The sequence below is a fragment of the Dysidea avara genome, chromosome 8 (assembly GCF_963678975.1).
Source record: "Dysidea avara chromosome 8, odDysAvar1.4, whole genome shotgun sequence".
Taxonomy (NCBI): domain Eukaryota; kingdom Metazoa; phylum Porifera; class Demospongiae; order Dictyoceratida; family Dysideidae; genus Dysidea; species Dysidea avara.
Window position 1 is genome coordinate 32,191,330 of NC_089279.1, and position 72,089 is coordinate 32,263,418.

Genomic DNA, 72,089 nt, shown 5'->3' on the forward strand with positions numbered 1-72,089 from the left:
CTGTTTACAATGCGAGAACTATTAATCCCAAATACCATGGCCATCCATCCTATTGCAAATTAATCCGACAACCATAGCAACTGTTGCTAGGCAACAGAAATTGAAAAATAACCATTGCAAAAGACCAATCACACTTAGCAACCATCGCCTAGCAACCATTGCTATGATCTCAAAATGACTTTTACCTTAGCAACAGTTACCTAGCAACTGTTGCTAAGCAACCATATTGTGATATACATTGGGGCATCTATCACTATGGTAACAATAGTTGTCAAGTCAGACATTTACTTTTAATATAAACACACCACACTATTTTAGCCAATCAAATTAGTATTATAAACTTTTTTCAAGGGACCTTGACAAACAAGTGTAATACTAATTCTATTGGCTAATCGCTTGACGTATTTCAATATAATACGTCAAGCTGCTATTGAGAGTATTATACAGTAACATATTCAGTTGTTGGATTAACGTATGTATGAGAAAAATTAATAACCAAATAACTAATAGCAAATCAACAATGCCACTTTCCCAGTATATTTCCCAAGCAACAGCTAGAATTGTCTGGGAAATAAATTATGCTATTTAAAGCACCTTCAAGCATCCATGAATGGTACACATTTGGATGTAGTATGAAATTCAGCTCTTTTGCATATACATATGCAATGATAATGCAGCAGATATTTTACTAATTTTAATATTTTACAGGAGGTCTTTTTCTTCACAACTCCCAGTGGCTATTTGCTATACTCACTGTATTGCATATAGCAGGTTCAGTTCCTGTCACACACAGTCTAGTTCTGATGGTAGTTGTGACAATTATTGTTTCACCCGCCATGATATCATTATCACATGCTATGAGTATTACTATGGTAATGATGGGAGGAATGATTATGATGGGAGGAATGATTATGGCGACCCTACTTCTGATAGTAGTGGCTCCTCATCTGCTGGAGCAGTAGTTGCATCCACAATTGCAGGCTTGGCATTTTGTGGACTTGTAATGTTGCTGGCTATTTGTCGTATCTATGTGAGGTCTCAACGACGGACTCAGAATAATCAAGCCTACGTCATCACTCAACAACAACGTCCAAGAATATTAATAGCCAGATTGATTCGTACTACTACCGTCCCATCAGGTCCCCCACCACCTCCTCCTTACACTCCAACTCAACCCACTAATGATTATACTCCAGTTCCACCAAGAGGTTATCAACCAGTTGCTACTGATGACTACACTACTACACCAACTGCTCCATCTAGTGATATACCATCAGAACCACCACCTGAATATATTCATTCAGCTGATGATGTGCCCCTTGTTAATCAAGACACTGTGCAATAATCGTATAACAGCAGCTAATACAATGATGATTATCATCCATAGACCTCCAATGTACATTTTCAACTAAATTAACCATGCAGTAGAGATAACATACACTAACTAGCATATTATGATTATGTATGAATAAATAACTGTAAGCCTACGATGTGTAACTCATTCAGCTCGCTACGTATACGTATGTTTCATGTATTGTCAGTATACGTACTTTTAATGTTAGCTACAGTCATACTCAGCTTTTGTGGCTCCTTTTTGCTTCTGGGTCTCGAGCTGAGTCTGGAATATTAAATGTTTCTGATTTATAGCATGTGATCATGATATTTGTTGTCACGTGACAAGAGCTCCACCTTTCCATCTTTATATGGGTATACGTATGTAGTGTAAACATCCCGGCTTGACATCAAGCGCGTGATCGCGAAGATGATGCTGTTTCACATGATTTCTACTTTCGCTTTTGTTTCTACCGTTTTATCATCAGGTATGTACATGTACTTGTTGTTGTCCGGCCAGCCTCTAGTTCTCGCCGGCGTAGTCTCCTCACGGCGCATACTTACAAGCGCCTGATCCTTCGTGGCTACGCGAGACTAAAGTGTCCGTGGGGTCATGCCTGTAGTGTAATTATTCACAGTGCCGTTATTATTTTCGCTATGTCTTCCTACGATGATGCGTAGTGTAGTTGCGCCATAATCCGGTGACGCCAGACTAAATCGTGGGCATTCTCATTTGTTATTACGATGAGTATGACCTTGTAGCTATAGTCTACCCCTAATCCTAGAAACGCCTTCAATTTATTAAGTTTTTTATGTATTTAATTCCGGCCCTAATGGCACTCCCATCATAGATATTATGCACCTATCAATGTTATCCCCCACCTCCCCCCTCCCGGGCGTAGTGGGGGAAATGGTGGGGATTTGACTTTTTGAAAAATCAAATTCTCCACCCACTGGGGAACAACTAGTGGTCAAATCTCCATGTAGTATCGCTGGAATAAACTTTAGGAAACAGATCAATTCTCATAGCTCGCAAGCTAAAGCAAACGCCTAAAATTTCGAACGGTCAAATGCCCCACTAGTGGGGCAAAATTTCTGATCAAATCGGCGAAAATCCCCCACTAATCCCTTAGTAAGCCCGGGAGGGGGGTAGTGGGGCTTAACATTGATAGGTGCATTAGAGTACAGGGATTAGAAACTACCGCGCGCCCTGCCGTTGGTGAATTCATGAGGCCAAAATGGTGTCTTCTGCTCTGGACTACTTTCTACGGGCGTGGAGTATTTCATGACAATCTCTTTATGTTTTACAAGTACTAGGCAAACTCCTATTGTAAGTCTTGTTGTGAATTTTTGCCGCCATCAATCATTTTAATCTCAGTTGACACGATTTTTTTGTGTACCTGTTGTGTTCATGGTAAGTTCACTTTCGACTGGCAAACAATGCCACAGTAACCCTAAAGTAACATAGTTTTGCATGGTGTACTTCATTTTATTATTCTGCTTGATTAATGCCCTTTGGCAGTCTCATCTCGGTTCTTTAAATACTACTCCATGATTTATCAACTTCAACACAAGCGCTGTTATGCGAGAAACATCTTTCAGTGGTACTGTGCAAAACTTTAAAGTATTGCGAAGACTTCAGTACTATTTCCCCAGTGGAACTAGACTTCTGTTCTTCGTAACAGGTAGACAAAAAATGGAGGTACCCATTGATGATCAAAATCGTAAATGGCGATGAAAACCACCCAAGACGATTAAACAACAGAAGCCAGAAGCATTAAAAGTCTTGTATATCAACTACAATACCACAAGGTGGTTGAAATCAACTGTAAGACGACTAAACCACAAACTGCCATCCTGTCCGCATGGATTTAATCAATACCGAGGAGTGCTTCAACCACAATCAATGGTAGATATACACGGCGTGCGCTCGGTTGCCTATCCCTTCTCTCTAATATCTATGCTCCCATCCTCCCCGATCTCTAGCTAGAAGTTAAACCTAATTTAATGTATAAAAGATAAAAAGCAGAAAAAAAGTAGCTAAACCTACAGAGCCTACACAGGCCTACAAAAAACACCGCATGGACCGCCAGCATACACACAGCAAAACCCCAGGACAGGGGCCTGAATAATACAATTTATGATACTGTTTGTTATGTAGCTAAAATACCGTGTACCCACATGCAGCTCAGCTAGGTCATGCAAGGCTTACAAGCAAAGCAAACATTTCTCAACGAACTATAAAAAATGAATTGTTTATCCCACTGCTGTATGTTAATGACATTATTGAAAGTAAAGTGAGAATCAAAGTTTGTCCAATGACACTAAGATCTACTTGGTCTTCAAGATTTTGTATATAAACATCTTAGGCCTTTACAAGGCCTTCTGGTATACAGGCTCTGCCTTTACTAAGTACTTTAATCATAACAATCAATCATAGTATGACAGCTTCAGATTACAATATGACTTCAAACCATGTAGTTAACTCGATGCAATGGTCCAACATTAATTTTTGCATGGTTAGCTACTTCATTTTAATTTAGCCCGTTTTCACATAAGGGCTAAGGAATGTGGTGGTAAATAATTGTGATTGTGAAACATCCGGTGTCCTTAAAAATGTATTGAAGCCTATGTGAGTGAGGTAAGAAATCTTCACGGGAGCCTAAACTGTACCGTTTATTCTTATTATTAGAATGAAATTGTAATCCTTTTAGGTTGTTAGCATTACATGGTATATAGTTTGTGGAAATATGCTGTGTTGCATGTAAAGCAGAAAGAAGTGACTTTAGCATGGTAGAAGACTCTAGTAACTTTGTTTTCAGCATCTAGAAGTGTACTTAGTGAGAAAAATGTTTTTACTATGTTTTTACAAGGCTGGGAACAATGCTATGTGGTATTTCATTACAGAAATAGATGACCTTTCATTGCTATGATTCTATCCATACTAGCTGATTATTTCACCCGTTACAGTAGGTTTAGTGGCCATGTTTTGTTGCCTAAAGAGCCTCTATATTTATAACAGTAAAATTACCTCATTAAGGAAAGAGGTAGGCTTTAAAACTTAAGAGTTGACTCAAGATTTCTTGATCACAACACAGCATAATTTTCCAATTTTTATGTCATCATTGTAGTATAGTGGCTGCTATAAAAGTACATTCTTATAATGGTATGGTTTGGGCTCCCGTGAAGTGTAAAGATCTTATTCCCATAGGCTTTAATACATTTTAAGGCCTCTCAGGTCCGGACATTGTGCAACCCAAGGATCAATAACTTGTGTGAAAATGGACTATTGGCAACTCATTTCTAGTAACATACATGTACATCACAGTGGATAGTACTACTAACTTGTCTACAGATTTAGAAATGGCTTTAATTAGGCCTGAGCCTATTATGCTAAAAAATTTACCTATTATTCTTTCCAGATTTCCCAAAATTTCTCCTATTTATCTTGTTTAAACCAGGCGTGCGCCCACAGCTGGCCAAAGGCTGCCTGTGGGCGCGTGCCTGATTTACTGAAATTGTTTCCATAAAAGTGTGTATGTGTGTGTACCTATCTATCTACCTATCTATGTTTGTCCGTACGCACCCACGTGAGCAAAATCGTTAAATAATGGTAAAAGCAGCTTTTACGTAAGAAGTAAAAGTGAAATGATCGCAGTCTGTATTAAACTTCTGCACACGTGAACTTTGCTCTAAGGTGGTTTCTTTTTAGCGGACTGAAATGCGGGTGTGGCGACTTTCCTCAGACTTTGTAAATTACCTTCCCTTTGAGGTTTCAGGCGTTTAACAACTGAAAAGCAACGGTGCAGGCCTTGTACACTACCAGGAATAGCCTATCGCTTCGAGTTGAAAGGGGGTGTATCCCTTACGTGTGCGAACGAAAATGAAGAGGCTTTGTCGAGAGAATTTGTGGGAAAAAACATGATAATCAAACTATAAAACAGAAACTTCTGTGCGTAATATGTTGGTTATTTGTTTTACAAGCGCTTCCTTAGCAGTGAATAGCAATGTCATTGAATGAATTACGAAAATTTCATGAATTACAAAATACGAGAATTAGCTAGCAATATTATTACACAACCCAAAACTACCCTATTGGTTAAAACAATAAAATAGTAATACATAGTTGGTTAATTCATAGTAGCATATCCTATCTATGGTTAATTCCAGATGACTTAGCTAGCTGCATGGCGCCTGGTTTTTAGAAGTAGCGCAACATCAACTTGTTTATTCTTGTATCTAGCCTATTATTCCATATTAATGCTCATTTAGTTTCTATGGCTAGTTGCTTAGTTTTCAAGATGCCGGTATAAGCACAATTAATTAATAGCCATAAATGAAGCATTTTTGCTAGCCATAAATAGTTACAACAGACTTAGAATATCTGTAGTAATAATTCAAGTGTTTTCAATAATATTATTAGTGTATTAAAGCTGCAGCTATAGCTACATGCTAAGTTAGGTAGATAATAATAATATCAATATGTTAAGATACACTGGTATAAGATGCACAAGTTTCAGAATAGTGCAGCTACATCCCTGATGCTGGCTACAGATTGTTAACATGAAATGATCTGACTGCTCTATTAGAATATTTGAGCGTTCTATTAGAGTATATCGATCTTTTAGAGACTTTTCAGCCAGCACTCTTATAATAATGCCAGCTATATATCATTTTTAGTAACTTAACTCTTTCTACTAGCTAATCAAGAATAGAGACACCCCTTACCTCCACCGATTATTTCCATGAACGTCCAATAATTCTAAAATTATGCCTGTAACCATCCTATTATTCCGGAATTATTCTCATGAAATTGGTGACCTATTATTCTACAAATTATGCCAACATATTAGACACAAGCCTAGCTTTAATGAAGAGAAAGATCTTGACATCTGGTGTACAAATCATCTAAAGCCATCCTTACACTGTCAGAGAACTGCAGAAAAGCTTCCCAGGCTCTTGGTCTGCTCAGAAGGCCTTTTAAGATCAACTCTGTAAATACTTCTTATACAAAATGTATCACTTTTCATACAAAATGTATCATTTGAAGTACAGTACTGTGTACAAGTTTGGAACCCATACCTGGCCAAAGATATTCATGGTCTACATTTGTCTTATGAATGAAAACCGTCTGGAAAAATTAGATCTGTATCCGCTCTTCTGTAGACATTAAAGGAGATATTTTGATTGAAGTTTACAGAATAATGAATGGATACTATGACATGGAGCCATCTACATTATTCATACTCAATAGTTCTAACATCACCAGAGACCACCAGCTTAAGTTGTTGAAAGTGATATTACTTGTTCAGCAGCACTTCTTTTCAAACAGAGCTGTTAACCTTTACCAAACGTGGTTGTCCATAGTGTTATTCAAGCAGCGGTTAGATGAGTTTTGGGAACAATCCGGATATGGGCACACTCAAAGGCCTGCAGCCTTGTTAGGACATTCCAGCCCATTAAATAATAATAATCCTTCCTCAGACACCTCAACTCTCACACAATACCTTTGAGACACATGTGCATTTAATTTCTTATGCATTGTTTTCCATCTTGTGCCGATGATTGCAATTCCTGGAAGTCCGTTAAGCTTTCACGTGATTTACTTTCTTTTAAGACCTGTCTGGAAGGTAATAAAGAGCTAAACTGACAGCAATTCCTGTAAACACAAGTAGCAGGAATAAACATAAATTTTCCACTGAAAGGGGACCTCACTCATAAGTGAGCAAATATCACTTGTTTTAGCCTAACATGGTAAAACAAAGTGGTGAACCTTATGCCACAGTATTCACTATTTTTAGGTAGTGATGGTCACCGTAGTATCATGTGTTGTTGATCACTACTTGATTGCTACAAGAAAAAGTAGTGATCACTGCTTAAAAATAGCAAATACTGTGGTATGTAGAAAGTAGTAGTGAACTTCATTTTACTGTGCAGGTGTCACTCCAAGCACCTTTACAGGTGCATAGTAGGCCTGCATCAAATATGCCAGCAAGCATAGTAGGCTGGAGTGCTAAGCATAATGCTAGCATAATATTAGGTGACTATATGGAGTTTAATTCCTTTACAATAATAATAGATCGATACTCCCTAATACAGCAGTGCAAACTACAATAGAACACTCAAATGCATTGTATGTAGATCAATACTCTCTAATAGAATAGTGAAAGCGATAGTTGATTAAAGTTTCAAAGATTGTGGTAAGAAATGTTGCTAACCTAGGAGCACAATGCAAGTAAGCATAATGGGAACACTGAAGAGCATAATAGGTGAAAAGTTTGAGAAATTCCTGGGCAAAATTTGGAGCACTGATATTTGACTAATAGTGCGTTTACACTAGCAGTTGGGCACGGTACGGAACAGTACAGCATGGCACGGTACGCTTAATTTTTGCTAGTGTAAACGGGTATCGATCTGAGCCAAACCGTTGCGTGCCGGGCTCGCCTGGCCCGGCTACTTCAACCGTGCTGGCTCGGTACGGCACGACACGGTAGACAAATTGAAACAAACCTTGCTATATCCTTGGTTGCTGTACGTAAATACGATGGCTTCTACCATGGCCAAACGTGAAACAAAGTCCAGTTACTACGTTTGACTTGAAATGAGCTGTCCATTGAGTGGTAGCCGCTGATATTGTCCCTCAAACAGATTGCTGGTAACTTGTGCGACAGCAACAGCTTGAAAATGGCAAGGGGATCTTGTAGGATGATACTTTAGCCATCATATAAACTTTCCAGCACGGTTATTTCCTTACCAATGTAAACGTGCACTTAAAACGTAGCATACCGTACCGTGCTGTACAGTACCGAGCTGGAGCTACTAGTGTAAACACACTATAAGGCCTATTAATTACAGGTTGAGCAGGCTGCTTACTCCCTTTTTTGCTGAAGACATTTAGTTCACCACTATGTACATTTTGCTTGTGTATGTAGACTATAACGTACTAAGAATACACTTTATTATAATAAGGAAACCTGGCAAGTACACCTCAACTGTGTTCGTTATGTGCTGTACTTGACATGATCACTATAATGAGCTGGTTGTATTAATGAGGTCATGAAGTAGCATATACTGTGACTGAAGTAGAAATTAAATTTGCACTAGATAGTTAGCTGCGGGTGTATGTTACCATCTTTATTTTGCTACTCACTATATGATCCCTACTTGAGTTTAAATTCCTTGTACTTGTCATTAAGCCTACAAAGATTTGTTGGGGCCTGAGGTGAAATTGTAGATGTTATGCATGTTGGCTTTAAAATGTAACATACTTGTAGTGTTGAGGTGGGAATGTGTATGATTTGTCTTCATCGTATTCATAAGTGCATGTTACATGTAAACCATACAGTCTTAACTCTAACTGCTACTCAATAAATTGGCTAGCAAATAAAAATTTATTTCGTAGTCAGTAATAATATCCACCAAAGCTGTGAAAGATGGTGTAGCCTTTAAATGCCTGGGTGAAAAAAGTTGTGAAATCAAAGGTGGCGGCCAAGAAATGGCTGCAATGATGTTAATGCTATTAAATTTTAATAATGGCTGTGTGCACTGTTAAAAATTATTAGCATTAACATCATTGCAACCATTTGCTGGCTGCCACCTTTGATTTCACAACTTTTTCACTCAGGCTTTTTTAGGTCGCACCATTTTTTTGCAGCTTGGCTAGATGTTTTTGTGCGGATTTCCTTATTTTTGTATGTTATAAGGCCCCAAAACCAGACTTTGGGGTTTGTTTTTTACTCAAATATTTTCTTTTCTATACAGACACAATAATCATTATTGAAGACAGACTTATAAATGCTTCTATTGGTAAATCTATGAAGTTACAAATGTTTATTTATAAGCAAAATTTTCATTTATAAAGCAGATATTGAGTGAGGTGATCAACCAAGGTATGTAACAGTGGTTCAGTGGTTAAAGATGCGGGTGTTAAGTATGGAGATCCCTGGTTTGAACTCTGGTAAGCTTTTTTGACATCTTTGTGCATCCTTTTACCCCGTGGTGACTGCTCTATTAGAGTATCTCAATCCTGCGATTTTACACTTGTTCAGTTTTTGTTTTATAACTTTGTCGCTGTAACTCTATTGCTATTCAAACTATCAAAAGGCACTGCTATGATGATCAGCCTATCTACACACCGATTTTAAAGTTATTTCCATACTCAGTTTACTCTGTAGCCGTGACAAAAGTTTGATCTTGTTTTACATGAATAAGCACTCATAACTCCTTGGATATTGATCAGATTCACAGCCAACTTGGTATGTGAATTCACCTTTATATGCTTTTCATTTGTGCCAAACATTGAGATAATAAAATTACATGTTTATGTTTTATAGCAATTTTTGAAAAGTGTATGAAAAGAAATTGAATAATAAGAAAAAGAAATACACAAAATTTTGAATGTCCATATCTCACAAATGGCTGTTGTGAATTTAATCAAATATGCTGCATAGCCTGCCCTACCTGGTGGACAGCTATAGTACAAAAATGGTGTGCTTTGGAGAAGGGCCTTGGAGCTATGCACGTGTGAAAAGGCTGTTTTATTTCTTCCTGTCATCAACATATTCATGGTGTGGCGCACCGGCTAACTATTTAATACATCAAGTTTATCATGTACCACGGTAGTGGTACATAATAGGGATCAGGCAGAAATTTTTCAAAACACTCTAATAGAACGCACGCCAAAAGCAGCCTTCCGGGCTTTAGATTTTATTTCTAAAACATTCTAGACCTTTCTTTTGTGTTTACAACACTAGCCAACAAGTATTAAAAGTAAGGGAAATGGTTTTAGGTGTTTTTTAAAATTTTGAAAATGGTTAGATTCTCCATCTTCTTCTTTCTTTCTTCTTTCTTTCTTCTTTCTTTCTTCTTTCTGTCTTGTTTCGCGCGCCTACAGCTCGTAGGAAGTAGATATCAGCCCTAAAAACGTATGGCGTATTTAAAAAACATTCGTACCCAGGTCTGTGTGGTATTAAAATTTTCCCTCTCTAATGCGATTGCGAGATATAGAGCAAGAATCACTCTTCGAGACGCCATTCGATCGAGAAGCCATACAGATGATAATATAGAATTGTTTAAAATTCCATTGCTTTAGCTCACAGGACTAAAATGCATCAAGTTGTATCACACTAAACATTAAACATAACTATTGTTCGCTGAAACTCGGGTTTTAGACTTCCTTCATTACGAGACAGTGAAGGGGGTGTGGCCCGCGATTGAAAAATAAAAAGCGGGATACTCCGTATACTCAGCACTTTAATTGGAGTCGACCACGTTTTGTCAAGCGTGTGTTTTACTCGTGTTGAGATTTCGCACCGCTTCGTTGCAGTAAACGGTCACACTAGTGGATTTATCTACTCGTCAAAGGAAAGTGGTATTGTTTACTGTATTGTTAACTGTATTGTTAACTAATTGTTTATTAAACTTATTTATGTAATTGTTTATTGCCAGTTGATATTACAATGGGTTTCTTTATTAAACAATCATGTACTGTTGAACGTATATTTAAGAAGTAGTCCATGTGCATGGACATGAAAAAAATCATGAAACTAGTGGGGCAAAAAAATTATTAATTTTCAACAAGTAGAATAGGGATCAAAGATTTGATTTTGACAAAAACTGCGTAAACAAGAAGTAATAGGGATGATAATCCACAAAATTCTATGCATCATCAGTTCAAAGCAAGTTATTTGAATAGTGTACACTCAATTTGCGATTCCTATTTCAACTTGTGGTTAAATTTTGTTAAAATGTTGAAATAGGAATCGCTAATTGAGTGTACACTATTCAAATAACTTGCTTTGAACTGATGATGCATAGAATTTTGTGGATTATCATCCCTATTACTTCTTGATTACGCAGTTTTTTTCAAAATCAAATCTTTGATCCCTATTCTACTTGTTGAAAATTAATAATTTTTTTGCCCCACTAGTATTATTAACTCCTCTACCAGTCTTGGCTGATACATCTCTTGTGAACAGATTACATCTATCTATAATATGTGACCTGCCCTACAAAAACAGGGTATGTGGGGTGGATGAAATTTACCTACTTTTCAATCTTTCATTGCTAATAATTATTTCTAATGCCAACGGCCATGCAATTTTCACTCCTTATTTAACCATTTAATTGGCTTTATAATACAAGTTTTTAATTCCAATACTGACATATCACCTGATGTGTGACAGTTGCATAGTTTGTTCCAACATCCCCTGTTTTCACAGGCCAGGTCACAATTTATTTATGTTTGTGTAATGTCAAGAAACCAGCCATCATATACGTACCAGCATAATGCTTGTGTATGTTGTCTATTTGTATAGAACTGTTCATAGTCATGCTTTTAACTATTATAATGCTATGACCATGTAATTTCATCAAATAGATTGTACACACATACGGATTGAAGGTAGTGTACGTGGTAGCACAGGCTTATTAGAGTGTCAACTTACTGATGGTACATGGGGTACTGTGTGTAAGTCAGGATTTCACTGGGAAGCAGCTAATGCAGTATGCAAGCAGTTGGGATATGATAAGTCCTCTAATTATGAAACAGCGTAGGTTAATTATAAAGTATATATTAATGACTAGCCTTGGGGCATGCACTTTAAATCTTTAACTGTGGTATGTGTGTTTGTACATAAGTTTGTCCCATACATGTAAAGTTTCAAACTAAAGCTCACAGTTTCATGCAGAATTAAACACCGTGTTATGGCAGGTATGCTTTGTCACTGTGTATTGAGGGAATTGTTGTGAGGGGTTTCCTACAAATTTTATAAGTATTCTGTTAAAAATATTAGCCTTGTATGTTAGCAGGTACCGTAAAACATTTTGATATGCATGCACGCGCACTTTAATATTTGAGTGGGTTGTTAAAGAATTTTGAGAAAGAGTATTAGGCCGTGCAAACTTAATCATATGTTTCTGATCCTACCAATTCCCCAACATTGATCAGGTGACCAAGCTTTTTTTTTGCAACTTTTGGTGTGTGGTACACTAATTTTGACATAGCAGGTACATGGAATTATAGGGAAAAACAAAGTTGATGTATAAAGTTAGTGTATCTATATAAGAAAAAGTGTTTATAAGACATGAAAACCTTTCAACAGATATAAAATATTATAAATTATTGCATGGTGATTGTACAAGTCATCCAGCAAAAATTGATCAGAAAGGGAACCAGAAATATATAATTAACTTTTCATGGCCTTATATTATAACAGACAAAGTAAGTAAAAAGGACCCATAAAACTATGGCTATAAGAATGGCAAATCTGCTCAAGTTGACGAAGGGCATAAGAACTGTGCAGTCACTTCTCTCTGTACTAAAATGCTATATGTAAGCACCTGCCATTGGATTTCTTCCAATTGTGGAGACATCTAAGAGGTCCAGTATTGATTTGTTAATACTTCACTCATAAGCTGTGTTTTAAGTTATTTCTGCATGTAGAAAACATGGAGGGTATTGAGGTGTTCAGAAACTGGTCCAACACTTGTTTATTAGTATTATTCTAATGTAATAGTCACTACATATGCTCTGGTAGTCAAGTACATGTATAAAAAGTGCCAGTTAAGTTTTAAAACAGTTTTAGAAGTTGAAACTATTTTAAAAATCACAAATGTTTCAAGGTTTGATTTCTTCAATGCACTGTATTGATTACGCATGTGTGATTATGGTGATGATCAAGAGTTATACTACCAACTTGTGTTATCTTACAGACGGAACAGTGGAGATTATTTATCTCATCTTCCTATTGCTGTTTGTTACACTGACTGTTCAGCTGATCTTGACAAATTCAGCCAGTGTAATCTGCAGCACTTTTGTGCTGAGCCGTGTTCTTATTTTGATTATGTCACTATCAGTTGCGGTAAGTATTTCAGTTTCTGTTTTGGTTTGAATTTGTAAATCTTATCTACATGTAATATTTTAGCTAACAACGGTGATGACAATCCTACTGATGGCAGTTTTGATGATAAATCTACTCCTAGACACAGATCTACTGGAACTGTAGCCGGTACTACAATTGGAGGCCTGTCAGTTTTTGGAGTCATCTTACTGTTAGTTATTTGTCGTATCTATGTGAGGTACTCATACATTCGACGACGGAATAATAATAATCAGACCTATGTTGTTACTCAACAACGACATCCAAGAATGTTAATAGCCAGAATGAGTCGTACTACTACAGTACCATCGGGTCCCCCACCACCTCCTCCTTACACTCCAACCCAACCCACAAATGATTATACTCCAGTTCCACCAAGAAGTTATCAACCAGTTGCTACTGATGACTACACTACTACACCAACTGCTCCATCTAGTGATATACCATCAGAACCACCACCTGAATATACTCCTAGGGTATCTACTGATGATGTGCCACTTGTTACTCAGGATACCGAACAGTAACTGCATTACTATATGTCTGTCTGTGTCTACACTAAATAATGTGGTTGACTGACTGTGCACTTTGTAATTAACCAAGCTATATGAAATACAGCTTGATTATTATTATTATTATGACATTTGTGAACTGACTGTCTGAAGCATGTAGTGGGTGAAACACCCCTTGAAATATGCACAGTAAAAATATATACATATACATTCAGGGGCGGATCTAGGATTTATAAAAGGGGGGGGGGGGGGGGCTAACTCAAGGTACTAATCTCTTGGGTAGCATGCTGGAACTAGGGGGGTCTGGGGGCATGCCCCCCCAGGAAAATTTTGAAAAATAGATGCTACAACACTGCAATTTGGAGACATTTCCACATAAAATTCATAATATTTTCTGCCTGTAGATATTTTATATACTGCCTTTAGATTATAGGTATGGCTCTCTGAAGCATTTTGCTAATGGAAAAGTTTGGGTAGGTACAGACAACCAAGTACATGATGCACTCCTCTCACAATTGCTCAACACTGAATAGGTGCATGTTAGAATAATAATGTTGAAAGTGGAAAATTTTGAAATTTGAACAATACAAGATTGAATCTGAGAGCATTTTCAATGGAAATTGTGAACCTGAATTAAGTATTGTCATACATATTAACTACACAAGTAGATGAATGAAGCCCTTTAAACAGACCAATTCACTTCATTGCATGTATAGGTACAGGCAGATTTGGAAAAATTCTATAACAGAACCAACTACATGTTTCCAGTGAATGTTCTATTAGAGTAGTTAGCTGACTGCTCTATTAGAGTATCTCGATCTTGTAAACCTCCAATGCTGATTCGGGTCCTTGTTGCCTAAATGTTAGCATAAATCCACTGATAATACCTTGGAAAGACGTTTATAAGGTGGTTTTATGAGTATTTGTATTATTAGTGATCATATAATTATGCTAAGACAAACTTTCATTATAATACTCAGCATATTGATCAAGTAAAGCCTAAATATGAAGGGGGGGGGGCTTCAGCCCCCAAAGCCCCCCCCCCCCCCCCCCCCCTGGATCCGCCCCTGACATTATAGATTATTTTAAAAGTCAGAGTTGATTTTCCGGTAAATTTCAAAGTTGATGTACCACTGTATTGTGTATGAGAACATTCTGTAACTAGCTATCAGCAAGAGTGAATCCACAAATCTTTGAGACTAAGAGAAATCAGTATCCTAGTAGACTACTTAGAATGGCTGCTGACTCATTGTGGCTTATTCTGCAAACCATTCAAATTCTGGGTGAAAACTAGTAGTTGTGGCATGTAATAACCCATTAGATATGGTTGTCATTTATCTTCTTGGAACTGTTTTTGTTTGTAAATATACCACCTGATAACCTATAATATTGCTGCAATTTATCTATGGTATAGTCAAGGGTCCAACATTCAACTTTTAATCTGCTATCTGCTATCCATACATTTTCCTACGTTTTGTGGCATTTTACAGTGGGTCCTCCATTATCCAAACACCTGTGTGAGTTCAATTGCGTAATGTGTTCAGATACGTAAGTGAATTTGTACAATACTGGTATCAAGACTTGCGTATACCAAACAACTGTCAGTATAGTTGCGTTAGCAGTTGCACCAAGTTGCTTGTAATCTGAAATGAAAGATGGCAAATTTACTGTCAGTCTGTCACATGTACCCATATATGCATGCATCGTTTGACATAAATTTACATTGGTAATGATTTTAGATCTCTTGAACAGTTATTTTGAGTAAATTCTCAATCAATGGAGTAACATTATATAGAAATATAGGTAATATTTACCAAAAAGTAATCACATTAAATTACTGGGGTAACCAATGAAAACCCAAAATGTATTTATATAGTTGCACAATTTTTATGATGGAATTGGTCAGGTATAACTGTGAATGAAATGTAGTGTAACAACGTTAAAAATAAGCATGAATTGTGTACATAGCTATATTCCAGTCCATGTTGGAGACCTGTCACACAAGTGTACAATTTGACTGCTGTTTTTACACAGCAGTTTAACGTACAATTTATAGAACTGTTTTTCTTACTCCTCGATATCTCAATCATTATAATGGTATGTCATACAGGGATCATGGTAAGTGTTTAATTGCAATCATTGTACAGCCCAATAATAATGCACAAAATATCCCAATTAGAATCAATGTAGCAACCAGCGATATTACAACTGTATGAATGTGCAGTGTAAGACCACTTTCTATATAGCCTTTTTTTGTGTGAAGTTCTTGCACAGACAAAAAGGCATTTTATAACTCTAAGACTGATTGCCTCAGCTCACCCATTTCATATAACTAGGCCAGCTTGTAGCAATTGTTTCAAGTCAAAGTCATTTCAGGGCAGGTATTTGTCACCTTTTGAATTTACATTGGTCTAACCACAGACATAGCGATACAGTGTGGTAGATTGATGCCATTGAAAACCAATAGTGTTATAACGTAAACCACACAAAATGTATTTGATGTTTTTGTGATCTACATCTGTAAATTAGTTGTATAGTCATCATTTTGGAATAATCTTTTTGATACCCCTCTTGATAGTATAATTGGAATGAAACAAAACTTAAGTTTCCTAGCTTGCAAAAAGACATGGTGAGACATTAAATTATTACTTTAGATAATGTCTCACCATATCTTTTTGCAAGCTAGGAAACTTAAGTTTTATTTCATTCCAATTATACTATCAAGAGGGGTAGCATGCAGCACAAACAGAGTTGCTGAAACGGTTTTAGTCATAAGACCAGACTGTGCTGACATGATAATCCAATCCATAATATTATTTATACATAATTACTCGATGGAAACATAAAGTACATAGTCCAGTCTGATATCATAGTCCACAGTCTACAAAGCACATAGACAACAGTCTATATATCTAGTCTAATTTATTTAGACATAAATAGCTTAGTCAGCTACACTGTCAGTTATAATAGTACAGTAGTAGTAATGGCTGCTACCAACAAGGATGTTGTGTTGGTAGTTAGTTTAGTACTATCACTAGTTAGTCTAGTTCTACTGTTTGGTGTGACTTGGTACTTCCAGTCATCACTGGATCTACTACAACAACAAGTAGAGTATGACAGGGAACTGTTGTCGAAGTTACAGAAACAAATCAATGTGAGGCTAATGGTAAATGTGTATGTATGTAGAGTAGTATACAACTTGAAATATTATATGCATTTATTTATGTGTGAATAGCACACTGCATATTACTACATAGATTTATAATTTAAATGTATTTATTCATAATCCTATAATATCAACAAACAGTGTGTGTTTCAGTAATAGCAAGAGCGTATAATGGAGAGGTACATCCACTCTTGGTAATAGACAATAAAGACTGCGTACAATTACAGTACACTATATATGTATCATTATTATGTTTCCTTATTCAGTCACAGAAAGCAGTCCACCATGGTAACACCATTAATACTCATCATGATGTGAAGAGACAGACAGGAAATGATTGTCAGTGTAAAGATGGTACACCAAGTCCCATTAGTCCACCTGGTAAAAAAGGAGTTCAGGGAACACCTGGAGTAGCAGGACCAAAAGGAGATACTGGACCAAGAGGAGACCCTGGTGATAGGGACCAAGAGGATTAACAGGTTATTACTCTTTACATAATTACCATATAAGAATGACTTAATTACTTGTTTCTTGATGCCCACAAATTTTGGTGCATATTGTTGTAACATCAGGCTATCTATATTACTGCAAAGCTAAAGCCTTCTGGAATTACATTTTATACTTGCTTCGTTGAGCTATCTATATGAGACTCAGCTGTAAGGTAATGAGTCAATCTTCTTAGCATCAAAATGTGTCAGTGACTATATCTCGCGTGATCGGGGCACTATTTGAAAACATTGAGAAATGCTAGTTTTAAGCAATCAGAATGTTGTAATTTGCCAACGGCTGTTGAGACTCACGTCAATGGGCTACATGTACTAGATTTTCACAAATTTTATACAAAATCCTTACGGGCCTTTCATAGCATCCACTGTACAAGTAGCCTACAGCCAAGTTTTCTATTATATTAGACAGTTTTTTTGTGAAGTTGACTGTATTAGACAATAGGAATGGTGGGTGGGTGGCAGGGAGGGTGAAGGTTGTTTCAAAATGAAAGAGGAATGGGTAATTCAAGGCTCAAACTGGCTAAAATGAAAAGAAATTTGCAGGGTAGGTCTTTATCCAACATTGTGCATGGAGCTGTACAGTAACATCCAGCCATCCCTAGGTTGGCCAGAACTCAATTAGGACTCCTGTTCATGCATGTAAGTGATTTGTCACTGAGCTTAAAACAGTAGCTCATTAAGTGTGGCTGATTTTGACACCGAAATCCGATGACGTATTCATATTATTTTGTGCCTGTGATACAAATCAAACAAGTAGTCAGACTGGTTTTCCCAGACACAGTTATATATGTGAGGGGTGAATAGGAAAAGGGACCTATAGCAGTTATAGTGGAATTTGAGTTATGCTATAGTCTGTTTACATTTGCCTGAGCCCTCATTTCTAGTTATGCTAATTCTGCCAAACATTTAGTATAGTGCCATGAACTTTTAAATGCATAAAAAGCACTTTGATACAAGCAAGAACGGGTGATATTCCATACATATAGTATAGGTGTTCAGGCATGTTAGCATGTTAACAGCATGAAAACATGCTTGTTCCAGTACAAACCATTGAGAACAAACATATATTCATCTCTTTGATAGGACTGTTTTTGGCTGGGACTCAAGTGAATGCATAACCATAATCAAAGAATTCCACAACTTGCCAGCTACTCATATTTCAAATCAGTATGTCAATACTCTTTTTGTTTTAAATACAAGTGTAATTTTCTGATTTACTATACTTATCAATAAACTGACTTTTTATTTTACTGAAATTTTATTTTACTGAAAAGTTACAAAAAAAATTAATAGGTCCTTTTTCCTATGTCCGCCATATATATCCAGATCAATAGCACAAATTAATAATGAAATTTTAGGTAGTGTGTGAAGGGATAAGAAACAAGTAGAAGAAAAAGTTGGGAATTTTAAAATGGGTTGGGATCAAAGAAAACAAAAGGTAGAGAAACAAGGGAATAGCTAAAGAGTAGTGAAACAAGAGCCAAGATGTTGCCTATACATATACCTGCAGATATATTAAATGTAGGCTTGAGCCAATTATGCTTTGAAAATTGCCTATTATGCTTTTAAGCTGTGTTTAAAATCCAGCCTATTATGCTCAAAAGTATGCTGTCAAAATCAACATTATGCTCGAGAGCTGACTGTTTTATTAGAGTATATCTGCATTTCCTGACTGCTGTATTAGAGTAAGTGACTGCTCTATTAGAGTATCTCGATCTTATTTCCATAAAGCGTGAATAATTGGTCAAGAAATAGTAAAAATAATAACACTGCAAGGTTTTTGATATGAAATTCAGTAATAATGTGCAGTGTGATCATGTTGTTCAGTATTTTTGGCATGTGCATTGCACTTTTAAATTAATTCTTGAAAATTGTCCTATTATGCTGGCAAATGCTTTTGCTATCCTATTATGCTCAAAATTATGCTGGCATAATTGGCGCAAACCTAATTACATGCTGTACTTTGGTCTATAACCATAACTGAATCAGGGATTAACTGTCCACTAGTATATCTGCTGGTATAGGCAACCTTTAAGCTCTTGTTTCACTATACGTATCTTTTAGCTATTCCGTTGTTTCACTGCTTATTTTCTTTGGTCCCTAGGCCAACTTAAAATTTTTACTTTTTCTACTTGTTTGTTCACTTCATAATTCCAGTGAACCTGTACATACTGTACTAATTAAGAATGGTACCAGAATTGCCATAAAATTAATCTTGTGTGTCTAAATGCATGCCACTACAAAAAGTTACTGAAAAGTAAAGTAGCCTATTACACTTTGTTTTCAGTTATTTTCCACTTGTTACACAGCATTATGAATGAAGAATAGTACAAAAAGCATGTCTGCAATCAATTAAGCCACTGCATTGTCAGTAGAAGAACTGGGACACAAGGGAGTTAAAGATAAGTCCATGATGTGTGTATTGTACATACTGTGGTATGCTAAACGGCACCTGTCAGACTGAAGTGACATCTAGCAGTGAAAAAATCAAGCTCAAGGTCTTGCATTATGCTTGTCTAAAGGCATTAGTAAATCAGGCAGGCAGGCAGTCAGGCAGGTGCACAATTAGCAGAAAATTTAAATTTAATAGCAACTTATTGGAAACATTTTGGTTTGCACTGATGGCACTTTTGGGCTTGGTTATATGGATACTGTCAAGGCACCATGAAGGTATTGTGGAGGCTGGTATTAGGGTGACATTTTTGGCCAGAAAAAAACCAACTTCATGATCCCTAAACTATAATAGCCAGCATTGTAATTATAGCAATGAGAGTCTAACAATTTTTCTAAAAGCAAGAGTCTAAAAGCTAATAAGTTGACCAATTACATTGCAGTTTAGTTATTCTGTAGTACTTTGCATTATAGAGAAGTACACAAGAGAAAATAGTAGAGAGGGTGCATTAACTAAAGTGATAGATTTAGAGTATTATCTGCTCAATATGTAGCTTATGCTTTTCTATAATACAACAATATTATGACCACATAATGAAGGAGCATAAACAGGCAATTGAACATGTATTTACCTGCATAGTATAATAGTGCAAGGACCAGCAAGATCGTTTTACCACACAATGTAGAAATGAGTCATTCAGCTGAATTTGAGGAAGGGACCATGAAGCTATATATGCACATGTGAAATCACATTCTCTTTCTTCCTGTCAATATACTCTCACTGGTGTGGTGCATTAGCTGGTATATTCTTGGCCACACAACACACTATCGTGTGTTTTGATCACTACCTAGTTACAGATGTACAACATAATATATCCAGTGGTAAAAAAGGCCACATACCTCTAGCACTAAACAAAAGCACTAATAACTCATGAGGGAAACCTTCATGAATGCAACATTATTTAATAAAAATTAATGGTGAAAAGTCTTCATAAAAAAATTATGCGATAAGTATAGCATCTCACTATATATTGTACTTTTTGTGGGAGGATCAAAGCAATGCTACGTATCGTATTGTCCATACAGTACTAATCAGCTGCATAACTGTACTGTATGAGTCATACAGTACAGTTATGCAGCTAATTTGGCAAATACAGTTATGCGCTTAATTGGGAAAATACAGCACACTTGGACAAATACAGTACAGTTATGCAGAGAATTTATTTGTAGAATGTTATGTAAACACACACTGTAAATCGCTAAAACCAGCCAAACTAATCCTACGAGTTTGTTCTATGGCTAGGAATACCGTATAGCGGGTTTTTACTGCTCCTATAATTTATCACGAATCTTAAAAGCGCGACACAAATTTCCGCGAACGCAGCTATCCACGAAAACAAAATCTGCTATTTTTTATTTTGATTACTAGAAATGCATTTAAAAAGAGTTGATGGAAGCGCTGTTAAGCAGCTATATACATGGCTACCACATTTATAAAGACATTTTGGACTCCTGTCATTGGCAAAAAAACTTACTTGCATTATATAAAAGTGGGAATGTGTACTGCTGCGTGATGGCTCAACAACTTATTGTGTGCCCTCTCAAGGATATGCAGTTTGTTTTGTTTCATGGTGGCACAATAATACGTATCAAGTTACAGGGTAAGAACTGCCAAGAAGACATGAAAAGTTGAAAACACGAAATAAAATAAGTGCGAATTTAATTACCGCAGCTAGCCACTGTTCGCTAAAATAAAGTCTTTGTGGTAAAAACCCTCCATATGGTAGATTGTATAAACACTTACTGATCGTCTGATCATGAAACGTTTTAAACATGACTCCACTAAAACAGCACGATTGATCACGTGTGTGACATTGTAAATTGCTAAAACTAGCCAAACTAATCCTATTAGTTCGTTCTACGACTAGAAATAGATTAGTTAAACACTTACTGATATCCTGATCACTGAAAATCACAGCGGTTTGAATACTAGAGAAAATTGCTCCGAGCCAGATGACCAAGAAGTACAATATAACACTTAAAGCACTGCCTTGCTTGTGTGTACGAAAAATACAGCACTCGGGGGGTGTCTTGAGGCAATTATAGCACTCGGCTGTCTTGAGGCAATTACAGTACTTGGCTTTGCTGAGTGCTGTAATTGCCTCGAGACACCCCCCAAGTGCTGTATTTTTCATACACATGCGTGGCGGTGCTTTAACTCTAACGTACAGTACATACCATATTACAGTATGTATATACACTGTATATAGCAAGATGCTGCTTTCATAATATTGATATTTGCCATACTGTATATACATACATACATACATATATACATGTATGTATTATACCTATATATGCACCACAGGAGACCCTGGACAAACAGGACCAAAAGGAGACCATGGTATTAAAGGAGATACTGGACAAAGAGGAGACTCTGGTGATAGGGGACCCAGAGGATTAATAGGTCAAGCAATGAGTAAATATGTATGTATGTATGTATAATCCATAATGTAGTACACGTTATCAGTAAACGTATTTACTACTGTAATTATGGTATTAGTAGAAAAGCAGACTTACAACCTGTTAAGTAACAGTACAATATTTATAAACTTTGGGAATGTTTTGTCGACTAAGCAGCACTTAGCTTAGTTGATACAACATTACTGAGTTCAGATATTACGACTGATTGTACTTAGTTGTGGTATTATGTTGGAGATCAGGCTCCCAGCTGTCCTAGGGGTTGTTGACAACAAACTGCTGATGCCTTGCATTTCGATAACTACAAGCTCACCCATGCAACAAGGGCAGCTCCAGGAATTTGGTGACAGGTTTCCAGATTTCCTAATTAGCACTACATTTCTCTGTTACAAGTAGCTGTCAAGAGTGTACATAACTATATAAAGGGTCATAAATATAGACTTTAGACAACAGGTCTCTATGTAATTTTAGACAATGGCATGTTAAGAATGCTTTGATTTTGGAAAGTATGCAGGTGTTATATTCTGGTAATTAAGAGACCTGTGTTAGGGATGCGGCGATTATGCCGGCATAATTTCGGGCATAATAGGTATGTGTGGAAATCAGGAATTATGCTAGCATTTTGAGATGATTATAAAGCTTTAACAGTAGGAAAATCTACAGATTGCACAATTCCGTTAAAAAAGATCGAGATACTCTAATAGAGCAGTCAGAAACTCTAATAGAACAGTCACCGACTATTATTTACTCTAATAAAGCAGTCACATTGATGAAATACTCTAATACAGCAACCAGCTAAAGAATTCAAAGCTTAAATATCAACGAAAATGGTATGATACAGCAATAAACTGGCATTATCAACCAATTATGGTGGCATAATTTTGGGAATAATGGGTAATTCTCAAAAGCATAATAGGTAGTTTTTTGAGCACTGCTCAAAAGCATAATGCTCAATTTTTGGAGCATAATAGCCTCATGCCTAACCTGTGTACAGGTGTCTTATTAGTAATTCACCTAATTCATGCCATACTGTATATACATACATACATATATACATGTATGTATTATACCTATATATGCACCACAGGAGACCCTGGACAAACAGGACCAAAAGTATAGTCATGTTTTTCGTATAGTCATGTTTTACAACATATTGCATATTTTATGAATACCATAGTACAGCTTCCCAACCAGTTTCACACACATAGCTAGTTCAGATTGTATTTATTTCATCACAAACACCTAATTAATAATAATGACATTATGACACCCTTGCAAAACAAAGTAACTAACATTGTTTCAGGTATATACCTACTTTGTATTAGTTAATCGTGAAGTTTGTAGCATCACCAAAGTCCATTTGAGGATACCCGCTTGCATTCTCTTCCTTGGCCTCCCTTGGCATAGTAGTTTCTTCCTTGGCATAGTAGTTTCTTCCTTGACAACTGTTGCATTGTCTTCTTTAGCCTCTCTTGATGTAGTAGTCTCTTCCTTGGCATCTCCTGATGTCACACCACTTTAGTATAGAATAGCAGATGACAATTCTTACAATACAGTGGTTGTCTGCTTGTACGCTCTGACACCATCTACTGAACGATGTCCTGTCCTACTCATAATAGTAGCCTCATCTAATTGGGCGTCATACATCCTAATGGTTGCTGTTGCTCTCAGTGAATGATTAGTATAATATCCCTGAATATTAGCATCCTTCATTAATCTTGGTACCACTTCAGCTAACTTATTATGGCCAATAGGGACAGTTTTGTACCAGCAATCCACTTCTTTTGGGTTATCAATGGGTGTAAGATAAAACACATTTTTTGGACGATTGTTTGGGAACAGCGAATTGTATAGCTTGTATAGATGAACCAAACACCGCTCTGGATTGGTCTTGTTAGCATGGTGTACCACTTCCTTTGGAGTTAGCTTGCGATGTTTCAGTCCCCCCTGGTTTGTTTTTGAGATATCTTGTTTGTAGTGAAGGTAAGCTATACTATTGGGGGGCTCTACCAGTTGAACCTGCGATGGATAATGTCTCAGTCTTTGATGGTCATCACCACTTCTAAGTGCAAAACATAACCCCATTAAATATACCAACGTATTCACCAGCACCTGTGGTGAATGTTCACCCAACAATCCATTTTTCCACAAAATCTCCTCCATTTCAGCTGTAATGATATCAGCTTTTTTCTTGTACACATATTTACCAGTACCGTTCAGTCTCTTTAATTCGCCATCCATTAGCTCGCGAAAAGGTGTGAATTCCTTGCCATCAAAAAAGTTAATATCAGTGTTACCAGCAGCTCTGATTGCTCTTTGTAGTCCGCAGCATATCTGGTGCAAGTTATCAGTTCCCCGTTACTCTTCCTTGTTTCTAGCACGAATCATTGCAACCAGTGATTAATAGCTGCGCTAGCTACTCATCTTTCTAATGTCCACATCATGTTCAGCACTAAATTCACATCCAACACTAAATCACAGCTACCTTCGTTTTCCGCGGTTCTTTGTAGACGGTCGGTTCTTTGTAGACGGTCTGTGGCCCACTGTTGCAAACCAACTGGTGTTTTTCAAAGTATTCTTTGGAACATGGCTTTCCTTAACTTTTTTAATATCAGCATCCGGCTTTGTGGTGGACCAAAACGGCTAAGCTTTCGCCAATCATTCTCTCGGCGTCGTTCTCCCGAGATGTGAGCTCATTTTCAACCCGCTGAGAGGCTTCAACCAACAGTGCATCCATCTCGGGATCCAGGTCATCGTATCCTCCATTGCTGGTGCCAATAGTCCTGTATAATGCGCCGGGTTGACTGGAACTTCCATCAGTTCTTCCCATTCTATTTGAAACTTCGCAGGAATTGGATGCGAAGGATCAAACTGTTTGATCAGAGAAGGGCTAACGATTACTTCATTTTTAGCAGCAGCACCGAACGCAACATCCTTTCTTCGAGCCATTCTCTAAATAACTAAGACATGCATTGCTAGGATTCTTCAGTCGATAAACAACCCTCAGGAATGACGTAATAATCCTAGCACTGTGTGTCTTACATATACTAGCAACCCTTAGGCCCTGTAGTAGTGCCTTCACTTAGCTCAGGTACCACAACACAGGGCCATCGGGTTACTAAATTACATAGATCTGCTGTGGTCTGAAGTCTTAACTATTATATAAAACTACTCCACATCAAATACGTATGAGATATGTACCTGCAGTGAGACTCCTTGCTTATATTATTACCCTGGTCATTGTGCACACCCTAGCGCATGTCAAATTCCTCTTGCATACATATTGTATACTTGCCTACATACTTCTGATAACAATAATTTTGCAATCAATGTGAATATTATTGTAAATATAACGTTGTCACACACAGGAGACCCTGGACTAGCAGGATCAAAAGGAGAGCATGGTATAAAAGGGGGAAAAGGAGACACTGGACCCAGAGGGGACCCTGCTGATAGGAGACTAAGAGGATTAATAGGTTACACTATCATGTATATACACATCATTGTTTAGTTATCATATCATACAGGAGACACTGGATTACATGGACCAATAGGATAATCTGGAATGAAAGGAGCCAAGGGTGATCAAGGTGCCACATAAAGGGTTTATTGTGTACCTAAATGCTATCAAGTGTTTTTTGACCCTGTTATGTGCCAACCAATATATACACAAACTTTTTATACCCGGTGATACACAATTTTAATACTCTAAGTCTACACAACATACCAAGCAATGCAACTTTCAAAGTGATGGCATTTCTCAGCAGCATTGGGAGCATCTGGACAAAGGCAGTGGTGTAAAGCATAATATCATTCATTTATCATTACCTCCATACATTATCTCTATCATGCAGTTTGATGTACGTACTTCGCTTGGTACAAGTCAAAGCTTATAGTACAAAACAGTCAGTATACTAGTACTAATTTTATTCCACTAAAACTTCAAACAAGTCATATGTGAGAGTTCCAAAATATACTCAAACCAGTTTCTATTAAAACAAACCCTTGAGCATTTTAATGCTTCAAAAACACATTTTAAAGTGTTGTTTATCAAGGTTGTTACACAGTGATTCTGGTTTAACTGGCTAGAGCTGTAGCTACTTTGTTTCCTGCCATACAGCATGTAACCAATGATGTGCAAGCTCTTTATCCATAAATAATAACCACCAAGTTCTATCTACTGTGCATGGGTTTCTTATTTATTGTTAACAGCTTGTTCTGGAGCAACATAACACTTGACAGCATGTGAAAAGCCTCCAGACGTCTAAAAACTTTGGTTGGTGGTCCCTGAAGGCAAGTGCACAAAGACTCTTCCAGCTTTCTATTACTTACATAGTCAGTTATCTTACTGTTTAAATTCCCTCACCATATGTACTTTGCTTCTATTCACACCTTGCTTTCTAAGTTATTTTCTCCTAAGTAGCTAGTTCCATCATTCATCACTTCCAACTATCATATATGTTCTTCCGTCTTCTTGGTCCGATGATTGATTCATGATGGTGCAGCCACTAATCCATAGTTAAATCTAGTACGGAGGACACAGTTTCCAAATCCCTTGTTGCATACATGTGTAAACAAGCACTGTTCCAGGTGATTATCATGGCATAGCAAAGCCTTTTAAACTGCATACTGTCTCTTCCCAGCTATATTTCATCAGGTTTTCTGACAAATAAACTCAATGTTGTATATGTATACATAATTGTACCGGTAGTATTGAATACTACTGGTGCACCTCTATAGGAGACAAGGGAGATCCCCAAGCGGCACAAAAATTCACCTGAATTGTCATTATTAAAATTTTACCATCACAGCCATTTCTTGGCCGCCACCTTGGATTTCACTGGGCCAAGAGGATTAACACAACTGACATCTAAAGGAATGAAAGGAGAAAAGGGTAATGATGGCCTACCAGGACCAATGGGTCCTAAAGGAGAACGAGGTGATACACTGATATTCTCACACATCACATTGCTGTCAAACACACTGACTAGGACTAAATGGATATCCTGGTGAAGAAGGAGAACCTGGACCAAGAGGACAGAAAGGATAAATGGGACATCAAGTAATGAAAGGAGATAAAGGAGAGAAGGATAGTAGTGGATTACCCGGACCAACAGGACTAACTGGACCTAAAGGAGCTACAGGGCAGAAAGGCATGAAAGGTGGCAATGAAGAAGGGAATGGAGGAACTGTGTACGTAAGATGGGGACATGACCAGTGTCCATCAACTGCACAATTGATATATAGTGGAAGAGTTGGTGGATCTCGCTATAAACATGATGGCGCTTGTGACCCACAATGTCTACCTAATATCTTCGATCAATTACTGGTGGACAATACAGGGGTCTAATGTATGGAGCTGAATACCAAGCATATACTGACAGTAACAGTCATCTTCATGCAAGACACGACCATGATGTACCATGTGCAGTATGTTACGTCACTCAACATCCCATGGTCTACATGGTCCCTGCCAAGTACACTTGTCCTAGTGGATGGACCAGAGAATACCATGTGTATTTAATGTCTGAATCAAGACACACGATAGTGTGTCGTGCGGCCCAAGAAGCCGGCGCGCCACACCGTGAGTATATTAACAGGAAGAAAGAAAACGCAATTTTCACACCTATGTAGCTCTGTGATCCCTTATCCGATTGGAACCAAATTTGCTAGAGACGTGTCGCCCAGTTAGGGGAGTCTACATACCAAATTTGAAGAAAATCGCTCCAGCCATTTCCGAGATACGAGCGAACAAAATTTCATTTTAATTTCTTCGTTTTTTTCTTCTTCATCTTCTTCATTTCGCACACTTCGCAAAATTCGCCATTAAACACGAATGCGTGCTCGGATTGGGCTGAAATTTGGCACATATAAAGGGCTCATTAAGGCGGATCTCCGTACCAACTTTGGTAGGAATCCGATGAACATTCACGGAGTTATGACCGATTATTTGCGTAAAATAAGGTCGAAGGTCTGTCACGCCTACAGGGTACACGCCTTGGAGGAATCAGTTTAAAATTGATATGTAGATGGAGCAACCATCGTAGGAGTGCCTTTTTGTGGTTTGAAAGGAATCGGGATAAAGACCACGGAGATATGACACGAAACCCAACCTGTGTCAAAATTACGCGATCGATTTTTATGAATAAAAAAACTATTAATTTTCGTATCTACCAGGCAAACCGCTTAGAGCAACGAGCTGAAAATCAGTATGTAGCTGGAATAATCATCATAGAAAGTCCTTGCAGTAGTACAGAAGAATCGGATTACAAATCACTGAGTTATGATTCGAAAGGCAACTAGGTGCTGCAAATGCGAGATCGAGATACCCTAATAGAACAGTCACCCTAATAAAGCATTCAGCTGCATTTATAATTTACTCAGTTATATTACATTGTAAGTTATTCTGTAGGGAATTCAGCTACAAACAAGTCACCCTGTAGTCAGATCAGCTAGAAGAAAGTACCTAATAGAGAGTTCAGCTACAAATAAGCCATCATGTAGAGAGTTCAGCTCAAATAAATCACCCTGTAGAGAATTCAGCTACAAACAAATTTCCCTGTAGAAAGATCAGCTAGAAGAAGTTACCTTGTAGAGAGTTCAGTTACAAAGAAACAATCATGCAAAGAGTTTAGCTACAAACAAATCACCCAGTAAAAAGTTCCGCTATGAACAGATCACACTGTAGAGAGTTCAGTTAGAAACAAGTCATCCTGTAGAGAGATCAGCTAGAAGAAGTCACCTTGTAGAGAGTTCAGTTACAAAGAAACAATCATGCAAAGAGTTTAGCTGCAAACAAATCACCCAGTAGAAAGTTCCGCTATTAACAGATCACACTGTAGAGAGTTCAGTAAGAAACAAGTCATCCTGTAGATAGATCAGCTAGAAGAAGTCACTTTGTAGAGAGTTCAGCTACAAAGAAACCACCATGTAAAAGAGTTCAGCTGCAAACAAATCACCTGTAGAGAATTCAACTACAAACAAATCACCCTGTAGACCTTGTAGAGAGTTCAGCTACAAACAAATCACCCTGTAGAAAGTTCAGCTACAAACAAGTCACCCTGTAGAGAGATCAGCTAGAAACAAGTCATCCTGTAGAGAGTTCAGCTAGAAGAAGTTACGTTGTAGAGAGTTCAGCTACAAAGAAACTACCATGTAGAGAGTTCAGCTGCAAATAAATCGCCCTGTAGAGAATTCAGCTACAAACAAATCACCCTGTAGAAAAGTAGATCAGCTAGAAGAAGTTACCTTGTAGAGAGTTCAACTACAAACAAATCACCCTGTAGAGAGTTCAGCTACAAACAAGTCACCATGTAGAGAGTTCAGCTAGAAGAAGTTACATTGTAGAGAGTTCAGCTACAAAGAAACTACCATGTAGAGAGTTCAGCTGCAAACAAATCGCCCTGTAGAGAATTCAGCTACAAACAAATTACCCTGTAAAAAGATCAGCTAGAAGAAGTTACCTTGTAGAGAGTTCAGCTACAAACAAATCACCCTGTAGAGAGTTCAGCTAGAAACAAGACACTCTGTAGAGAGATCAGCTAGAAACAAGCCACCCGTAGAGAGTTCAGCTAGAATAAGTTACACTGTAGAGAGTTCGGCTGCAAAGAAACTACCATGTAGAGAGTTCAACTGCAAACAAATCGCCTGTAGAGAATTCAGCTACAAACAAATCACCCTGTAGAAAGATCAGCTAGAAGAAATTACCTTGTAGAGAGTTCAGCTACAAACAAATCACCCTGTAGAGAGTTCAGCTACAAACAAGTCACCCTGTAGAGAGATCAGCTAGAAACAAGTCATCCTGTAGAGAGTTCAGCTAGAAGAAGTTACATTGTAGAGAGTTCAGCTACAAAGAAACTACCATGTAGAGAGTTCAGCTGCAAGCAAATCGCCCTGTAAAGAATTCAGCTACAAACAAATCACCCTGTAGAAAGATCAGCTAGAAGAAGTTACCTTGTAGAGAGTTCAGCTACAAACAAATCACCCTGTAGAGAGTTCAGCTACAAACAAGTCACCCTATAGAGAGATCAGCTAGAAACAAGTCATCCTGTAGAGAGTTCAGCTAGAAGAAGTTACATTGTAAAGAATTCAGCTACAAAGAAACTACCATGTAGAGAGTTCAGCTGCAAACAAATTGCCCTGTAGAGAATTCAGCTACAAACAAATCACCCTGTAGAAAGTTCAGCTACAAACAAGTCACCCTGTAGAGAGATCAGCTAGAAACAAGTCATCCTGTAGAGAGTTCAGCTAGAAGAAGTTACGTTGTAGAGAGTTCAGCTACAAAGAAACTACCATGTAGAGAGTTCAGCTGCAAATAAATCACCCTGTAGAGAATTCAGCTACAAACAAATCACCCTGTAGAAAGATCAGCTAGAAGACGTTACCTTGTAGAGAGTTCAGCTACAAACAAATCACCCTGTAGAGAGTTCAGCTACAAACAAGTCACCCTGTAGAGAGATCAGCTAGAAACAAGCCACCCGTAGAGAATTCAGCTACAAACAAATTACCCTGTAGAAAGGTCAGCTAGAAGAAGTTACCTTGTAGAGAGTTCAGCTACAAACAAATCACCCTGTAGAGAGTTCAGCTAGAAACAAGTCAACCTGTAGAGAGATCAGCTAGAAACAAGCCACCCGTCGAGAGTTCAGCTAGAAGAAGTTACCTTGTAGAGAGTTCAGCTACAAACAAATCACCCTGTAGAGAACTCAGCTACAAACAAGTCACCCTGTAGAGAGATCAGCTAGAAACAAGTCATCCTGTAGAGAGTTCAGCTAGAAGAAGTTACATTGTAGAGAGTTCAGCTACAAAGAAACTACCATGTAGAGAGTTTAGCTGCAAACAAATCGCCCTGTAGAGAATTCAGCTACAAACAAATCGCCCTGTAGAAAGATCAGCTAGAAGAAGTTACCTTGTAGAGAGTTCAACTACAAACAAATCACCTTGTAGAGAGTTCAGCTACAAACATGTCACCCTGTAGAGAGATCAGCTAGAAACAAGCCACCCGTAGAGAGTTTAGCTAGAAGAAGTTACATTGTAGAGAGTTCAGCTACAATGAAACTACCATGTAGAGAATTCAGCTACAAACAAATCACCCTGTAGAAAGGTCAGCTAGAAGAAGTTACCTTGTAGAGAGTTCAGCTACAAACAAATCACCCTGTAGAGAGTTCAGCTAGAAACAAGTCACCCTGTAGAGAGATCAACTAGAAACAAGCCACCCGTAGAGAGTTCAGCTAGAATAAGTTACACTGTAGAGAATTCAGCTACAAACAAATCACCCTGTAGAAAGATCAGCTAGAAGAAGTTACCTTGTAGAAAGTTCAGCTACAAACAAATCACCTTGTAGAGAGTTCAGCTACAAACAAGTCACCCTGTAGAGAGATCAGCTAGAAACAAGCCACCCGTAGAGAGTTTAGCTAGAAGAAGTTACATTGTAGAGAGTTCAGCAGTTTAGCTGCAAACAAATCGCCCCGTAGAGAATTCAGCTACAAACAAATCACCCTGTAGAAAGATCAGCTAGAAGAAGTTACCTTGTAGAGAGTTCAGCTACAAACAAATCACCCTGTAGAGAGTTCAGCTACAAACAAGTCATCCAGTAGAGGGATCAGCTAGAAGGATCACAGAGAGGTCAGCTACAAAGAAATCACCCTGCTTCATCTTTTCTTCTTCCTGTAGTAAAGAAAAAAATGACAGGTTAAAAAGCCCTAAAGCCGGCCATAGGCCGGCTTTGGGGTATACAAATACAAAAAGAAGTGAAATCTAATCCAAAACAGCCAAACTGTAAAAAAGGGTGCGGCCCTGAGAAAGGCTATGGTGAAAAAAGATGTGAAATCCAAGGTGGCGGCCAAGAAATGGCTGTGATGTTAGGTTAATGGTAAAAATTTTAATAACAACAATTCAGTGAATTTTGTGCCGCTTGGTCTTGGCACAAAATTCACTTGAATTGTCGTTATTAAAATTTTTACCATTAACCTACCATCACAGCCATTTCTTGGCCGCCACCTTGGATTTCATATCTTTTTTCACCATAGCCTTTCTCAGGGCCGCACCCTTTTTTTACAGCTTGGCTGTTTTGGATTAGATATTATAAACATCATCCTTCTCAGTTTACTTGTGTGGATATAGCATTTAAATCAGTAATATGATCAGCTGCTAATCAAGATGGCTTACTCTTCTACTTTGTTGAGGGAAAATGTGGATCATTTCCTTGTCCTCCTTATCTGAATGAACAAGAATTGTCATGTACTGTTTGCACCAAGTAATTGACCATGTGATTTTCAACTGACAAATAAATATAATTATTGAGAATGTGTGAAACATTATATGTAGCTAGTACCCTTTTGAACAGTTGCATAATATAAAAAAGAATTCTCTGTTAGCTCTTGGTTTGCCCATAAATTAGTACACAGAGTTCACTGCTACAGTTTATATGCTTATCCTATAGCACTCATATCATGTGAAATTTTACAATTATATATGGCGATTGGTTTAATGCATATGACAAGTATGAAAACTACACAAAAGCATGGATGTTGGCACAGATGATCAGTTTGTGACTCTCAAGAGACTTCAATCAGTTGGCCCAAACTTTTTCTAAACGGATATGAATTGAACACCTGACCATAAGCCTTAGTTATCTATTACTGATTAGGAATGTGGCCATTCTTAATCAACTATATATGTATATTCCTCCCATTACAAAATAATACAAATAAAGAACATGTACAGTATGAGAAGCACCTTTGCAATCAATCCACTCACAATGAGAACTATGCACAATTCACATTATAAACCTAAGAGCCAGCACAAGCTAGAAGCCATGCATATGCTACCCTTAAATGTACTGTGAATGAAATTGGGTACAAAGGTACAGAAGTCCATGATGCACACATTTAGCTGCTGTGATGGGCAAAAAGACTTACCTCGGATCAAAGCAGTGTGAACAGTAAAGAAATTAAGCCTGTAGCATTAATGATACATGATACATAGTAAAGTATAATACTGCTTAGCTGAAAGCTTCCACTGAGTTCCTGGAGAAGTTGCTTAAATGGAAGCACAAGCATTAGTCTTCTTTTCAGTTTCCACTCTACCAATGTAGATGATGAATTGATGGATTGTCAGGAAAGAATAACCTGTCTGCAGCAATATCGGGATCATCACATGAGATTATCCGGTGACATAGTCTAGAAATTACTTTTGAGGGATACAGTATCTGAATCTTTTGCTTGTATTGAGCTTGGGTGTTGGTATATACCTTTGTAAACTTCTAGTCTGTGTGCAAGTTTGGGAAATGTGCATGTAATTAATATTAATTCTCAGGAATTAGCAAACAATATGTAACCACAGTAACTATACACACTGTCTGTATTTCCATTCACTGTTATTATTGTACAAGGTCATATGAAATCTGCTTGTGTGGCTTTGATTGCAAGTATCCTACAGAAGCAGCTACCTTACAATGGTAGCATCAACTAATGTCTAGGATTATCATGAATGCATAACCGTAAGTGATTTTCTGAAGGGAGATTAACAACCTATACAGTTCAGTTGCTCCATTAACAAGTGTATGGAATCTATATAGCCTAAGAGAGAAATTGCATTGCATCCAAATGTAATTTTAAAACAAAGTTGTGGTTATAGATTTTGGGGTCTGCATAAGGTGACAGTCTGAATTGGGAATGTAATACCAACTCCTTGAACAGCTAGTTGGAGTATACGAATCACATTCCATGCTGGCCTTCAGTGTGATTTTTCCAAAGTCTAAATTGACATACACAGCTGTGATCAGTGTTGGGGCTATTAAACTTGGTAATTAGAATGTTTCTGTGTTATATTATTATTATTAATGTGATGGTTTGATCAGATGTAAGATGGGAACAGTGCTCTTGATAATCCCTGTTCATTTTGATGCCTACTGGCTTGATGCTCACCCCACCACCACTCCAACTCGAATACTGATGATACCCATATTCCTGTAATCATTTCTCTCAATTGGCAGGAAACCTAATAAGTAGTTACTAACACAGGTAAAACCCTAAAGGTAGTACATTGATTCATCTCCGGCAAAATTTCACATAATATACAACCATCAAGGCTAAACTAAAGAAATTTATGTGGAATCATTTTGTAACTCATTTTGACGATGACAATCACTGTACCTACCATTATCTATGTCCGTGCAGCAAATGTCACAATCTCTCGCCACCATCAAACTTTCAAACACTATAGCTAAGTTATAATTAGTTAAAGTAATTATAATGTATGTATAACTTGTGTTTTTAGGCTGCAAGCACCAGTTGCTTGCAGACCCTTGGCATACTTGCCATAAAGTAATAATAAATAAATAAATAAATAAATATGTACTCACTACCTTGGCAAGTTAAAGTGCATAAATCCTAAACTCTACTGATGTGTGAATTAGATCAGCTTTCCAGAATCTAGTAATATTTGTGTAGTTCTTCACTACAAATTGGCAAACATGTAGCTAATTGGCACCTTTTAAAAATTATTTTATAGGTGGTTAATGAGATCATTTAATATTTTTATACTCATAGTTCTATCTCTGCCATAAGGGGATACCATCAACTATTATTATTATTATTATTACCAATACCATATTTACCATTATTACCAATATTACCAATACCATTATTAACCAATACCATATTTGGTAATGGTTAATAATGGTAAATATGGTAATATGGTATGGTAATGGTATGGTATGGTATGGTAAATATGGTATGGTAATAATGGTAATAATAAATATGGTATAACCAATACCATATTTAACCAATACCATATTAACCAATACCATTATTACCAATACCATTATTTACCATTATTACCATATTTACCAATACCATTATTACCAATACCATATTATTATTACCAATACCATCAACTATTATTATTATTATTACTATTATTATTATTACTCATACACATACTGATATATAGCTTAGTCAGCTATACACACTGTCAGTTATAATAGTACAGTAGTAGTAATGGCTGCTACCAACAAGGATGTTGTGTTGGTAGTTAGTTTAGTACTATCACTAGTTAGTCTAGTTCTACTGTTTGGTGTGACTTGGTACTTCCAGTCATCACTGGATCTACTACAACAAGAAGTAGAGTATGACAGGGAACTGTTGTTGAAGTTACAGAAACAAGTCAATGTGAGGCTATAATGGGAAATGTGTATATATGTAGTATACAACTTGTAATATGTGTCAGTAGTATGGCTACTTAAGCTTTGGGGATGAATGAACATATACAACTGTACTAGTGTAGTCTCACATGGCCAGAACAATTACACCCAGATGCTTATCGATTTACAGATTGTAAGTGGCTGTCGCTTTTACAGTAGTTGATGGTTATAATCTGTAAATCAATAAGCGCCTGGTGTGTAATTGGTATGATCATATCAGACTGATGTAAACCAAGTGTTTCAGTTTAAGGCAATAAAATTTAATACTACCAATAGGTCACAAAACCATACAAGTTAATATTCATTATATTGTGTTTCCTTATTCAGTCACAGACAGTTGTCAACTATGACAACACCATTAATACTCATCATGATGTGAAGAGACAGCTGCAGCCTGAACAAGGAAATGATTGTCACTGTAAACATGGCATACCAGGTCCCATTGGTCCTCCTGGTAAAAATGGAGATCAAGGAAAACCTGGAGTATCAGGACTAAATGGAGCTACTGGACCAAGAGGAGACCCTGGTGATAGGGGACCAAGAGGATTAATAGGTAGCACTTTCATTACGTATATGATAGATGTATGCACATAGGATGCAATTACTGAAACACAAGTTGATAGCAATGCTTGAATTGCAGCACAGTACTTTGCAATGAACAAATCACAGTTATGAATGTGACTATTTTTATCTAGTAAAAAGATGAACTTCCAAATCCACAGCTCAACTTTTAGTCTTAACTTTTAGTCCTAATTGTTCATGCTTACATTATTCATAAAATATCTTACAATCAATCTTGATCCCACAATCAATCTTGATACATGTGTAATTAATAGTGCATGGACATGTTGATTGTACAGTACCACTCAAATGTAACGTCATCTCGTGAGTGTGAGCAATTAAAAAACTTATTAATTAAATGTGAGGCACCTGTTTTACTCTGGAGTATTCATCCCATTTCATTTGGGATGACTACTTGTAAGCATAACGGGTGCCATTCCCTATAATTAGCAACTTTTTTTACTTGCTTACACTATCACGAGTCGATGTTACATTTGAGTGGTACCATATCTAACTCATATGCACCACAGGAGACCCTGGACAAACAGGACCAAAAGGAGAACATGGAACAAAAGGTGATAAGGGAGATACTGGACCAAGAGGAGACTCTGGTGATAGGGGGCCTAGAGGATTAATAGGTAATAAGTTAATTCGTATACATAGCAGTAGCACCATATTACACAACAGTACAATATGGTAGTACCGTATAATAGGGATCACGAAAGTTTAAGAAACTTCCCACAAAACAATATTGACCACAAACCAGCCTTATAATACCTTCACAATAGTTTCGCAGTATTGGCTAGGTATAATAAAGCCCAAATGTCCCTTCAGAGTGACCTGAAATGCTTGCAATGAGTTGGCATGCTATGAATTGAAGTTTGCTTTTTATAAATCATAACCTTATGAAAAGAAATGGGAAACACAGGTAAGTGTGCAATAAAAAACACCTGTCAGGCTGATGCGGCATGTAAAAGTGAAAAAATCAAGCCCATAGTTCTAAGCCATTCTTGTCTAAGGCATCGGGCAGGCTGAGTCAGTAGAAATTATGGCTTTATGATGAAAATTGTTCATAATTTCCACACATGCCTCCAACAGTTGAAGAAAGTAGATTGGCAGACTAGCTCTTTGTATCATTCTCTGTGTGCAGGGCTGTGTAACAGGCAGAACATATCGAATCTAAGTGAAACAACTGCTTTGTTTATTAGTATTCAACACAGGGGTGCATATTTTGTCATACAGTTATAGTCTCATATGTTTGATGCCAATCTTTCCTTTGATGCGGTGTCATAGAAGCTGCTCACTAATGATGAATTATCAAAAGTTACAATTCAACTTCAAATATTCTTCTATTCTCACTGCTTGAAGGTTCTTAGTTCACTAATTTGTTAAGCTGTAGTTGTGCCCATAGTAAAATATCAGTAACTTCAAGTATATGGAATATAATTGTTTTACTAAGTTTTAAACTCTCAGTAAAACATCAGTGAAAGCAGGTTTACTGAAAAACTACTAAAATAACAAACAATTAACTGTTCCATATACTGGGGATATACCACTGTAGTAAACAAAGAATTTCAGACAGTGTCTATTAGTTGGTTGCTGTATTAGGAAATTTTATTTTCATAAGCATTCAGTGTGACAATTGCATGACTGTTCTATTAAAATTTCTGACTGCTCTATTAGAACATATTAATCTTTCCTAATGGAATGTGTAAAATTGCAAACTTCTTACTGTTAAAGCTTAATGGCTACTTTAAAATTTCCCCTATTTGTGTAATGCCTTGTATACCCTTTATTGACAAGCCCTCAAAAATACCTCAAAATAATCTAATGATGGTCAAATTTAGTATGTGAACTAGTAAAAGTGGAAGGCATTTGTACAGTTAAAATGGTCAGCCCAATAAGACAAATCTCTAAGTCTCACAATACAACTATTGACGTATGCAGTCTTATACAATGGGGGGATAGCTATCACTGAGGCCACCAAGGCAGATAATTTGGTGCTGCTAAAGACCAAAATACTCACATAAAACAGTAAATTACCTCAAATAGAGCGGTCATACTATCTTGACTCTAACAGAACATTGTATGCCATGCCTACTTGCTACATTTTTGTTGCAACCATGGTCACTATGATTTTAAATATAAACTTGATATACAGGAGACCCTGGATTAGCAGGATCAAAAGGAGAGCATGGAATAAAAGGCAACAAAGGAGATCCAGGGCAAAGAGGGGACCCTGGTGATAGGGGACCAAGAGGATTAATAGGTTACACTATCATGTATATACACATCATTGTTTAGTTATCATATCATACAGGAGATTCAGGATCAACAGGGCAAGCTGGAATGAAAGGAGCCAAGGGTGATCAAGGTGACACACAGTAGTTTATATGTGTACTCGAATGTTATCAGTTGTGTTTATAAGTGATTAGTACAGATACTGAATATATCAGTATCGTTGACAGTAGTAGTAGTAGTGGTATCAGATAGTATCAGCGCATTTGCTGTTTCCAATAACACCTTTTCCGTCACAGATGATATTAAACAACCTACTGGACAATAACAGTACTAGTAATCTCTTTGAAATATGGGCTTTACTGTCACACAGTATTAGGGATCATGTAGGTTTGGGCTTTTCTGGCCTAAAATATCAGCCTTCACTACAACCTGAAACTCTTTCAATAGGTTGCTAAATTTCAAAAAAAAAATTAGTGGAATTTTCTACTGACTACCTAACTGACTGACTCTTCAGATGAGCATAATTCGATAATGACTAAGGTGATGGGTTAAAGTGTTTTACTGTTCAACATTGCTTCAGCTTGACAAGTGCTTTTTGGCATACCACAGTATGTACAATACATGCTTCATGGACTAGTCCTTTATGTCCCATTCATCTTTGCTGACAGCACAAGGTGTCAATTTGCAGTAATGCTGTGTGATGGCTTCTGTACGCTTGTATTAGGAATTGTCTGAGTTTTCTGTAGGGACTGGATTGATTGCAGAGGTCCTTCTCATAGTGTTCTTTGTTTGCAATGCTGTGCAATGGGCTGAACTTAGCTGAAAACGAAGCATAATGGCCACTGCACTATGTCAGTAATTCACAATAAGTTGGGTGCCATTCTTTCGTCTAATGTGATAGGTGTGGGGTTCATCAGTCACATTAATGTTAAAAAAATTCAACAAATAAGTGTTAGGAAAAGTTAGGAATTTTAAGTCGATTAGGGATCATTGAAATAAAAAAGTAGTGAAACAATGGAGGTTGCCTATACTTGAAGATGTACTAGTGGACATTTAACCCTAATTCAGTCGTGGTATAGACTGAATTAGTTAGGGATTTAATGTCCACTAGTATATCTTCAGGTGTAGGTGACCTCCCTTGTTTCACTATTGTTTAGTTCTATGATCCCTTAAAATTCCTGACTTTTCCTTGTACTGGAAACAGATATGTACTATGTAGTGTAAGTCGCCAATTATTGGCAGGTACCAATTATCGGCACTTGTAAACCATAGAAGCTATACAGGGTATACGGAGGCTACCAAGTTCCATAATGGGCTGTTATATCCTCTAAAACATTTCTTAGAATTGTTTTCATTTGGTGATTATTGTTGTTAAAGCGCTTTACAAGTCATTCTGGTTAAGCATGGAATTGCATAAAAATAATTTTGTATTGGAAATCAGTATGCTTTTACGTATAACCTGAATATCTCTTGAATGGCTGGCCTCATCTTCGTAAAACTTCTGTGAAACGGAGTTATCCAAGGACTGCACCTCCCATAAAAAGTCACAAAGAACCAACGAACCATCATGGAGTTACATACAAAATCGCACATTTTTGCCAATAATTGGTCAATCAGGGAAGTACAGTTGCCGATAATAGGTACCCCATGCTGATAATTGGCACATGATAGGCATTCCAATTTTCTTCATAACAAGACATTCACTCATGTGGGGTAATTAAAATTTGGTGCGCTAAGAGACGAAGGACTGCTCTGTTAAATGGTTCAAACTGGAAGTTCATATGCCACTGAATTAAGGAATTGCAATTGCGTGATGAAATGGTGCCGATAATTGGCGACTTATGCTACACTACCATATAATGGGTTATTTGTGAAGTACAGAAGAGGAAAAATCTGAATTTGAAGGTTTTAAACTTCAAAGAATGTATAATTTATTTTGAAGTCCAATGAATTTCAAATAAACCAGCAGAAATTCAATTATGAAAGATATGCATGCATGCATGCATACTTGCCAATAGCTGACTTACTGATGGAATAATCCCCATCCCTATGCAGGGGAGTCCCGAGTGGAGCAAATTCTAGTAAGCCACTGGCTCAGTCATACCTTTATCATTACATTGAGCTATAGGATGACTGATTATATGTTGATGCCAAAATGTTTAATCATGTGAAGGCAAGTTACTTTTACTTGAGGGAATTTATTTTCGAAGAACAGCAGGTCTGGGGAATTTACTTAGACCCTTTTGAAATATCCAAAAATAAAACCCTTTGAAAATTACCCACTATATGGTAGCAGTAGGTAGTTTACTGCTTTTTAATCTCTGAAGTGGATATCTGTGCAAAACATATGACAACTATAATAGTTTGTTCATATTAACCCCCAATCTTCCTTAATAACTTTTGGTACACATGCTACTAGCTGAAACATTTAGTAGCACTATGAAGCCATTTAGATGCCATCAAAAAGGTTCTTTGGTATATATAACACTAGAACTTTAAGCATGAGACAATATTTTCAAACTAGTGGCATGGGTGTATCATGCGTTTTGGGGACACTTATATCTTCATTGCTAGCTTACCTTATATACCAAAATTCCAATTGATTTTTAATGCATAAGTGTGTATTGTAGGCAGAGCATTAGCCTTCAATGGGTTATTCTTATATACATGAAAAGGACTTTTATGTAATATACTAAACAATTTTAACAGCACTAAGGAGTACTTTTGATAAGAAGCAATGAATGAATTGCACAGGCATATATTCTTCACTGGAATTTAATCTCATTTTTGATGATATGTGGCTGTCCATGGTTTTGGACAATGCTATTGTTTTACTACTCAAGTCTGTCTTCTGTATTCATGTTTCTGAAATAATGTAACAATGATATTTGGATCAGGTATAGGTTTAACCATATATCGGCAAGATTTTCTGTTAAAAGTTGGCTGATTTGATATAGTCATGTGACGTATGTGCATACATATTGTTCTCAAACAAAGAAAAAATGAAGAAGTGCTCCATAATTTGGGAGTTCTTCACAAACTTGGTTAGCCATCTCCCTAAACATCTGGACATCAATATATAATACATCAAGCGAAAAGCTGCCAAAAAATTTCCAACTATGAAAGAATGAAAGGTTGAATATCAGATGTCCCTAGAAGAAGGAGTACAAGAATTGTTGAAGTTTTTATTTTATTTATTTTTCCCGGGCTAGATGGACTGCCCTTGCCACCACCCCCAGCACTAGGTGTTAAAGTGCAGGACAGCTGAAAATACCAGCAATCAAACAAGGCCGCCAGACTCCAAGCGACCCTCGGAGTAGGCCAGATCAATATTAGTGGTTGGTGGACGGCCAACTGAAGAGCGATGACCCCTCAAACACATCACTGCAGATCTTAACAATGAAAAGCAAAGCCTACATCGCAGCCAGAATAAGCATTTGCTGTAATTAACGCTATGCTTCTCAGCCAACATTGAAGCAAGCTTCCTAAAAACTGTTGTAGCAGTGGGCCCCATGCCACCAGTAGCTGCAAACACCAATGGTGAAAAGCAAGCTCTCTCAACCTCTCTAACACGCTCATCATATGCCCGTCTTTTTTCACGTTCATGAAACTGGTAACATCGGGAGCTAAAATAAGAGCACGCAAAAAGGTTGAAAACCCTGACATCGAAAAACGCACGCTGCCTATTTTGACCCCAAAAATCCCTGGAAACAACATCAGACGGGCACCATCTTCACTATTGGCAGTAGCGAATTGCAATGGCTCACCATCAAGAGGCTGGAGAGCAGGCTCAACACCAACATCACTGCACACTTCACTCAACAGACTTGCAGTTAAATCCCTGACTTCATTGTGGCGGATAGATGGAAACCTGCCACAGGGACAAGTAAAGGCATGCTCCACACAAAAGGGTTTACCACAAACACAATTGTTGAAGTCATGGAATATAAATGACACCAGATATCAGTGTGTGCATAAAAAAATTGTTGAGATGTTAGCTGTAGATTGCCAGTTGTTATCAATGGTTGGTTTCAAGAGTCTTGCAAGCTTTGGAATCTCACTACAAATGTTCAAGCTGCAAGTATTTTACTGATACAATAAAAAGACCATATTTTTGTGCTGCATCTTCTGTTTGCAATAACGCCTTTTTCATCACAGGTGATATTAAACAACCTACTGGACAATAACAGTACCAGTAATTTCTTTGAAGTATGGCATTACTGTCACACAGTATTAGGGATCATGTAAGTTTGGGCTTTACTGGCCTAAAATATCAGCCTTCAGTACAACCTGAAACGCTTCCAATAAGTTGCTAAATTTAAAAAAAAAAAAAAATTAGTGGAATTTTCTACTGACTACCTGACTGACTGATGCTTCAGACGAGCATAATTAGACAATGACTAAGGTGATGGGTTCAAGTGTTTCACTTTTCAACATTGCTTCAGCTCGACAAGTGCATTTTGGCATAGCACAGCATGTAAAATGCATGCTTCATGGACTCGTCTTTTGTGTCCCGTTCATTGCTACAGCACAAGGTGTCAATTTGCAGTAGTGCTTAAAATTCCTAACTTTTCGTTATACTGGTAACAGATATGTACTATGTACACTACCATATAACGGGTTATTTGTGAAGTACAGAAGAGGAAAATCTGAATTTTGAAGGTTTTAAACTTCACAGAATGTATAATTATTTTGAAGTCCAATGAATTTCAAATAAATTGGCAGAAATTTGTGTCACAAATTATGAAAGATATGCATGCATGCATACTTGCCAATAGCTGACTTACTGATGGAATAATTCCCATCCCTATGCAGAGGAGTCTCGAGTGGAGCAAATTCTAGTAAGCCACTGGCTCAGTCATACCTTAACTATTACAATCATTATCATTGAACTAAATGATGAGCGATTATGTGTTCGTGCTAAAATGTTTAATCATGTGAAGGCAAGTTACTTTTACTTGTGGGATTTTATTTTCAAAGAACAGCAGGTCTGCTGAATTTATTTTCAAAGAGAAAAGCCTTTTGAAATATTCAAAAATAAAACTCTTTGAAATTACCTGCTATATGGTAGCAGTAGGTAGCTTACTGCTTTTTAATCTCTGAAGTGGATATCTGTGCAAAATATAGGACAACTATAATAGTTTGTTCATATTAACCCCAATCTTCCTTAATAACTTTTGGTACACATGCTACTAGCTGAAACATTTAGTAACACTATGAAGCCATTTAGATGCCATCAAAAAGGTCCTTTGGTATATATAACACTAGAACTTTAAGCATGAGACAATATTTTCATACTATAACCAGTGGCATGGGTGTATTATGTGTTTTGTGGACACTTATATCTTAATTCATTGCTAGCTTACCTTATATACCAAAATTCCGATTGTATAAGTGTGTATTGTAGGCAGAGTATTAGCCTTCAATGGGGATTCTTATATACATGAAATGAACTTTTTATGCAATATAATAAACAACACTAAGGAGTACCTTTAATAAGAAGTAATGAATGAATTACACAGGCATATATTCTTCATTGGAATTTAATTTGATGGTATACGGCTGTCCATGGTTTTGGACAATGCTATTGTTTTTTCTACTCAAGTCTGTCTTCTGTATTCATGTTTCTGAAGCAATGTAACAGCGTTGCAGCGATAATTGGATATAGATTTAACCATATAATTATCAGCAAGATTTTCTGTACATCAGAATTGGATCAACTGTTAAAAGTTGGCTGATACGATATAGTCACGTGACGTATGTGCATGCATATTATTTTGATTGTTCTCAAACAATGAAGAAGTGCTCTGTACGTAATTTTGGAATTCCTCACAAACTTGGATAGCCATCTCACTAAATACCTGGACATCGATATGAAATATACCAAGCAAAAAGCTGCAAAAAAATCTCCACCTATGAAAGAATGAAAGGTTGAACACCAGATGTCCCTAGAAGAAGAAGAAGAAGTACAAGGATTGTTGAAGTCATGGGACATAAATGACACCAGATCTCAGTGTGTGCATAAAATAATTGGTGATATGTTAGCCGTAGATTGCCAGTTGTTATCAATGGTTTGTTTCAAGTGTCTTGCAAGCTTTGGAATATCACTACAAATGTTCAAGCTGTAAGTATTTTACTGATACAATTATACCTAGTAAGATTTATACTAGCATGAAAGGAGAAGTTTTTAAGTTGGTTGGTGAAGCCAAGTACAGATATATGGAGCAGTATAATACTAGTGTTAATATAACTTTCCTTACCAAGTTTGACTGCACACTAAATATGCAATGCATTTGTTAAGGCATGCAGTTTTACATTCACAGGCAGTTTTACATTCACAGGCAATGCAAGAATCTCACAATGGTGAACACATTGCTGCAAAATGCTTCAAAACTCGTGTTTCGCTCACTCCCAGCTCTGCAATTTGTAATAAAAGATGGGCTGTTTGTACAAAAGGCTTTAAATGATATATGAAGATACATAGCAGTGGTAGATTTAGGGAGTTTCAAGGTTTCCATGGAAAACCCTTTTGAAAAATGATTACACAACAGTTGAGTATCATTGTAATGTGCGCCTATAATGAGCGATGTGCATGCTCAGCACTCCGTAAATAGACTCCGTAAATATTTATTTTACAGATAATCTCACATTAAAATTGTTGCCAAATGCAGACTCATAGCATCTAAATTTCAAAAATTTCCTAGGGGGAGTGTTCCCAGACCCCCTAGTGCATGTATGCCTTGCATGCATGGTGTTCGCACACTCACCCATGTTGCCTTGCATGTATGGTGTTTGCACACTCACCCATGTCAGTGTATACATCCACCCTCTAACTGGAAACCCCTTTATAAATTCCTAGATCCGCCACTGCATAGTGGGACACTTTCATTGCTCTTTAGTTGCCAGCCACAACCTAAAACAAATATGGGAAAATTTCAGTATACCACAAAGATATATGTTTGTACTAGGTGGAATTCAACTCTGTATATTAATGCTGCCACGATATAGATAAACTCTATATCATTATATCACCAAGGTTTATGTCACAATATGAACATATATCACGATATAGAACTAACTGTAACAATTGTAAGACAACCATATACATAATTGTCATTGTAAGTTAAAAATTCAGTTGAGTATACATCACAAGTAAAAGTTACTTATGGTAACTAGGGTTTAAGTACATTTTACTAACTGCTATGTAGTTGAGACTGGCACTGCATAGAAACCTCACAGGTTGGTTTACATATAACTTACTTAAATGCCAAATGCCATATGTCAGCACTACTATTGTGCAACCTGATTGGCTTTGTTATCATATCACCACCTTGTTATATCGATGTATCATGTACCACGGTAGTGGTACATAATAGGGATCAGGCAGAAATTTTTCAAAACACTCTAATAGAACGCACGCCAAAAGCAGCCTTCCGGGCTTTAGATTTTATTTCTAAAACATTCTAGACCTTTCTTTTGTGTTTACAACACTAGCCAACAAGTATTAAAAGTAAGGGAAATGGTTTTAGGTGTTTTTTAAAATTTTGAAAATGGTTAGATTCTCCATCTTCTTCTTTCTTTCTTTCTTGTTTCGCGCGCCTACAGCTCGTAGGAAGTAGATATCAGCCCTAAAAACGTATGGCGTATTTAAAAAACATTCGTACCCAGGTCTGTGTGGTATTAAAATCTTCCCTCTCTAATGCGATTGCGAGATATAGAGCAAGAATCACTCTTCGAGACGCCATTCGATCGAGAAGCCATATAGATGATAATATAGAATTGTTTAAAATTCCATTGCTTTAGCTCACAGGACTAAAATGCATCAAGTTGTATCACACTGAACATTAAACATAACTATTGTTCACTGAAACTCGGGTTTTAGACTTCCTTCATTACGAGACAGTGAAGGGGGTGTGGCCCGCACCTCGTCACTTAAACTATTACTGTACGCCTTTCGTGTATACTTTCTATTATATTCTTCAGCTGTTTACCAGCTAAGAGTCGACATAACAAGGCTTGTAAGCTATTGGAACACACTGGTAAATTTCGAATTGAAAAGGGGTGTGTCCCTTCCGTACGCGATTGAAAAATAAAAAGCGGGATACTCCGTATACTCAGCACTTTAATTGGAGTGGACCACGTTTTGTCAAGCGTGTGTTTTACTCGTGTTGAGATTTCGCACCGCTTCGTTGCAGTAAACGGTCACACTAGTGGATTTATCTACTCGTCAAAGGAAAGTGGTATTGTTTACTGTATTGTTAACTGTATTGTTAACTGTATTGTTAACTAAGGCCACTCCAAGTCATACTTTAGTTTCTGGTCACACCCAACCTAAGAAATTGATGCGGGCGGGCGGATGATCAGGACTTGAGGACTATACTACACCCTCATATACTGTACTATACTATACCCTCACACAATGCAAAGGATGAACATGACTTTCACTAATAACTAAATTTAATTGCATAGCTACTTCCAGTTAATTTTTCATGTTAAAACTTCAGTGAATAACAGACAGACACACACAACATAAGCATACGTATACACTTACAAAATACTGCCAAGATGTACTGAAAACACAAAAGTTGATGACTGGTAAAAACGTACATAGCAAACACAAAAAGAAAACTCTAAAAACTACAACATCTCAAAGGTGTATACTATGCATTCATGTAGACAAAATTATAAATCTGAAGTTACCTTTTAGTAACAACAGGCTTATCCTTACAGTCACTGCATTGGGGGTACTGCTTATCATCAGTGAAACCCTGTGGCTTTGCACAGTATACACATATGGGCTCGTATTTAGCACTATAGTACAGGGCTTCAATAGGTTCATGACAGTTCAGATTACGTACAAACACAGTGTCAATCAAGTCAGATGGTAACTCTAGTTCTTGAAGCGGAGCTCCACAGGAAAATGACATTCCTTCAAGGGCTGCTTGCAAATTATCACTCTGTGCTTTGGTAAGCTTTGTTTTGGCATAAATTAGCCGCCACATACCACACTCTTCACATTCAAGCATTAGATTTGCATTTTTAACATGCTGAAGCTTTCCATGAAATGGCAGAGTCTTCTCTTTGGACGATCGTTTCTTTAAAGATGGTCGATGTTCTTCTGTAGTGTTATGTCCATAAATGTCACTAAAAGATTTATAATGATCATTATCTGCTGGAACTGGGTCAGGAAAGTGGTGGATATTTTGAAACACAGATGAGGCTAATCTGACAGGCCTACAAATATGGCATTCGTCCTTGCCACATTTCTTAATTTCTAAATAGTAATGTCGCTCTCGACAGCAGTGGGAGAAAAATTGGCTTAGTATTGGGTTTTCTGTTACTGCTGACTTTGTCTTCAGTGACTGTGGATCACCACATCCAGGATCAATAGATTTCAATTCTTCCCACATTTCTGTGATTTCAGTGTCCGTAGCAGGAGAAATACAATTTACATCTTTTTCCTTCAACTTTAGTCTCTGAAATATTTGAGATAGTAAACCCTTAACTGGCTCTACAGAGTCCTCTAGATCACCCTTGAATCCCTCTCTTTTGTCTCCTGCCTTTCTTATAGCTTTCATATTGCCACATTGTGCCATTTCTCTTTCAAATGATTCACTGCCTTCTCTTCTCATCATGCCAACACATTGCAATCCCAAATTTAGAAGTGACATGGCTCTTTCTACTGGGTTTCGCCAACTATGGTAAGGCGGTGTCCTGGCAGCAATTAAATAATCTAAATCCAACTTAAGATAAAGGGCAATTAGAGAAAGCTTAACTGAAACATATGTGGTTCGGTGATCTGGGCCACCATCTGTGTAGATACATAATATGGGTTTGTCAAAATTAGCTTGAGTAAGAATTTTATGCAACTCAGACATATATCTAAGTGGAGATGAGGGTTGAAATGCACTCTCCTTTAAACAAACATTTACTCGACCAGAATACCAAGACTCAGATATATCAGCTGGAACGTCTACCAACAATGATACTGAAGGGATTACAGACACTTTTGAAAAGTCATGGTCCCCAACCTCAAATGTCTTTGTAGCAGATACCACAACACGGCGACCACGTTCAGCTGCAGCTAATGGATACCCGGGCTCGCCAATTTTAATTTTGTGCTTATCATCTAAGCAAACAAAACCAGTGTATTCACAGAATTTGATGGCTAGTTCACGTAAATACCTAAATACAGCTGCTCCATAATGAGCATCACAATGTTCTTTGCGCCATTGGCGTTTTTGTACCATAAATTTGATTTTCAGAACTCCAGTATAATGAATACTACTTGACCTTTTTGACTTTGGCCAAAATTGTAGTCTGATCCATTCCAACGACGGTATAGAAGTACCTTCAGGACATTTCTTTTGTACTTCATCACGGAGGTCACGAATAGATATAGCTTGTGCCAGATGCACCACATCAGAATGACGTCTGTCATCAACAGCAGTACCGATGGATTCATTTAAATACTTTGAACAACATTCCCAAAAAACGTCATATTTTTTGCGATCACTTGAAGAATTTAAGGAACGAAGATCAAAAACTGTGCTTGGATCACTTGGCTCCATATCAATGATGTGAGCCACACGAAGATCAATTTCCTTTTCAGAAAGATTAGAAGCCGATGAACAATCCCCAGTTAAATCTCTACAAAACTGCCTTAAGAGTGCAGGTTGAATTTTACTTGTAATGCAGCCATACTTTGACAGGAGTGCTTTACGCATCGCTCTTGTATGATATTGTGGCAATAATGATTTAATTGTATCAACAACAGGTAAACTCTTCTGAAAAACAGTTTCTATGGTGTCACTGCTTTCAAAATTCCACACAAAATATAAATTTCCCATGTTGTTTCCAGGAGAGTAGGTCAAAAGGACAAAGGGAACATTTAAACCTGATTTTAACCTTTGCATGTACCTGTAACGGCACTGAACATCACTAGGACAAAATTCTCCTACAGACAAATGTTGATATGCTTCAGCTTGTGATAGAGCCACGCTCAAGCTTTTGTGGCATGGAGCTATAAATTGTTTCCTTTTAATGATTTCAACACTTATAGACTCTGAAATTTTTCGAATAGGGACACATGAATTGTGCGAAAGCCTTATTTTTTTATTTTGTGATTCTAGGTAGTCTTGATAGCCTAACAAACTTTCTGTCAACAACTCAATTTCTTTTTTGAAACTTACAAACATTGGTTCTTTCCAGTAGGTACTTTGCAAACATGACAGCAGTGATGTTGAGTGATCACGGAGTGTGGTAGCAGCCATATTATCAAGGCTACGTTTTCGATGCTTAGATGCTTCTGGAACATTGTAGCCAGTAAAGCTGGTAAAGATTTGTGGTATTGGATAACCTTGCTTTATGAAGATTTGGTAACGACCATCAAGGTACCACAAACACTCAACAAGTACTTTAACTAGACGCACCCCATAGCTATTTGTGGCATCTCTGCCTTTCCATGAAAGGTTATATTTTTCCAGCAAATCAATTACATCATTATACAACTTTTCTTTTCTTGTAAGTGTATCTTTCTCTAGTTTATCGGGTAATCTACCATGACATTCTTCTCTCTGAGCAGCCATCATAATGGCAAATGCTGAAACGCTACTACTGGTGCTTTTTACTTGTGTAGCCTTTGATTTAACTTCATATTTTAAAAAGGAACCAAAAGTACTTATAACCTCACCTAAATCAATGTCTAAATCTGTTGAATCCAGTGCTTCCTTACTCCTACCTATATAGGCAGCTTCCACAGTCAATGAGTCAACCTCCACTTCTAAATGTTGCTGACAGATCACTCCAAAAAACTCTGCAACTGTGTTTTGTGTCTCACATTTTATGATTTTCCACTTTAACAGCACTTTGTGATTAGCCTTGTCCACTACGCAACAGTTAACAATTGTCATCACTAATAGCAATAACAATAACACCTTCATTCTATGAACACACGTGGTAAACTTGTAAAACGTGTTAAATACGTGATAAACCAGATAGGTGAGTCACGTGCCGTTAAGCGCCTATAAAAACAATAATAGTCCCCATAAACTGTAGTTCCAGATTTCCATGCGGGCGGGTGACCAGAAACTAAGGTATGACTTGGTGTGGCCTAATTGTTTATTAAACTTATTTATGTAATTGTTTATTGCCAGTTGATATTACAATGGGTTTCTTTATTAAACAATCATGTACTGTTGAACGTATATTTAAGAAGTAGTCCATGTGCATGGACATGAAAAAAATCATGAAACTAGTGGGGCAAAAAAATTATTAATTTTCAACAAGTAGAATAGGGATCAAAGATTTGATTTTGAAAAAAACTACGTAAACAAGAAGTAATAGGGATGATAATCCACAAAATTCTATGCATCATCAGTTCAAAGCAAGTTATTTGAATAGTGTACACTCAATTTGCGATTCCTATTTCAACTTGTGGTTAAATTTTGTTAAAATGTTGAAATAGGAATCGCAAATTGAGTGTACACTATTCAAATAACTTGCTTTGAACTGATGATGCATAGAATTTTGTGGATTATCATCCCTATTACTTCTTGTTTACGCAGTTTTTTTCAAAATCAAATCTTTGATCCCTATTCTACTTGTTGAAAATTAATAATTTTTTTGCCCCACTAGTCAATATATCGTGGCAGCACTGTTTGAATCAGTCTTGGAACAAAAAAAATGGCAGCATCCAAACAACCTACTCCGTATAACCTGGAATGATGAATAAATGCATAGATATATTGAGGCCTATAGAAGAAACCACTCAAAGTCATTCCTTGCATAAGGATAATGACAGTAAGGTTTGAGAACAATGAAAATGACAGTGGTGTTCATACAATGAAGGAGGAGTTATTAAAATCTCTCAAGTCTCAGTTTTCAGGTATTGAAGACAGAAGAACTGGCCTTTGGCCACTTCAATAGATCCCCAGTTCAAAGATGATTTTTTCAGGTAAGATAATCAAGGCTACTGTTACGGACATGCTGCTTGAAGAAATGAGTAGTTCTAGTGTTCCCACAAGAGAGTGTGATGGAAGAACCTGGTCCTAGCCACTCAAAAAAATGTGTTTACTTAAGAAGCAGATTTACTTGTGATATCAGAAATAATTACTGACTCCACTGATAATACTCCTGCTACTCCAACAGAAGTGGAGAAATGTTTGCCTATGTCAGGTTGGATTTCAAGAACAATAACCCTTACCAATCGTGGGGACAGAACAGTAAACAGTTTCTTGCATGTCAAAGTTGGCACAGTACGACTTATGTCCACCAGCAACATTTGTTCCTTCAGAAAGACTAGTCTCAGCTGCAGGTAACCTGCATGACGACAAGAGATCATTGACTGACAACCTTCTGTTCTTTAAAACAACTTTTATTTGGTTGGATTACACTATAGTTATTAGTTATACTTGATTACTTCAGCTAATGTAAGTGTAACTACCTCTTACTACTTATTAACTAGTTTTACTATCTTGTACTATACACATATTTCTATTTTTTTAACTTAAAGACTAGCTATAATCTTGTGTTACACCAACTAGTCCTTGAACCTTAACTACTATGTATCTATATCTATACTGTACACTGTTTTATGAAGTTTTGTTAACAAAATCAATGCATCTATGTATGTAATATATCGTATCGGCTAAATATATCAGTTCTTACCTTGTTCAGTATATCGGTTATCAGGATATCAACTAATTCTCATATCAGTGCAACATTACAATGTAAATCTACACCACTTTGGCTTTGCTGGAAAGTTCAGATGGATTCAGCCAGACAGCAGTAGTTGGCTGGAAGTATAACTAGTGCTCTCATAGACTGGAGAGTTTCTTCTATGCTTATTAAACTAACCCTAGCAGCTTTGTTCATCTTTTTTTTCTATTTCTTGCTCCAATAAATTGCCCATCCACCACCCCTATTCTTCCACCTTTAATATTAATATATATACCAACTAAAAATACCCTTAAAGTGTGGATGGTGCACTTGTACTTTACTAATGTTTATAACTTTATATAGCTCCATTTGTGATGAAATTCAAAACAATCTTAGCTACTAGAAAGCTTTCATTGATTGAAGGCTGTATGTATTGTATAATGTGCATGTATAAAAGGTACTATAATTCACTTTATTTTCACACAAAAATTTTGGTGATAAATATTCCCATGTAAAAATATTTTTGTACGGTATGGTACGTATGTATCGACTCTTGTAAATTAAGTCACAAACAATATTAAATTACTGAAATAAATCCCACCTATATTATTTCATCATGTTTTCTGCATGCATACTGAGTATAAACAAAATAATGTACAATGGAACCTCAGCTAATTATCCAGTTTCTCGGTTAACTGAACTTTGGAAATGATTGCTCTATTAGAGTAGTGACTTTCTCTATATTTTTACCAATTTCTTTATGCTATTTAAGATTTTTTATACACAGTTTCAGAAATACAGACTTTTTCAGAGGTGGACTTTGGGGGCTGAAACCCCCCCCCCCCCCCCCCCCCTTCACTTTTAGGCTTTACTTGATCAGTATGCTGAGGATTATAATGAATTTTTCTTAGTATAATTATATGATCACTAATAATACAAATACTCATAAACCCATCTTATAATCATCTTTCCAAGACATAATCAGTGGATTTATGCTAAAGGTTATGCAACAAGGACCCAGATCAGCATTGGAGGTGTACAAGATCGAGATACTCTAATAGAGCAGTCACCTAACTACTCTAATAGAACATTCAGTGTAAGCATAAAAGTTGGTTCTGTTATGGAATCTGCCTGCACCTATACATTCAGTGAAGTGCATTGGTCTGTTTAAAAGGCTTGTTTATTTACTTGTGTAGTATTACCAGCACCGGTATACTTAATTCAGGTACACAATTCCCATTGAAAATGCTCTCAGATTCAATCTTGTATCATTCAAATTTCAAAATTTTTCAGTTTCAACATTATTATTCTATCATGCACATAATTGTGAGAGGGTGCATCATATGCTTGGTTGTCTGAACCTACCCAAACCTTTCCATTAGCAAATGCTGCAGAGAGCCATATATATCTAAAGGCAGTATATAAAATATCTAAAGGCAGAAATATGCATTTTATGTGGAAATGTCTCCAAATTGCAATATTTAGCATCTATTTTTCAAAATTTCCTGGGGGGCATGCCCCCAGACCCCCCTAGTTCCAGCATGCTTTGGAGGTGTGCAAAGCACACCGCCACCAAAGAGATTAGTACTTTGAGTTAGCCCCCCCTTTTATAAATCCTAGATCCGCCCCTGTTTTCAGACTGATGGACCCCACTCCAGGGATTCAGATAACTGAGGTTCCACTGTACATACGCATATATTTTTATTGATAAAAGTGATGCACCTCTATAGGAGACAAGGGAGACCCTGGACCAAGAGGATCAACACAACTGACATCTCAAGGAATGAAAGGAGAAAAGGGTAATGATGGCTTACCAGGACCAATGGGTCCTAAAGGAGAACAAGGTGATACACTGATATTCTTACACATCACATTGTTGTCAAACACATTTACTAGGACCAACTGGATATCCTGGTGAGGAAGGAGAACTTGGGCCAAGAGGACTGAAAGGAGAAATGGGAATGAAAGGAGATAAAGGGGAGAAGGGTAGTGGTGGATTACCAGGATCAACAGGACTAACTGGTCTTAAAGGAGCTATAGGGCAGAAAGGCATGAAAGGTGGCAATGAAGAAGGGAATGGAGGAGCTGTATATGTAAGATGGGGACATGACCAGTGTCCATCAACTGCACAATTGGTGTATAGTGGAAGAGCTGGTGGATCTCACTATCAACATGGCGGTGCTAGTGACCCACAATGTTTACCTTTAGATCCAAATTATCTTCAGTCAATTACTGGTATACAAAACAGGGGTCTAATGTATGGGGCTGAGTACCAAACGCATACTGACAGTAACAGTCATCTTCATGGTAGACTTGATCATGATGTACCATGTGCAGTGTGTTATGTCACTCAACGTTCTACGGTCTACATGGTCCCTTCCAAGTACACTTGTCCTAGTGGATGGACCAGAGAATACTATGGGTACTTGATGTCTGAATATTACACTTACCATCCCTCTCAGTTTACTTGTGTGGATATAGCATTTAAATCGGTAATAGGATCAGCTGCTAATCATAATGGCTTACTCTTCTACTTTGTCGAGGGAAGATGTGGATCACTTCCTTGTCCTCCTTATCAGGATAAACGAGAATTGTCATGTGCAGTTTGCACCAAGTAATTGACCTCTTCACAATTATATATGGTTTGTTTGAAAACATGATACTTTAATGTGTGGACACTTTACTACTTTAGTTATTTAATGAACAGAGCAATTTCGAACAGTCACATACAATAGAATACTTTTGTGCTAGTTACTGGAATGTTGATGAATTAGTACATAGTTCTCTGCCATATAGGTATCATTATGGCACACACATGCATGCCAAATTATTATAAATGGTGAATGGTTTACTACACATGCCAGATATGAAAACTACACGTATGCATTACTGTTGTGATGCTAAAGGGACTCTGGTTCAGCTGGCCCAAATACAGCTATGTACTTTAGCTTTCTATCTAATTACATTAACAATAGCAGCATTAACAATTGCAAATTCAGCATTAACATTGCCAATTATAATAATGTGAATAAAATATTTGGGAATTTCAAAAGGGAATAGGGATCACAGAAAAAGCTACAAAACCAGAAGGGATCATTGGGATGGTAAGGTAAACCATAATGTTTTGACTCTGTCACAAAATTTTATTTACATGTTCCATTCATTTATTTGAGTAATAGGGACTATTAAGACCCTAATGATCCCTTCTTGTTTCTTGACTTTTATCAGTGATTGCTACTCCTTTTGAAATTATTCATCTAGTTTGTGTACTTTTTATTAATCTGTTATGGATTTGTAATTTGTTTTATTGATTATGAAGTCTTTTTGGATATAGCAATTTTGCATTCGATAGTTAACCTTCAGGTATACAGATGAAACTGATCAACTGTGATGTGTATACAGAGTCTCTCTAGAATTAATAGCTGTCAGAATTACTTTCTTATAACTCTATATAAGATGCAATCGACTGCTTCATTAGAGTATCTACATGGCTGCTCTATATTAACACTAGCAGATGATGATATAGCTACCTGATGCAAGATATGTAACATTAACAAGTGAAACAGGCAGTGGTTGTAAATAATGTAATCCATAATGATTGTATTCATCATCACAGGCAAACTGGGCAACATCAACAGTGCTGCCTGCCCAGTATCAAATAAATAAAATAAATATAGCTTGGCTCACAGTTCTAAAAAAAGTTAAATCAGTTCTGTCAATTTGGGGACAGGATGGCAGATAGGTGAAATAGCATACAGTGTAGCTACTTTACAGTATCAAGACACACGGTAGTGTGTCGTGCGGCCCAAGAAGCCGGCGCGTAACACCCATGAGTATATTGATAGGAAGAAAGAAAACACAATTTTCGCACCTCCGTAGCTCTGTGCTTCCTTGCTGAAACAAGACGATTTTTGCTGTGGACATGCCCTCCAACTGCAGCACTCCACATTCTAAATTTGAGCGAAATCGCTTCGCGCGTTCCCGAGATATGCGACTTCAAAAATTGGCTCAGTTTCTTCGTTTTTTTTTTTTCTTCTTATTTTTCTTTTTCTTGTCACACACTTACAAAAAGTGCTATAAAACTCGAACGCCATATCCGATTGCCTTGAAATTTGGCACACAGAAAGGGGATATAAAGGCGCATCTCGGTAGCAGCTTTGGCTGGAATACGATAAATAGGCAAAGAGTTATGAGCGATTATTCACGAAAATAACACCAATATGTTGTCACGCCTACAGGGTAAACCGCGTATGGGAAGAAGCTGAAAATCGGTGGGTGAAAAGGTTAACTATTGAACCTCAAACCTTTTGTGGTTTGAAAGAAATCGAGCTAAAAAACAGGAAGATACAACGAAAAAACCAACAGTGTGTAACAATTACGCAATCGAGATTAGCTAATAAAAAAAAAAACGACTGCTTGCCACGCCTACCAGATAAAGCGCTTGGGGTAATGCTTTGAAAATCGTTGTACAGATGGAGTAATCGTCTTAGAAAGGCTCATCAATGGTGTAGAAGAATCAGACTTAAAGCCACGGAATTATAACACGAAATCCAACTTGGTGCAGCAAGTGCGAGATCGAGATACTCTAATAGAGCAGTCATCCTAATAGAGCAGTCACCCTGAAGAGAATTCAAGAGATCAGCTAGAAACAAGAAACCTGTATAGAGATCAGCTACAAACAAGTCACCCTGTAGAGAGTTTAGCTACAAACAAATCGTCCTGTAGAGAGATCAATAGAAGAAGTTACCTTGCAGAGAGTTCAGCTACAAAGAAACCATCATGTAGAAACAAATCTCCCTGTAGAGAGATTAGCTAGAAGAAGTTACCTTGTAGAGAGTTCAGCTACAAAGAAACCATCATGTATGAGAGTTCAGCTACAAACAAATCTCCCTGTAGAGAGATCAGCTAGAAGAAGTTACCTTGTAGAGAGTTCAGCTTCAAACAAATCACCCTGTAGAAAGATCAGCTAGAAGAGGTCACCTTGTAGAGAGTTCAGTTACAAAGAAACCACCATGTAGAGAGCTCAGCTACAAACTAGTGACCTTGTAGAGACATCAGCTAGAAGAAGTTACCTTGTACAGAGTTCAGCTACAAAGAAACCATTCTTTAAAGAGCTCAGCTGCAAACAAATCACCTGTACAGAATTCAGCTACAAATAAATCACCATGTAGAGATCAGCTAGAAGAAGTTACCTTGTAGAGAGTTCAGCTTCAAACAAATCACCCTGTAGAGAGATCAGCTAGAAGAAGTTTACTTGTAGAGAGTTCAGCTACAAAGAAACCATCATTTAGAGAGTTCAGCTTCAAACAAATCACCTGTAGAGAGTTCAGCTACAAACAAATCTCCCTGTAGAGAGATCAGCTAGAAGAAATTACGTTGTAGAAAGTTCAGTTACAAAGAAACCACCATGTAGAGAGTTCAGCTACAAATTAGTCACCTTGTAGAGACATCAGCTAGAAAAGTTACCTTGTAGAGAGTTCAGCTACAAAGAAACCATTCTGTTTAGAGTTCAGCTGCAAACAAATCACCGGTACAGAATTCAGCTACAAACAAATCACCCTGTAGAGAGGTCAGCTAGAAGAAATTACCTTGTACATAGTTCAGCTACAAAGAAACCACCCTGTAGAAAATTCAGCCACAAACAAATTGCCCTGTAGAAAGATCAGTTAGAAGAAGTTACCTTTTAGAGAGTTCAGCTACAAAGAAACCATTCTGTAAAGAGCTCAGCTGCAAACAAATCACCTGTACAGAATTCAGCTACAAACAAATCACCCTGTAGAGAGATCAGCTAGAAGAAGTTACCTTGTAGATCGTTCAGCTACAAACAAATCACCCTGTAGAGAGATCAGCTAGAAGAAGTTACCTTGTAGAGAGTTCAGCTACAAAGAAACCGAGTTCAGCTGCAAAGCAATCACCATGTATAAAATTCTGCCACAAACAAATTGCCCTGTAGAAAGATCAGTTAGAAGAAGTTACCTTGTAGAGAGTTCAGCTGCAAAGAAACCATTTTGTAAAGAGCTCAGCTGCAAACAAATCACATGTACAGAATTCAGCTACAAACAAATCACCCTGTAGAGAGATCAGCTATAAGAAGTTACCTTGTAGATAGTTCAGCTACAAACAAATCTCCTTGTAGAGAGATCGGCTAGAAGAAATTACCTTGTAGAGAGTTCAGCTACAAAGGAACCACCATGTAGAGAGTTCAGCTGCAAAGAAATCACCCTGTAGAAAATTCAGCCAGAAACAAATTGCCCTGTAGAAAGATCAGTTAGAAGAAGTTACCTTTTAGAGAGTTCAGCTACAAAGAAACCATTCTGTAAAGAGCTCAGCTGCAAACAAATCACCTGTACAGAATTCAGCTACAAACAAATCACCCTGTAGAGAGATCAGCTAGAAGAAGTTAACTTGTAGAGAGTTCAGCTACAAAGAAACCATCATTTAGAAAGTTCAGCTTAAAACAAATCAACTGTAGAGAGTTCAGCTACAAACAAATCTCCCTGTAGAGAGATCAGCTAGAAGAAGTTGCCTTGTAGAGAGTGAAGCTACAAACAAATCACCCTATTGAAAAATCAGCTAGAAGAAGTCACCTTGTAGAAAGTTTAGTTACAAAGAAACCACCATGTAGAGAGTTCAGCTACAAACTAGTCACCTTATAGAGACATCAGCTAGAAAAGTTACCTTGTAGAGAGTTCAGCTACAAAGAAACCATTCTGTAAAGAGCTCAGCTGCAAACAAATCACCTGTACAGAATTCAGCTACAAACAAATCACCCTGTAGAGAGATCAGCTAGAAGAAATTACCTTGTAGATAGTTCAGCTACAAACAAATCACCCTGTAGAAAGATCAGTTAGAAGAAGTTACTTTGTAGAGAGTTCAGCTACAAAGAAACCATTTTGTAAAGAGCTCAGCTGCAAACAAATCACCTGTACAGAATTCAGCTACGAATAAATCACCCTGTAGAAAGATCAGCTAGAAGAAGTTACCTTGTAGATAGTTCAGCTACAAACAAATCTCCCTGTAGAGAGATCAGCTAGAAGAAATTACCTTGTAGAGAGTTCAGCTGCAAAGAAATCACCACTGCCCAAATTTCAAGGCAATAGCTCTTTCCAATCTGAAGTTATCAATTGTCAAAGTTGGCAAATTGGATGCGTGGAAGGCCCCTTTTCGCAAATCCGGTCACATATGTATTATATATATAATTTGTACATTTACTGATAAAGTATTTAAAGTACATCTACTTCATCTTTTCTTCCTCCTGTAGTAAAGAAAAAAACATAGGTTAAAAAAGTCCCAAAGCTGGCCATAGGCCGGCTTTGGGGTATACAAATACAAAAAGAAATGAAATCTAATCCAAAACAGCCAAGCTGTAAAAAAGAGTGCGGCCCTGAGAAAGGCTATGGTGAAAAAAGATGTGAAATCCAAGGTGGCGGCCAAGAAATGGCTGTGATGGTAGGTTAATGGTAAAAATTTTAATAACGACAATTCAGGTGAATTTTTGTGCCGCTTTACAAAATTTACCTGAATTGTCATTATTAAAATTTTTACCATTAACCTACCATCACAGCCATTTCTTGGCCGCCACCTTGGATTTCACATCTTTTTTCACCATACCCTTTCTGAGGGCCGCACACTTTTTTTACAGCTTGGCTGTTTTGGATTAGATTAGACTATACTTCTCAGAATACGTCACATTGTAAAGGGAAGGAAATAAAACTCGCGTTAGTTAATATTGTTTGTCTGTGTCAATCAAGAGTCCATAACAGAATCCTTTGAGAGTCCATCAAGTGTCCTTTTCTATTATGAACTCAAGACACAAGTAAAAGCCAGTGACCAATCAATAGACACCTGGTGACAATATGCAATTTTCAGTGGCCCAAGTTTATTTATTTATTAATGGTTTACAGCACAAGTGCTGAAGGTCTGTAGGACATCTGGTCCTACAAGTTGTTGCATAAAGTGTGTTTGAAAAGGTGGAGAAAATATAAATCTACTTCCAAAATTGAACAGCTACAAGTGACCACCATGATCACAGCCACTAAAGAAGATTTTTTAGATAATGGTCAAAGTGCTACTCTATAATTTAAAACTGTGATGAGTAGCTATGCTACAATTTTATGGATGTTTGAATAGCACAGAAAGGCAACCAAGCCACATACTATTTTATCCTTACAGCTTTAGTAAACGATGTATAAAGTATTAGAGGTGTACCAATACAAAAAAGATACTGACATAATTTTTTCGAAATCAATATGATATCAAATGCAGATGACAGTGTTGAAATAAAACAAGGGAGGTCACCTATACCTGTAGATATACTGGAGGACATTTAACTCCTAGCTAATTCAGTATTGTTGACTATAACTAACTGGCCATGACTAAATTAGGAGTAATTGTCCACTAATATATCTGCAGGTATACATAGGCAATTGACCTCCCTTGCTTCTTTATCTATGATCCTAAATCAAACTTAAGATTTCTAATTATCCTTTTAGCTATTTGTTTATTATAACATGATTACGACTGGTGAACCTGTGCATGTCACATCAAAGAAAAGGGGGCACCAGACTAAATATTTTTGTCTGAACACATGTTGCAATTATCAATCGTTGAAAGGTGGATTACCAATTTTACTATATTTCAAGCTATATCCAACAAGTTACACAGCGTTTTAAATGAAGAATAGTAGGAGACCTTAGCTAGTATCGAGTTATGCTTGTCTGAAGCTATTAGTTAGTTGGTCAGCAGAAAATTCCATACAATAAAAAATTTATAGCAACATTTCTAAAGCATTTTTGATCATTCTGAAAACACTTTTAGGCTTGACTCTACCTAACCAATACTGCCAAGTTGCTGTGAAGCTATTGTGAGGCTGATTGCTGGTGAAATTTTTGTGGAATCTCTAGTATATAGTACTATTGTACTGTATAATGCTCCTATAACATATGTACATGTTAAATTAGCCATGGCCCACGGATCACCAAACATCTGGTGACCAAATCTATCCGATCCAATTTCTTCAATATTGATACATAAGTGATTTAAGTAGATCATTGGAGATCTGTGCAACACAACACTGCCTGAAGTATCTTAGTTTACTACAGTGGTATATCCCCAGTATATGGAACAGTTAATTGTTTGTTATTTTAGTAGTTTTTCAGTAAACCCGCATTCACTGATGTTTTACTGAGAGTTTAAAACTTAGTAAAATAATTATGTTCCATATACTTAAGTTTACTGACACTTTACTATCAGTATAACTACAGTAAGGCATCATAACAAATTAGTAAACTAAGAACCTTCAAGCAGTGCAATTCCCAGAGTCCTTGTAAGCAATCCTGATATATGTGGGCTTCCTAGCAAGGATGCAAGCCCTGTGTTAACCACATTTGTCATGCATGAATGTGACAAAGGATTTTAAACTATTGGTACAAATTCCATACACGTTATACTATTTGCATAAACACACATGCCGTTATGCCAAACACATGACCAGCCTTCTCTGGGTTGGCAGTACAGTCACACAGTGGCAGTCATTATTTGACTATTACAAAATATTATTTAAATTCTACTAGCTGCTGTTTTCAAAAAAATCCATGACAATTATAACTTATTTGGCATAATTTAATAATGAACAGGTATTTAATAACACATATTGCATTGCTACAGAACAACCTATATCGTCACTTATGTGGTAGAGTATTATGTAGGTATCCAATTAATACTTGTAATATAATATCCAATTAATACATGTAATATAATATCCAATTAATACCTGTAATATAATATCCAATTAATACCTGTATAACCAATGGACCATCAAGAAAATTACACAGGTCATCCAAAAGGTGTCATGTTTTAAGCTGGCTTTTCGTATGTGCCAGTCAGTGTGAACACCACTCATTTAAGTTTGCTGACCATCTTCCAGTAAACTGTAACTCATGTATCACTAAGGCAAACTCATACACTCATCCATGCATTCATGTTCAGTTGCATCAAGCACTCAAGCACAGCATGCAGGCCCTGTAATACTCAGTAGCTTCTTTTCATGATCTTTTGCCATTGTTGTGCCAAATTAAACAGTTGTAAAAACTGTCAGAAGTACCAAGCGTGATCTTTAACATGAGAAATCTGTCGATACTTTCATGGAACGACTCCCTTTTCAGTTCATCCTTCACACCTATTAGTCAACTCCCTAAAGATCTTTCAGATATACTTCTCTCCCAAATCAAATTTCTTAATCTCTAGAAGAACATCATAGCATCATGATAATACTGCATAGGAATGTGATCGATTGCACCATTTTAACCTGTGCACCAAAATGTCAGTCATAGGCAAAATTTACAGTTGCATAATATTTTTCAAGTGATGAAGAAAATGTTTTGTTACTCGAAGCATCAGGAAGCTAACCAATTTGTTGAGAACATTTATTTATTAAGGCTTTACAGCACAAGTGCTGAAGGTCTGTAGGACACCTGGTCCTACAGCCTGTTTAAAGTTGTCACAAAAAGTGTGTTTGAAAAGGTGGAGAAAGGAGAAAAAATCCATGACTGGACTTAGGCATCCTCAAATCTGTAGCCATCCGATTAATGCTCGAATGCTTACAGGAGTCTGGCAGGCGGTAAGGATGTTTTCTCCTAGTCAATTTCATGTATACGTATCCCAGGAACTCTAGAGAGTGACTTATTATCTCAAAGTACCCCATGTGGAACCAAATGGATATTAGTGTATTTATTAAGGCTTTACAACATGTATCTGTTAGGGCTGGGAGATTATATCGAGTAATTGTGTCATCATGATGTTGATATGCATTATAAATAATCATGTTGTGACATCACATGCAAATGTAATAATGGTGGCACAAATTGTTGTGGAAGACTATAATCCGGAAAGCAAGCCTATATACACTTCTGAGACATTTCATTGTGTGAATAAATCTTACGTCATTAAAAGCTTACCTGTTAGAAACCGTTGAATTTCTATTGATACTATTATTCGTTATGCTGTTTATATTAAACTGCAATTTCCTTTGGCCTTAATTGAGTTGAACAATTGTACACAATGTCACCTTATATTATTTTGTTAAAACAAATAATTCATACAAAGTTGTGCATATACAATGCTATTGATGTATGTAAAGTTGTAATATTGCGATAGCCATCATAATCATGATATGTTGCACCTACAATTGTGAAAGCAGCAAAATTTCACAACTGCTTAGTTCTAGTATCTGCTTGTAATTTAGGCCTGAGCTATTATGCTTTTATTATCATGCTTTAATTTTGAGCAATGCTTTATCTTTCATGATCCAATTATGCTCAGTTGTGCCTCGTTAAAACTCTTAGAATAATTGTATCTTGACTGTTTTATTACAGTATCTAATACATCTGTGAACTTTCTATTAGTAAATTTCATCATGCAATGACTGCTCTATTAGAGTATCTTGATCTTTATAGCCTCTCTTCCCTTCACAAGTAGCTGTAAAATCTGAATTTTTATTATGTTTATCTGTTTTATTAGCCTGCATATTACAAAATGTGCACAGAATTCCAGTTTCTCTGATTTCTAATGCACAAAAATCGTGCCTATTATGCTAGTATTATTCTCAACACTGTTGCCCACCTATTGCAGGCATAATTGACACAGACCTAATATTTTTAATTACTGAATACTTTTGTGGCAGACAATACAAGGCAGTAGCAATAATGTGAACTGCTTGGAGCCAACTATGAACACGACACTGCTCCAATTGGTATACTATTTATCAACCTACTCTCTTTCTACTAAGCCAGCTACCATGAACAGTCTGTTCTCTTCTACCTTTACATGATTCAGAGAGTTGTTTTATTGTGTTACACCCAGTGGCCTGTCCAGTGTGGGTCCAGATTTCCTTTCATATTCTTGTTTATATTTTCACTCTGTGTTCCTTCTTGAAATGAGGCAGTTTGGAGCTACGGTAGAAGTGTTTTTTTTGTCTGTGCAGATTTGACCAAGTTAACACCCACCAGTTTTCATAAATTTAATTGGTTTTAGTTGCAAACACACAAGTAAATAATACACAACATAACTACAATCACTATTATGCACCACTGTGAGGCAGCATGTCAAAGTGCACTTTTAAATGATGGTTATAAATGACAAAGGTAATTATAGAATAAAACTGTCAGATCACCTTGTAGTATGCTCCCAGGGACAGCCACCGGGGAGTTTGGTATAAATTGCCATGCTGGTAGGTGGGACATAACATTTTACTTAAGTAGTGTTGTCATTCTATAGACCTTATAACTCAATATAACTGATCATACACCCCTGTCTGTATCTTACTAGTGCAAAGAGTTGGTACTGAAATTTTGTTAATCTTCTGATTGTATGAAGTAGAATGGCTCTTCATGGGTACATGAAGAGTGGTATGTGGAATAGGATTTGAGGATCAGATGTCTTCTTCATAGATAGTCCATGGAAAATTACAGATGGCATACTACTTTGATGTTCTGCTTTCACATTGAGTGCTCTGTGCGAATACAAAATTAACCTTGAAGGAAATTTCATCTTTCAACCTGGATTCAAAAGAAATTCCATTGCAAAGTCTGATATCAGAAATGAAATTTACAGATGTAATGCTAAACTATAGAAAGAGCAGATACCCAGAAAATATCAACTTTTGGTACAAGTGGAATTACCGTAGTTTGGCTAAAAAGTCCTTTGAAGAATTCAAACAGTAGCTAGTTGAATACCTTTAATGGTTGCTGACTGGAACCCATTATTACTAGTTCCAGAGCCAGTGTCTACAACTTCTATGTACATGCATTAGTGGCATCACTGCTGATTTACCATTTCATCATCATGGAATTGCCTTCATTGGTTATAATTATCACCTATGAAGTTACGACATCTACGTTGGATAAACTGCAAATCCACAGTTACTTCATGGTACTACAAATCCCAATTATTGTGCAATCAAATGCAGGGATACATTAACTGTGACAATTATCCCATTTGCTATGGGTAGGTGCGATGTATTATTATAAACATGGATACGCACTACAAAGTGGTGCAGATAGTTTACCCAAATTTACCTTCAACTGACTAGTAAATTTTACTTTCTAATCGAGCAAGATCCAATCTTATTCAAGTCGTACACTTAAAAAGGCATCAGGAGTACCAAGCATAATCTTTAAAGTAAGAAAACCCGTTGATACATTTGTGGAGCACTTCTACTGTCACAGTTCAGTCCGTCCTCATGTTTATTGGCCAACTTTCTTAAGATTTCAGATGTAATTCTCCACTTAATCTCTAGAACACCATGCACCATATTAACTTGTGCACCAAAATGTTGCATGTGTAGGTGAAATTTATGATTGCACAATATTGAAAATTCTTTATTCCCTTCCTTCCTGAGAGTGATCATTAAACAGTGAGGGATCAAGAAGTGATTTATTTCCAACTCACACACCTTTTCCACCTGTATAGTTTGATTAGAGTTTAATGAAATCATTTTGAATGTTTTATTAGAGTAGTTGAGTGTTCCTCAATTTTAACAACTTCCATTTTATCATTATACTAAAATAATTAGAGATCTACTAAGTAATTCATCAACACCTAACAAAATTGTCTCAAAAGTTACTGACTCTATTAGCAATGCTCAATTCGGCTTTCTTCAAAACTGCTCTTCCTTATAGCAACTTCTATACTTTTTACCAACAAACTTTTCTATTTTGATATACACAAAAGCCTTTGACTCAGTATCCCTCAACCAACTTCTAGTTAAATTATGGTCTTGTGGCATCACTGGAAATTTCTGGTCATGGTTCAGTATCATCACTCATAAGGTGTATAATGTAAATTAATATATAAAAGAGTACTATTGCTAATTTGATGAAGAGTTTCCATATACTTGAGCAGTTTAATGACTTGTCAGTGATTGAAGATAATGAGCTCTCACATACACGAGCACTGCAAATTCTAGTATGAGATAAGTACAAGGTGGAGCCAAGAAAGTTTCTGCATATATAGAGAAAAACATTTGCAGAAAAAAATGATATGATGGCTTGTTGCAACTGAGTGACAATCATCAACTGGACTGGCAACTTTGACTTTCCTTTATAGTAAACATGTCAGTAGATCTGTTTTTGAGATGAAAGATACTCCTATAACTGTTACTACCACACAGCATCTTATATAGTTGGCAAGCATATGTATGCCAGCCTGTTGAGCAACACATTGCAAGCATGCCAAAAATGCATAATATAGCAAGCACGCATGACCCACTTTAACAACACCTAATAGCAAGTGTGCCATGCAGTACCTTGCATAACAGTAAAAAAACCGAGTAACAAATAATAGCAAACGTGCCAGTCTCCCTCTCACTTGAGTAAAGCATGCTGGCAAGCGTACCAGTTCCTCATGCAGACTCCTCCTTGTGTAATATATAATGGCAAGCGTATCAGTTTCTTTTAAGTAACACATAATAGTAAACGTGCCAGTCCCTCTTGAGTAATAGATAATGGGAAGCATTCCAGTCCCACTTGAGTCATAACAGCAAGTGTCATAATGGCAGGTGTACTGATAACAAATGGCCAGTATCACTTGGGTAACACATAATGGTAAGTGTACCAGTTAATGAGCTATCACAGTTTGAAGATAATGAGCTATCATATACAAACACCACATTGTATAAGAGCGCCTAATATTATGATGTACTTTAAGTTTCTGAACAATTTGCAGTAAGGTGGGAATGTATTTTAAACAAAGTGCAAATTTTCTTATGGCCTTCCCAATAGAGGTTATCTGTTTGATGTTACACTAACTATTTTCCGTATAATTATAGGCCATCTTCGTGAATGCAGGCAAGAGTGAGTTACAAGCCGAAGAATGCTAGTGAAAATAAGAAAGCTGTGGTGCATTAGTTATGTTATCCGTTGCTTAGCAACAGTGTTGGGCAAGTTACTTTGTAAAAGTAACTAGTTACATATTACTTGCAACTGAACTATTTAGTTACAGTTACATATTACCCATAAAATAAAGTAACTGTAATAATATTACATATTATATTACTTTGTGTCCACAGCCTTAAGTTGTCATGTGTGAAACTACCACCTTATCACGTGACATGATTGCGTTGTTGGACAATATGCAAATCTTGGTTATAAGTAAGAAGCTGGTGAATAAGCTTCATTCAGTAGGCCTCGTTACTTCGTTGTGGCTAGACGTTACTCAGAGGATAACTAACGAGATTAGTAACTTCGTTACTTGTAGTAATAATATTACGTAATATTAGACTCGTTACAGTAACTATATTACTTAGGTAACGCGTTACATTTGTAAGTAAAATAACTTGCATTATATTACCTGTTTTTATAGTGTATTTCGTTATATTACTTTGTTACCACAAAAGTAATAATATTACGTAACGCGTTACATAAGTAACGCGTTACTCCCAACACTGCTTAGCAATATCGTTTTGCAGCTGGAAAAAAATAGGCCAGTCTATTAAGCTCCAGCTGCTCGCTAGCTTGTACTGCTCAGTTAACCCAGTCCCCTTTTTTCCGACTCTTCAATTGGCTATTAATATAAGTAACTCACTCAGTGTAGCAGTTTCCCCAAGTCTCTCTTCAATTATGCATAATTGCAAAAAGTTTTATTTTCTTGCATGGTTCCCATTGATTTTTACCTCAAAAACATGCTGTGTCTAGTAACTGTTACTAACTTAAAAAGTCGTAATCGAATAACCACTATACGAGTAATATATTTCCTGTCATTTTTAAGACTTCTGTGGACATGGTCTTTGAAGGATTTTACATTGGAACTTTTGATATGGGCTTCTAGCCACATGGCTAGACTACATAGCTAATAAAAATTTTTAGCATGTGCTTTCATACCTCCCTAAATCTGCCCTTGTAGGAGGGTACAAACACACACGAAATCACAGGTGCATGGCTACATCTAAGAAACTAACAAAAAATAACGACTCTGATGGTTGAATAGCTAGCTACTGTGGCTAACTACACTGAACACCAAGAACTAAGACAACTAGCATAGTACTATAGAAAAACCATTACTATTTACATAAAAGGCATGAATAATACAATAAATAATTAATGTGAAGTGTCCTCGGACTCACGCGACCACATAATTATAGCAAATACCTAAAATGGGCGGGGCAAGGTAAATAAATATAAAAATCGGTATTATTAGCTATATTATTGTACAAAACCTCACGTGGAGTTAACACAACATACTTGCCTTCGATAACTTCAGCTTCCCTGAGAGTAAGAACTTATTCGTTACCCAAGTTCAATAGCTACACGTGTACCCTGCACGTGTACACACTCTACTTAATGCACACCCAAGTTTTTCTCTAATTAGTGTCCACTTTGTGTTGTGACAACGATTACTGTTATTCGTGATTGACTGGTAAGTATTGTCTTGGTCTTGTGAGTATATATGTAATTGTAATAAGGTGGCGAGGACATTGCCTACAATAGTCGTGCGTAGCCACTACTTTTTTTGCATGCCGGGCGAGTGGGAAGGGGGTGACACAGAGGCACTCACTGTAGGTAGATCTGCGACCGCGGTCAAAGTGCAAGTCAAAGGTCAGAGCCACAAAAATCTTGCCAAGTCAACGGTCAAGGATAAAATTTCCAACCCACAATCGAAAAGTACTAAAATATCGTTACTAACAGCGTGTTTACACTAGGCATTTAGTTCGACCTATCTCGAACTGAAGCGATTTCAAAGGTAGTGTAAACGCGTACCGTACCGAACCGAACTGCACCGAACCGCTCTATAAAAGACCTACTAGGGATGTGGGTCTGAATCGATCTAGTTCGCTCCACTTGCTAGTATAAACGAAAACCGAACGCTCGTATCGCTCTAGATGGTTTCATAATTATTCACGTGAGTTAGTTCAAAACCGCGAGTTTGCGCGCGAAGGAATGGCCTATACAAACTGGACAGACGCTGAAGTTTTTCGATTAATTCAAGTTTGGAGTGAGGAAGGGATACAAGAGCAGTTGGAGGGCGCTAAGAGAAACAAACACGTATATGAGCAAATGGCGGAAGACTTGGCTATATATGGAATAGAAAAAACAGGGGAACAGTGTCGCACAAAAGTAAAAAAGCTTCGTCAAGAGTACAAGAAACTTGCTGATAAGCACAAGGAGACTGGCCAAGGAAGAACCAAGTGGAAATTCTTTGACAAATTAAACGAATTTCTTGCCACAAGACCTGCTACACGTCCACCAGTAGTTCTTGATACCCTTGATAGTACCACGCTCAATAGAGGATATGCATGCTATATTATTCGAACGAAAAATGATCAGCGGCGCTGCGCTTCCAAAAAAAGTTGACGGTGAACGACTATCAAAAATTCCATATAAAAGTACCGGGTAGTGAATGCGGCTCAAAGTATAACTCGCCTTTTAAGCTACAAGCAGGCTTTTTGTTGTCGTGAACGATTACCACAAGGCCACGAAAAACTCATATAAAAGTATGGGCAGTGAATGAATGTTCGAACTGGAACTTGCCACTAAAGCCACGGGCCTGCTTCTTCTCGCCGGATGTACTACTTCTTAGGCAGAAGGATATGTCACTTAGTAAGAATTGCTCGTAACTGATCTACCGTCCATGTAATGAATCGATTCGCATTCCGTTCACCGTCATGACGTATGAAAAAATCACGTGTTCATTAGAATGTATTCGGCAGTGCATATCCTCTATAATACAGACACAGAATCACCAGCAGTAGTATCAGATGAAGAACATGAACTGACAGGTGGTCATGATGATGGTAATGAAGAGGACCAGAGTAACACAAGTAATGAGGCAAATAATGGAACAACCATAGATGCTACACAATCTTCAGTGGAAAATGTACCATCAACTGATGTACAATCTACAGAGAAGAGTACCACTAGTAAGTGCTCATCAGGTAGAAAGCGAAAGAGAAACAAAGGGGAAGTAATGGAAGACATGATGACAAAGGTAATGAAATCAGTAACTGACAGCATGCAGAACAGTGATCGGATGTTCCTGGAGTTAGAGGAAAGAAGAATGAAATTTGAAGCTGAGCAGAGGAAGCAAGAGAGAGAATTTCAGCTGAGGATGGTACAGATGTTCAATGCATCACAGAGAGGCCATAGTAGTGGTTATAGCTGTAGTTATTCCCCTTATTCCTCACCTCCCCAAGTGAGTTTTATTATGGTTCGGACAACAGTTAAACTTTGATTCAAACTTTTGTTAAACAGTGATACAGTACACTCCTGTACTAGTATTTTGTTTACAATATTTCTTTAAAGTGTTAATAAATCAATTGCTATGAATCATACACGTATACATCAATTGTATAATGGTTGCTTGCATAGTTTAGTACATCATCAATTGAAGTACGTCACCAACAAATCTTGGACTCTATTTCCAGTGTTGGATCTTGTACTTACTGGAGCATCTGTGCTATCAGGCTGATCAAAGTCGTCGCTTTGTTGTAACCACTCATCATTAAAGGAATCATTGTGGATCTCACAGATATTATGCAATGTGCAACAAGCTAAAATTACATTAGGAACATTGCTGATATCCATGTCTATCTGCTTGGACAACCTCCTCCATCTTACTTTAAGCCTCCCAAAGGCTATCTCAACAATAACCCGTCCACGGGACAACCTATAATTGTATGTCTTGTGATCAGTTGGCATCGATATAGAAAATGGAAATGGCTTTAACAACCAGGGCAGTAGTGGGTAAGCTGAATCACCAATTAAAAATATAGGAATGTTGCCTCCTCTGACCGGCAAGGTATCACCTTGCAGTAGCTCACCATTATTGGCCTTTCTATACAGTGAAGAATTTGTGAACACTCGTGCATCATGCACGCTTCCTGGCCATCCAACATACACATCTCTGAAGATACCATTGTGATCTACAACTGCCTGTGTAACAATAGAGTACCACCCCTTACGATTGTAGTAATCAATGTGGTTCATGAAAGGTGGGGTGATTGGAATATGGGTTCCATCAACTGAACCAGCACATTGTGGCACACCCCACTTCTCCTTAAAGCCTGTTATCACCTCTTTCAAACCTTCTCCAGTAGGAAAACGGATGTACAGTGGTACCAACTTCTGCACAATAGCCTTGCACGTTTCTTTGACAATGATACATACTGTGCATCTTGCTATTCCAAAAAGATGGGCTACTGTGCGGTACTCTGATGGTGTGGCCAAAATCCAAAGTGTGATAGCTACACGCCTTTCTACTGACACAGGCCTCCTCATTACAGTGGTTTCCTTTTCTATCAACGGCCTTAATTGTTCACAAAGGTAATTGAATGTTGCACGGCTTACTCTAAAGTTTTCCAACCAATCTCGTGATCCAAAGCTTTGCAGCACCACATCTTCCCACCAATTAGAAGAGCGAGGATGCATCCAAATTGTCCTGTCTTGACGGTTGCACAACTCCATGACTGCTGTTGACAACAATATCCCAACCAGAGTCACCAATACCTTTCTTCTAGACTTGGCATAAGCTTTCCTTCGCCTTGATGATGTCCTTATGCTACCATTACTTCTGTTAACGAACGGTGCAAGAGCCGACAGCGCTAAATACATCGAGGAAGACATTTCTGCATAAAACAGCAGAACCCACAATCGGTTTGTACTCAAAACTGTATGAGAATTGATTGTGGGTTCTATTGTTTTCATTACGAGGCGAACCAGTTTATTTTGTGTAAACAAAGCTCTGAAAGCAAGTCAAATCGATCTGAATCGATAATTCACGAATCGAGTCACTGGTGTAAACACGCTGTAAGTCACCGGTCAAAGATCATATATCGAAAAAGGCTTTTAGTCACAGGTCAAAACTAAATGTAGACTTTGACCGTGGTTGCAGATCTACCTACAGTGAGTGCCTGTGTGTCACCCCCTTGAAAAGTAGGCATAGTAGTCTCGCATGGCCAGACCGCTTTTTTCTCTTTGTCAGTGGGTAGAGAGAAAAAAGGGTCTGGAACAGTTCGAATCCCACAATCGTCTTGACACGTCATGAGGCTACGTCACAAGTATGCAACCCATGCGCTTAAACTCCATTGTAATAAGAATGCCACAGCACAACAATAAACAAAGACTTAGCTTACCTAAACAACTAACATTCGATTCAATCTATTATCGACTCATA

The 72,089-nt window shown here is 37.3% G+C and overlaps 5 protein-coding genes and 1 pseudogene across 7 annotated transcripts in view; 5 read left to right on the forward strand and 1 right to left on the reverse strand.

Moving 5' to 3' along the window:
* LOC136263945 (uncharacterized) overlaps positions 1 to 1,522 on the forward strand; it is an 8,512-nt gene extending 6,990 nt beyond the window's left edge. Inside the window, exon 3 of the mRNA XM_066058608.1 lies at positions 709 to 1,522. Within this exon, the coding sequence (XP_065914680.1) occupies positions 709 to 1,345 (637 nt within the window). The 3' untranslated portion in view covers positions 1,346 to 1,522. The remainder of the gene's footprint in view (positions 1 to 708) is intronic.
* Positions 1,523 to 1,673: 151 nt separating this feature from the next.
* On the forward strand, positions 1,674 to 13,863 carry LOC136263944 (uncharacterized). The gene is made up of 4 exons (XM_066058607.1): positions 1,674 to 1,820; positions 11,711 to 11,882; positions 13,045 to 13,193; positions 13,257 to 13,863. Exons 1-4 carry the CDS (start codon positions 1,763 to 1,765, stop codon positions 13,733 to 13,735), a joined length of 858 nt encoding a protein of 285 aa, XP_065914679.1. The 5' UTR covers positions 1,674 to 1,762; the 3' UTR covers positions 13,736 to 13,863.
* Positions 13,864 to 16,658: 2,795 nt separating this feature from the next.
* Positions 16,659 to 27,941, forward strand: LOC136263067 (short-chain collagen C4-like; annotated as a pseudogene).
* Positions 27,942 to 35,204: 7,263 nt separating this feature from the next.
* On the forward strand, positions 35,205 to 54,617 carry LOC136263068 (short-chain collagen C4-like). The gene is made up of 7 exons (XM_066057522.1): positions 35,205 to 35,433; positions 35,793 to 36,018; positions 36,557 to 36,664; positions 38,188 to 38,295; positions 38,347 to 38,400; positions 53,657 to 53,770; positions 53,823 to 54,617. Exons 1-7 carry the CDS (start codon positions 35,263 to 35,265, stop codon positions 54,542 to 54,544), a joined length of 1,503 nt encoding a protein of 500 aa, XP_065913594.1. The 5' UTR covers positions 35,205 to 35,262; the 3' UTR covers positions 54,545 to 54,617.
* Positions 46,587 to 50,378, reverse strand: LOC136264607 (uncharacterized). The gene has a single exon (XM_066059379.1). The coding sequence runs from the start codon at positions 50,207 to 50,209 to the stop codon at positions 46,964 to 46,966; it is 3,246 nt and encodes a 1,081-aa protein (XP_065915451.1). The 5' UTR covers positions 50,210 to 50,378; the 3' UTR covers positions 46,587 to 46,963.
* Positions 54,618 to 68,265: 13,648 nt separating the features above from the next.
* The window catches only part of LOC136264505 (uncharacterized), a 25,367-nt gene continuing 21,543 nt past the window's right edge, over positions 68,266 to 72,089 (forward strand). Inside the window, exon 1 of one of the 3 annotated variants that reach the window (XM_066059263.1) lies at positions 68,266 to 68,336. The gene's annotated coding sequence lies outside the window, so the exon portion shown is untranslated. The remainder of the gene's footprint in view (positions 68,337 to 72,089) is intronic. The other 2 variants (XR_010705156.1, XM_066059264.1) reach the window with 2 other exon arrangements.

What these genes read in the sequence shown, in the direction of transcription:
- LOC136263944 (XM_066058607.1), top strand. Translation starts at nt 1,763, where the DNA reads ATGATGCTGTTTCACATGATTTCTACTTTCGCTTTTGTTTCTACCGTT. An exon ending in TTCTACCGTTTTATCATCAG is followed by an intron (nt 1,821 to 11,710) that starts GTATGTACATGT and finishes TTCATCAAATAG; the next exon opens with ATTGTACACACATACGGATT. An exon ending in TTATGTCACTATCAGTTGCG is followed by an intron (nt 13,194 to 13,256) that starts GTAAGTATTTCA and finishes GTAATATTTTAG; the next exon opens with CTAACAACGGTGATGACAAT.
- LOC136263068 (XM_066057522.1), top strand. Translation starts at nt 35,263, where the DNA reads ATGGCTGCTACCAACAAGGATGTTGTGTTGGTAGTTAGTTTAGTACTA. An exon ending in GGGGCCTAGAGGATTAATAG is followed by an intron (nt 36,665 to 38,187) that starts GTAATAAGTTAA and finishes CTTGATATACAG; the next exon opens with GAGACCCTGGATTAGCAGGA. An exon ending in GGGACCAAGAGGATTAATAG is followed by an intron (nt 38,296 to 38,346) that starts GTTACACTATCA and finishes CATATCATACAG; the next exon opens with GAGATTCAGGATCAACAGGG.
- LOC136264607 (XM_066059379.1), bottom strand. Translation starts at nt 50,209, where the DNA reads ATGAAGGTGTTATTGTTATTGCTATTAGTGATGACAATTGTTAACTGT.